This window comes from Pleurodeles waltl, chromosome 3_1, assembly GCF_031143425.1.
Source record: "Pleurodeles waltl isolate 20211129_DDA chromosome 3_1, aPleWal1.hap1.20221129, whole genome shotgun sequence".
Taxonomy (NCBI): Eukaryota; Metazoa; Chordata; class Amphibia; order Caudata; family Salamandridae; genus Pleurodeles; species Pleurodeles waltl.
The window spans coordinates 721,764,577-721,836,665 of record NC_090440.1 but is presented as its reverse complement, the minus strand read 5'-3'; positions in this window follow the sequence as shown (position 1 = coordinate 721,836,665).

Here is a 72,089-nt window from a genome sequence, read left to right as displayed (position 1 = left end):
TAGGAGTGTGAACCTCTGGGGCCATGTTTAGGAAGTTGGCTCTGTGTATACTATTTCAAAGTATGAAATAGTCTGCACAAATTCCAAGGTTTCCCCTTAGAGGTAAGATGGTGGCAAAATCAGATAATACTAATGCACTATTTGTGGTAGTGTGGTCGAGCAGTAGGCTTATCAGAGAGTAGTGTTAAGCATTTGTTGTACACACACAGGCAATAAATGAGGAACAAAGACTTACTCCAGTCCAATAGGTTTTTATATTGAAAAATATTTTCTTAGTTTATTTTAAGAACCACAGGTTCAAGATTTACAGTTAACACTTTAAATGTAAGGTACTTCACTTAGATACTTTGAATAAAAGCACTATCATATACAGTGTTTGTAAAAATGGCAATAAGCTATTTTCAAAATGGACAGTGCAAAAATCAACAGTTCCTGGGGGAGGTAAGTAAAGGTTAGATTAGGAGGTAAGTAAAACACTTACAAGTCTCAGTTCTGGGGCATAGGCAGCCCACCGTTGGGGGTTCAAGGCAACCCCAAAGTTACCACATCAGCAGCTCAGGGCCGGTCAGGTGCATAGGTCAAAGTGGTGCCCAAAACACATAGGTGCCTATGGAGAACAGGGGTGCCCCGGTTCCTGTCTGCCAGCAATTTAGTACCTGCGTCCTTAGGGGGCAGACTGGGGGGGATGGAGGGGGGGTAGGGAGGGAGATGGGGCGCACAAGTAGGCATACAAAATACACCCTCTGCAGCACAGGGGCAGCCGGGTGCAGTGTGCAAAGCAGGCGTCTGGTTTCAATGGAGGGACCTGGGGGTCACTCTAGTGGAGCAGGCAGGCACAGGGGGGGCTTCTTGGGACAGCCACCACCTGGACAAGGCAGGGGGTCACCTGGGGGTCACACCTGCGCTGAAGTTCAGTTCCTTCAGGTCCTGGGGGCTGAGGGTGTAGTGTTGGTTCCAGGCGCCGGACCCTTGTTGGAGGTCGCGGTCAGGGGACGCGTCTGGATTCTCTGCAGGCATCGCTGTGGGGGCTCAGGGAGGGGTCGTCTCTTGTCACTCACTGGCTCGCAGACACCGGGTAGTCCTCCCTGTAGTGTTTGTTCTCTGGATCTTGAGCCGGGGGCGTCGGGTGCAGAGTGTGAAGTCTCACACTTCCGGCGGGAAACGTGAAGTCTCTGAAAGTTGCTTCTTTGTTGCAAAGAAGTAGCTGGTTTTGAACAGGGCCGTTGTTCAAGGGAGTTTCTTGGTCCTTTAGTCCAGGGCAGTCCTTTGAGTCTTCAGAGGCCGCTGGTCCCTGATGGATGCGCCGCTGGTTGTAGGTTTTTGAAGTTGGAGACAGGCCGGTAGGGCTGGGGATAAAGCAGTTGTGGTCGCCAGTCTTCTCTGCAGGCTTGTAGGTCAGCAGTCCTCCTCGTTTCTTCAGGTTGCAGGAATCTGATTCCTGGGATCTGGGGTGCCCCTAAATACTGAATTTAGGGGTGTGTTTAGGTCTGGGAGGGCAGTAACCGATGGCTACTGTCCTGGAGGGTGGCTACACACTCTTTGTGCCTCCTCCCTGTGGGGAGGAGGGCACATCCCTAATCCTATTGGGGGAATCCTACAAACTCAAGATAGAGGATTTCTCAAGGCAGGGGTCACCTCAGGACACCTTAGGGGCTGTCCTGACTGGTGGGTGGCTCCTCCTGGTTTTCCTCATTATCTCCTCCAGCCTTGCCGCCAAAAGTGGGGGCAGTGGCCAGAGGGGCAGGCATCTCCACTAGCTGGTATGCCCTGTGGTGCTGTAACAAAAAGGGGTGAGCCTTTGAGGCTCACCACCAGGTGTTATAGTTCCTGCAGGGGGAGGTGTGAAGCACCTCCACTCAGTACAGGGTCCCCATTTGGCCAGCAAGTTGTCTGGTTTGTGGCAGGGACTGGTCAACCTACCTCTAGAAGTCAGGTTGGCGTTCAGGGTGCATCTCTAAGATGCCCTCTGGGTAAATGTTATAATAATTTGCACACTGGCATCAGTGTGCATTTATTGTGCTGAGAAGTTTGTTATAAAACTTCCTATATTTCAGTGTAGCCATTATGGAACTGTGGAGTTCGTGTTTGACAAACTCCCAGACCATATACTCTTATGGCTACTCTGCACTTACAATGTCTAAGGTTTTGCTTAGACACTGTAGGGGCATAGGGCTCATGCAGCTATTCCCTGACCTGTGGTAGCATGCACCCTGCCTTAGGGCTGTAACGCCTGCTAGAGGGGTGACTTACCTATGCTACAGGCAGTGTGAGGTTGGCATGGCACTCTGAGGGGAGTGCCATGTCGACTTAGTCATTTTCTCCCCACCAGCACACACAAGCTGTGAAGCAGTGTGCATGTGCTGCTTGAGGGGTCCCCAGGGTGGCATAAGACATGCTGCAGCCCTTAGAGACCTTCCCTGGCATCAGGGCCCTTGGTACCAGGGGTACCAGTTACAAAGGACTTATCTGAGTGCCGGGGTTGTGCCAATTGTGGAGACAAAGGTACAGTTTAGGGAAAGACCACTGGTGCTGGGGCCTTGTTAGCAGGGTCCAAGCACACTTTCAAATCATTAATTAGCATCAGCAAAGGCAAAAAGTCAGGGGGTAACGATTCCAAAGGGGCATTCCCTTACAACTACCCTCTAATAAGCCTAACTGCTCGACCACACCACAAACCAAGCATTATTATTATCTATTAATGCCTCTGTCAAGCCTCTTGGGGAACCCCTGGACTCCGTGCACAGTGTATCTCATTTTGATATTGTACAGACAGAGCCAGCTTCCTACAGTAGGTTTGTAGGGGGCACCTCTAAGGTGCCCTGTGGGTGCATTTATTATTACATTCATCACAGGATTCAGTGAGGGTTTATCAATACAAGATGTTTGATAACAAACATCCCTATCTTCAGTGAAGCCATCATGTAGCTGGGGAACACATAATTACCGGTGTCCAGCACATGTACCTAAATGCTTCCCTGGTCACATGCTATGCCGGAGAATCAACAATGACATAATGGGGCATATCTGCTCATGCTGTCACATTTATTATAATGCACCCTGCCTTAGGGCTATAAAGCATGACGGAGGGGTGACTTGCATATAGTGCATGCAGTGTTAGGGGACACTGCACATATGCTGCGTGCCATGTAATCTTCTCATTTTAATTCCTCACCAAGCAACCAACCTGCAATGGCAGTGCAGTGTGCACTTGGTGACAGGGTCCTCGAGGGTGGCACAATCTGTGCTGCAGCCCTCCCGGGATTTTCTTTAGGAACCCATGCCCAAGGTTCCAGAGGTACTGTTTACTAGGGGCTTAGAGTGATAGTGAAAGGTTCTGCCAATTGCAAAAACAACTGTGCAGTTTTATGTCAAAGAACACTGGCACCGAGGATCCTCTTAGCAGGAACATAGTGCAGGTCAGTCTAAGTTGCATCCAAAAACCAGGCAAAAAGTTGGAGGGGGGGTGAGGGGGTACAGCAAACAGAACACAGCTCCCTACAGCATGGTAGTCCCAGCCTCTACTTTACCAGGTGCATTCCCTTCTGCATCCCTGGACAGGGAATCCAAGATGATAGACCAGCTTGGGAACAAGATGTTTACTTCCATCAGCCTGGCATTGAAGTCTGTGCACACCTCATACTATTTGGCCCGTTTTTAAGATACCTTACGGGAGGATATGGTTGCACAAGGACTGCCACAGGTCACAGAGGCGGCCAGGGCCAACCTCCCCCAAGCAGTGAAAGACTGGAGAGGTACGGAAGATAGGTGTGTACTGGATAGGACTGACTCACTGGGAGGAGCAGTTTCGTCAATGCTGACAACATCTGGCTTTCCGAGGGATGTTCAGGCAAACCTTGAACATACCCTTCGACTGGACTGGCTTGTTTGGAGAAAAGGCTGACTCGATGCTGGAGCGCTTCAAGGACTGTTGGGCTACGTCCAAGTCCTTGGGCCTCTCAGTAACCCCTCATACACAGTCTGCCTTTCATTCCTCATGGGAGGGGCGTACCAACACACCAGCCCTATGCCATCCACCATCCTGCGCTGGCTCTACAAGCTAAGGGAGGACGTGGGTGCTGTTTCTTCAGAACGAGGGGGTCTGGAAGACAGAAGCTGTCTGCCACCATGCCCCTGGCAGCTGCAACCTCAAAGTCCGCCTAGTTTGATTCTGCATTACCATGCATGCCCAGTTCGAGGTAGAATTCAGCATCATCCCCTCCACTGTTACATCAGACGCTTGGGTTCTGCAGATAATTCGGAAGGGCTATGCCCTGCCTTTTCAATCCTTCCCTCACCAATACCACCGGCATATGAACGGCTGGTGAAGGATCATTTGTCTATGCTCTGACATGAAGTTACAGCTCTTAGCCAAGGGAGCTATAGAAAGGGCCCCATATCAGAAGTAGGCAGTGGTTGGTATTCACGCTACTTTACGATACCCAAAAACAACAAGGGTCTTCGCCCTATTCTAGACCTCCTAATCGTCAATCTCTTCCTCAAGGAGGAGAAATTAAAGATGCTCAGGTCTTGTGTGCCCTAGACCAAGAAGAACGGTTGGTAGCACTGGACTTACGGGTTGCAAATTCTTTTTATATTCACATCCTGCCTGCCCACAGACGTTAACTGTGGTTTACAGAAGCTCTTCAGGTGTTCACCAAGGTGATGGCAGCAGTCGCAGCTCAACTGCGCAGGTCAGGGGATTCAGTCTACCCCTTCCTGGATGACTGGCTGTTGAAGGCATCCCTCGCCCCAGACTGTCCTCTCCCACTTACAGACTACAGCAGACCTCCATGCATTCCCTGGAGTTCACTATAAACATAACAAAGTCACACCTGACTCCCTCTGAAACACTCGTCCATCAGAGGTGTTGTGGATACAGTGCAGTTTCGGCCTAATCCTCCCGAGCAGCGTGTCCAGGATATTCAGGTTATTATACCGATGTTTTGGCCTCTCTCTTGGGTTCGGTGAGACGGACTTTGAGGCTGCTGGGCCTCATGGCCTCTTGCATCCTGCTGATAAATCATGCAAGAAGGCATATGTGGTGTTCACCAAGGTGATGGCAGCAGTCGCAGCTCAACTGCGCAGGTCAGTGGATTCAGTCTACCCCTCCCTGGATGACTGGCTGTTGAAGGCATCCCTCGCCCCAGACTGTCCTCTCCCACTTACAGACTACAGCAGACCTCCATGCATTCGCTGGAGTTAACTATAAACATACCAAAGTCACACCTGACTCCCTCTGAAACACTCGTCCATCAGAGGTGTTGTGGATACAGTGCAGTTTCGGCCTAATCCTCCCGAGCAGCGTGTCCAGGATATTCAGGTTATTATACCGATGTTTTGGCCTCTCACTTGGGTTCGGTGAGACGGACTTTGAGGCTGCTGGGCCTCATGGCCTCTTGCATCCTGCTGATAATTCATGCAAGAAGGCATATGTGGTGTCTGCAGTGAGACCTGAAGTTCCAGTAGGTGCAGCATCAGGGGAATCTCTCGGATGTTGTAAGGAAATGCCTCCTTGGCATGGTTACCCCCTGACTTTTTGCCTTTGCTCATGCCAAGTTATGACTTGAAAGTATGCTGGGACCCTGCTAACCAGGCCCCAGCACCAGTGTTCTTTCCCTAAACTGTACCTTTGTCTCCAAAATTGGCACAACCGTGGCACTCAGGTAAGTCCCTTGTAACGGGTACCCCTGGTACCAAGGGCCCTGATGCCAGGGAAGGTCTCTATGGGCTGCAGCATTGTCTTATACCACCCTGGGGACCCCTCACTCAGCACATGCCCATTGCTTTACAGCTTGTGTGCTGGTGGGGAGAAAATGACTAAGTCGACATGGCACTCCCCTCAGAGTGCCATGCCTACCTCCCACTGCCTGTGGCATAGGTAAGTCACCCCTCTAGCAGGCCTTACAGCCCTAAGGCAGGGTGCACTCTACCACAGGTGAGGGCATAAGTACTATGCCCATACAGTGGCCAAGCAAAACCTTAGACATTGTAAGTGCATGGTAGCCATAAGAGTATATGGTCTGGGAGTTGTTCAAACATGAACTCCACAGTTCCATAATGGTTACACTGAAATCTGGGAAGTTGGGTATCAAACTTATCAGCACAATAAATGCACACTGATGCCAGTGTGCAATTTATTGTAACATACACCCAGAGGGCATCTTAGAGATGCCCCCTGAATGCCAACCAGAATTCTAGTGTAGGCGGACTAGTTTTTGCCAGCCTGCCACAGACCAGACATGTTGCTGGCCAGGAATAAAGCCTGTACTGGGTGGAAGTGCTTCTCACCTCCCCCTGCAGGAACTGTTAACACCTGGAGGTGAGCCTCAAAGGCTCACCCCTTTTGTTACAGCACCACAGGGCATCCCAACTAGTGGAGATGCCTGCCCCACCGGCCACTGCCCCTACTTTTGGCAGCAAGGCTGGAGGAGATAATGAGGAAAACAAGGAGGAGCCACCCACCAGTCAGGACACCCCCTAAGGTGTCCTGAGCTGAGGTGACCCCTGCCTTTAGAAATCCTCCATCTTGAGTTTGGAGGATTCCCCAATAGGATTAGGGATGTGCCCTCCTCCCCACTGCGAGGAGGCACAAAGAGGGTGTAGCCACCCTCCAGGACAGTAGCCATTGGCTACTGCCCTCCCAGACCTAAACACACCCCTATATTCAGTATTTAGGGGCTCCCCAGAACCTAGGAAACTAGATTCCTGCAACCTAAACCAAGAAGGACGGCTGACCTGAAGCCCTGCAGACAAGACGGAGACGACAACTGCGTTCGACCCAGCCCTACCGGCCTGTCGCCTGAGTCAAAGAAAACTGCAACAGCGACGCATCCGACAGGGACCAGCGACCTCTGAAGCCTCAGAGGTCTGCCCTGAACCTAAGGACCAAGAACCTCCTGTGAACAGAGGCCGTGTTCAAAACCAGCTACTTATTTGCAACAAAGAAACAACTTCCAAAGATTGCACATTTCCTGCCGGAAGCGTGAGACACTACACTCTGCACCAGACGTCCCCGGCTCGAGATGCAGAGAACCAACACCACAGAGAGGACTCCCCGGCGACTGCAAGCCTGTGAGTAGCCAGAGACGACCCCCCTGGGCCCCCACAGCGACGCCTGCAGAGAGAATACAGAGGCTCCCTCTGACCGCGACTGCCTGTAACAAGGGACCAGATGCCTGGAACCAACACTGCACGCGCAGCCCCCAGGACCTGAAGGAATCGAACCTCAGTGCAGGAGCGACTACCAGGTGACCCTCTGCCGAGCCCACCCAGGTGGTGGCTGTCCCGAGAAGCCCCCGCTGTGCCTGCCTGCAACGCTAGAGTGACCCCCCCCCCCCGGTTCCTCCATTGTTTTCAACCTAAAACCCGATGCCTGCTTTACTCACTGCACACGGCCGCCCCTGTGCCACTGAGGGTGTACCTTGTGTGCCTTCTCTGATAAGCCTACTGCTCGACCACATTACTACAAAGTAGAGCATTAGAATTATCTCTTTTTGCCACTATCTTACCTCTAAGGGGAACCCTTGCATTCTGTGCACACTACTTCTCAATTTGCAATAGTATATGCAGAGTCAAGGTCCTACATATATGTACTCCCTTAAACACACTGCAACCTGCCCATGAGGCTACCAAGGGCCTACCTTCGGGGTGCCTGACAAGTTGTAAAAGGGAAGGTTTAGGCCTGGCAAGTGGGTAAGCTTGCCAAGTCGAATTGGCAGTTTAAAACTGCAAACACTGACACTGTAGTGGCAGGTCCGAGCCATGGTTACAGGGCTACTAATGTGCTGCAGGCCCAATAGTAGCATTTGATTTACAGTCCCTGGGCAACTCTAGTGCACTTTACTAGGGACTTACCAGTAAATCAAATATGACACTCATGGATAAACCAATCAACGGTACAAGCTCTATAGGGAGCACTTGCGCACTGATTAGAAGTGGTGAAGTGCACAGACAATAAAACATCAAAAACGGACCAGAAAAATATTGTAGGAAGGCAGCAAAACGTTTGGGGATAACCCTGCAAAAAGGGCCATTTCCAATATCACACCTGCAGGAGCTGATGGTGAGCCTCAAAGGCTGAAGCCTCTTGTTACAGTGCCATGGGGCACTCCAGCTAGTGGAGTTGTCCGCACACGGACAAAGCCCCACTTTTGGCAGCAAGTCCATCAGGAAAATTATGGAAAGCAGGGAGGAGTGACCCCCCAAAACTCACCCCTCCCCCTGCCATCCAAAGCTAGGGCCATCCCTAGGGTGTCCAGAGCGGAGGTTGCCACCCCCCCCCTTCCTGCAGAATCATCCATCTTAGTTTGGAGAACAGAAACCAATAGGGTTAGGTTTGCGTCCCCCTCCCCAAAGGGAGTGGACACAAGAACGGGGTGTAGCCACCCTCTGGGACAGTAGCCATTGGCTACTGCCATCTGACCCCTGTAAGCCCCCTAAATCCAGGATTTAAGGGCTTACCTGAACCCAGCTCATGAGATTCAGGCTGACCTGACAAGAAAGAAGGAGGACTGCTGAGCTGAACCCCCAGCAGAGAAGACAACGACAAATGACTGCCTCAAAAAACCTGCACAAAAACAGTGAGGCATCCAGCGGGGCCAGCCACCTCGACCAAGTTATAGAAGTCTGTCCTGCACCCAAAAGGACCAAGAACTGCAGTGGACAGTGGCCCTGTCCAAGAAGGAAACATCCAGGGACTCTGGCACACCTCCAGACACGCGAGTCCTGACCACCCTGCACCAGACACCCTACGGCCGGTGACCACGTGGCCCAACCAGCTAAAGAATCATCAGGTGATTGTGAGCAAGTGCCCACCCTGGGTTGACCTTTCGACCCCCCCACAAAGATGCCTGCAGAGGGAAGACCGAGGACCCCGACCCCTGAACGCGAAAGCACTGGATGAATATACCCCCACTGTGAGAGACTGGCACCTTATTGCAGTACTCCCCCACATTTTTGCCTGGTTTCCGAATGCAACTTGGACTGGAGTGCACTGGGATCCTGCTAACTAGGTTCCCGGTACCAGTGTTCTTTCCCTAAAACATTTTAAAAGTGATTGGATACATCTTTAGCTATCACTACAAGTCCCTAGTAAAAAGGTACTTAGGTACCCAGGGCATGCAGTACTTTAGATAAGCCCCTGGTGGCAGTGGCAATGATTGTAACAACCTCAAGGGACATGCATCGAGATGTGCACAGCACTGCCATAGCAGACAGAGTCTCCTGCTGCAAACCTAAAATACAAACTCTACTTGGCACACTACCTGTGTGCCCGGTCCACCGTACACTGCATTAACTATGGGTAAGACACCCATATAGCAGGCCTTACAGACCTAAGGCAGGATACTCCATACTATATGTGAGGGCACAGCTGAATGAGCAGTATGTTCCCACCGTGTCCCTGGCAAACCTGGGATATAGTGAGTGAATAGAGCTGCCATTTTAATGTATGTGCTAGACACTGGCCAACATGAGATTCCCAGCAAAATAATGGCTACTCTGAACCCTGGGTTGTTTGGTATCAAACCACTCCAAATGATATATTCAAACTGGTACCAGTACTGTATTTATAATAAAATGTACCCAGGGATCACCTTAGAGGTGTCCCCTGCCAAAGCCAACTATCCTGGCATATTTTCTGACTGGTTTCATCCAGCCTGCCACACCCACACAGTTTATATACAAACCTTGGTGGAGAGCCCAGTCTCCCTGGTTCGTAAACCAATGCCCTCCCTTGGTGGAGGAGCTAACCACCCACTCCCCCAGGAACGTGCAAAACCCCGGTAGTGAGCTTCAAAGGGCTACAGCCCCTGAAACTCGAGCCTCCAGGCCTGCTGCTAGCATCTGAGGGGTTGCCACTTTGCAAAACACCCACTTTTTGAGTGAGCAAAGGTGGGAAACCACACAAAGATTAGGAGTGGCGGCCTAGCATGCACCACCTCTAAGGTGTTGTCTGCGAAGTGGACCCTCAAATTCAGTTTCCTCCATCTTGAAATGAAGGAAACTAGCCAATCAAGTTTAGGGAAGTCACCCTTCCCAAAGGAAGTGGACACTAAAGTGGGTGGAGCCACCCATAGGTAAGTGTCCCATTGGACATTACCAGGTTTCCCCTAGAACGCCCACTAAATTCTGTATTTATTGGACATCCCTAGAACAAGAAATCAGATTTCAAAATACAAAGAAGACCTGCACCAAAGAAGATCCAAAGCAAGAGAACTACAGACCTGTTGCACAAGAAAAGGCGCAAAACCCTGCCTGCTGCACCCAGGACCTGCAAATTGCTGCTGTGGAGGAGCTGGACACTGGACCGAGCCCAAGAAACCCAGGTAATATCCAGGCTTAAAGAATCACCCCAGAAATCCCTTTTGAGTGGAGGCACCACTCAAAAACCAAGCAAGATCCAATAAGCCAGTGAAGGTCGCTTCACTGGCTGGCCAATATGTCCACAACTGGAATTTGCAGCCGGACCCCACGACACACTAACTACCGTCCCGGACGTGACCTACAAGTGTGCCAAGATTGGTGACACTGTGCCCTCCAGTGGCTGAGTTACGCCAATTCCCTGGGACAACCTCAAACCAGCTCCCCAAGAGCTGAAAGGATCAGGAGGAAGCTCCTGTAGAGGGACTTTAATAACACCCTGGGACCTACCACCAGAATGCTCACAGTGTCCTGTTAGCAGCCAGAGAGACTCACCTCCAAAAGGACTCAGTTGCGCACAGCTCTGGATCTCACCCCGCATCCGGCCGCTCTGCGCCCGCAACAAGGAACCAGCTGTGCTCCACTGTTCCCCAAACCCTTGCGACCTCGACAGCCCAAGGGGACCCCCAGAAACCATCTTTTCCAAGTGGGCCCTACAGGTGGCCCTGTGCCAAAAGCGTTTCCTACGCTCCTCCCGCCGGAAACGGGAGCCGCAAGAGGCTCTCCGGCTGGTGCAAGGTGCCTACTGACTGCTGCGACCACCCTGCAAAAAAAAAAAAGAAAAAAAAAAGAGACTGTTAACTTAATTGTACGATTTTGAATGGTAACTGTACATTGATTCCAATGATGCGTAATTATGCGCAGAAAGACTAACTGTATTACAACTTTTAAAACTAATATCTAAAAAACTATTTGAAAGATCTTGTTCTTAAAAATTAAATAAAACTGAAGTATTTTTATAAACTCTGGTCTCGAGTTATTCATTGAGTGCATGTGCTGCATGATTGGTTTTGTGAGCACAACAAATGCTTAGTACATCTCCTGGATTAGCCTAACTGCTCGACCAGCTACCTTAAAAATTGTAGCATTAAGTGGTCTAATTTTTGCTCATGGAAACCAAAGTGTGGTCGCCTGGAACCACTGCATAGTGTGCCTAGTTTTGCACACTGCATAGAAGGCCAGCCTCCTACAGATGCCTAAAAGACCACTGCACCCGCAGCCCCCAGAGAACACGACCTCCAGCACAGGTACATTCCTCCCTGTCTAGCTTAAGGTTTGCTCCAGGGGACCCCCTGGTCCTCACATGCAGCATCTGAGTGACCCCGGGGTCTCCTCACAGAGATCTACTGGAAACCCAATGCCTTGTTTGCATCCTGCACCCAGCTGCCATAGTGCCACTGAGGGTGTGCGTTTGATGCCTCCTTGTGGCCCCAACAGTGCCCCTCTAACCCTCCCCCTCCTACCCCCAGGTCTGCCCACCAAAGAACAGGTACTTATCTTCTGGCATATCTGATTCAGAGTGCACCCTGTCTCCGTAGGAGCCCACTTTAAAATGGCTCAAATTTGACCTCTGCACCCGAACGGCCCAGTGTTGCTGGGAGCTTGGGGTTCACTTGAACCCCCAGCTGTGGACTTCCTAAGCCCCAGAGACTGAAACTGTAAGTCAAGTACTTACCTCTAAAACTGTGCTTTAGTTTCTTCCCCAAGGATGTGTCCTGAAAATTGCAGTGTCAACATTTAAAATAGCTTTAGTGGCATTTATTAAAAAACTGTATGCTATATGAATTCCATTCAAAGTATTATTATTGATATATATGTGAAATAATATCTATTGATGTAATTACATGCAAAGAGAATCTTGTGATTCTAGAAATAAACAAAATTTATTTTTCTATATAAAAACCTATTGGTCTGTAGTTCAGTCAGTAAGTGTGTGCTTCTTCTATTGTGTCTGTGTGTAGAACAAATGCATTTGTAGTATCTACTGTAGCCTCTGTGGAACACCTGGAGTCTGTGCATGTCATTTTGATATAGCATATAAAGAGTGAGCTTCCTACAAAGGGGGACTGACTGAGTTGGCGAGGTAGCATGTTCCAGGTCTGTGCTGCGATGTAGGAAGAGGATCTCCCTCTCGCTGCATTGTTACCAATTCTAGGGGTGGCAGCAAGGGCAACTTGTGCAGAGCTGAGTTACCGGTCTCTGTTTGGGTCTGAGAGACTCAGTTGGTGCACGAGTCGCTGAGTCTGAGTGGCTCTGTGAGTGTGCGCATGAGTACCTCAGTGAATGTGAGTGCTTGGGGATTCTCTGAGCAGGTCTGTGTGAGTTCACGAGTGCCTCTGTGGGTGTATTACTGGGTGCATGTGTATTTGAGTATTGTAGGAAGCAGCATATATAGTGAACCAAAACGAGTTACACTGCGCAAAAAGTCAAAGCAATCAGAGGAACAAATTACATCCCAAATGCTCCTTTTTTCGGTAGTGTGGTCAAGCGACTCCTACGGTAAGTGAGACACACACTGAAAGAAATCACACCAATTTATAGTAATAACATGAACTTTTATATAAAGTCTGATATTTTGATTTATGAATTTTTACAGCTTGCAAAACTTGATACAGTGCATTTTTCAGATATGGTAAAGTTATCCTATGAAGGAAGAACTAGCACTGCATACATGTATAGTAAAGCGACTTACGTGATCAATCTCCTGGACTTCGGCCACACGGACCATTCACCTCAGGCAGTAGGGTGCATGGGTACAGCTCAGCGTCAAGTGCCCCATGTAAGTCAATGGGGACCGGTTTGGTCACAAAGTTGCTTGAGGGATGGATTGGGAGTCCACATCAGAGGAACCCACGTGGGTTTCGAACCTTGAGACCCTTAGGCACGTAGGGACACCGCCGATCCACTTCACCTCAGGCTGTGGGGTGCAGGTGCAGTGGTGTTTTATCGCATCAGGTCTGGTGCTGGAGTTCCTTGTGGTTGTAAGGAGCCCCGCAGAAACAGTCTATAGGCATCGACTTGGGGTTTAGTCCGAACAAGCCAACAAGTGGCCTCAGGTCTCACGAGGCAGAGAGATGTGGGGACAGCCTTGGTCCTCTTCTCCTAGGCCCAGGGCAGACGGGTGCAGAGGTGTCCTGAGACATGGGGTCTTTGTCACTCACTGTTGCTAGGGGTCTGCAGAATCAGGCTGCAAACGCTGTCAGGAAGTCCACATAGGGCAAGCTCTGGGTAGGCTGTGTCTGAACGGCCTGGGGACCATGGTGACACCACTGGACCACTTCAACTCGGGCTAGGCAGCTCAGCTGCAGTGATGTTGCCCAGTGTTGGGTTTTTGGCAGTCAAGGTCCTCATGGTTCTTCCTTCGGTGCCTGCAGATGCAGGGCAGCAGCTCCTGTAATCCAAAAGAGTTCTTCTTGGTGATTTGTGAAGCACGGACAGCGCTCCCTGATTTTTGGAACCTGCAGTGGCAGGACAGGTCAGATGCTCCTCAAGGGCCAGGCGCAGCAGGCTTGGCACCACGTCAGTCGTGCTTCTTAGGTCTATGGTTTTGCAGTCTTGTTGCATACTCCTTTTGTGTCATGGAAGAAAGTCAGAGAATCTGTGTAGGAAAGTGCCCTTGTTGGCATGGTTGCCCCCCACTTTTTGTCTGATATTGGTGATAACTTGACAGAGCGTGATGGGATCCTGCTAACCAGGCCCCAGCACTAGTGTGCTTTCCCAAAACTGTAGCATTGTGTCCACACAACAGCACACCCTTGGTACACAGTTAAGTCCCTTGTAAAAAGTACCCATGGTACCAAGGGCCCTGTTAACTGGAAAGTCCCCAAGTGCTGCAGCATGACTTATGCCACCCTGGGGACCACTCACCTAGCACATGCACATTGCCATTGCAGCTTGTGCGCGCTGGTGCTGAGAAAAAGGCAAATTCGACATTGCACCTCTCAGTGTGCCACACCACAAACCACTGCCGATGGTATACGCAAGTCAACACTCAAGCAGGCTTTACAGCCCTAAGGGAGGGTGCACTATACCATAGGTGAGGGCATACCTGCATGAACAATAAGTTGGCTCTGAATATACTATCTCAAAGTGAGAGATAGTGTGCACAGAGTCTAAAGGTTCCCCTTAGAGGTTGATAGTGGGAAAATTAGATAATTTGAATGCTCTATTTTATGGTGGTGTAGTTGAGCAGTAGGCTTTTCAGAGGGTAGTGTTAAACATTTGTTGTACACACACAGGCAATAAATGAGGAACACACACACTTAAAAGACTTAACCCAAGTCCAATAGTTTGCCGGCAGAACATCAGGATCCCTCGGAGCCGGCGAAAAGTGAGGGCTACTTTGAGTGACCTCAAAAACTGAAGGGACCAGTGACAACTCCGGACTCTCCTGCTGAGGCGTGACAGTAGGACTCATCTCCCATGTCTTCTGGCATCGTGAAGATAGAGACCTCGACCTCGATCGGCTCCGCTCCGAACGGCGCAGAGAGTCATGATGACGCTGCTTCTTATGCTTTTTGGGAGAAACATGGAAGGAATCCTTTTTATGGCCCTTCTTCTTTGCTTTGGCTAAGAAGAGCTTCGCCTCGCGCTCCTTCAGAGCTTTTGGATTCATGCTCTGACACGAAGAGCAACCTTCCACATCATGCTCTGAATGAAGGCACCAAATACAGTCCGAGTGGGGGTCGGTCACTGACATCCGACCCCCGCATTCTCTACACGGCTTGAAACCGGACTTCTTCGGAGGCGACATTGTATCCACCAAAAATCGTTACAGTTAACAACGAGCCAGGAAGAAAAACCGTTGGCGTCGAAGGAACGGAAAAAAGGAAAACTGATGTCAGTACGCCGACAAGGACCTCTTATTGGCACGTTGACGTCAGACGGAGTCACGTGGAGCCATGCCATTATGACGTCCTCGTCGACGTAGACAGCTAGGAAGAAGACTTTCCATTGGATGCTGGCGCAAGGATCCAATTCATAAGGTGAGGAATCCACAGGTAGTTGTATCCATCAGAAATATATTTTAATTTATTTTAGAACCACAAGATTCAACTCAGGTTACTCACGTTATCGCAGTCGCCTGGGAGTCCCCTCTGCGGTATTTGTTTTCTGGAGCTCGAGATGGGGGCATTGGATGCAGAGTGAGAAGTCTCACGCTTCCGGCGGGAAAGGAGAGTTCTTTCAAAACTTGCAAAAATGTTGCAGTGTCCTCAGAGGTCGCTGTTCCGACAGATGCGTCGCTGTGCAGTTTGAGTCTGGGGACAGGCCGGTAGGGCTGGAGCCAAGTCAGTTGGTGTTTCCGTCATATCTGCGGGGTTTTCAGGTCAGCAGAACTTATTTGTGCAGGTTGCAGGAATCTGATTTCCTGGGTTCAGGGTCGCCCCTAAATACTCAATTTAGGGGTGTGTTTAGGTCTTGGGGCAGTAGCCAATGGCTACTGCCCTTGCGGGTGGCTACACCCTCTTGGTGCCTCCACCCTGAGGTGATGGGGGCACATCCATATTGCTTTTGGGGGCATCTTCCAATCTCAAGATGGAGGAATTATAAAAGTTAAGCGATACCTCAGGGCACCTTAGGGGCTGTCCTGACTGGTGGGTGGCTCCTCCTTGTTTCCCTCATCATCTCCTCCAGCCTTGCTGCCTAAAGTGGGGGGGAGTCCATCTCCACTAGCTGGGATGCCCTGGGGTGTTGTAACAAAAGGAAGGGGCCTTTGAGGCTCCCCGCCAGGTGTTACAGTTCCTGCAGGGGGAGGTGAGAAGCATATCCACCCAGTACAGTCTTTGTTCCTGACCACAGATTGACAAAGGTACTCTCCCCATGTTGCCAGAAACTCGTCTGGTTGTGTCAGACTGGCAGAAACTGGTCAGCCTAGCACTAGGAGTCGGACTGGTATTCCGGGTCCCTCTCTAAGATGCCCTCTGGGTGTATTTTAAAACAAATACCACACTGGCATCAGTGTGCATTTATTGTGCTGAGAAGTTGGATACCAAACTTCTCATATTTCAGTTTAGCCATTATGGAACTGTGGAGTTTGTGTTTGTTAAACCCCCAGACCTTATACTCTTATGGCTAACCTGCAATTACAATGTCCAAGGTTTTACTAAGACACCGTAGGGGCATAGTGCTCATGCAGCTATTCCCTCACCTGTGGCATAGTACAACCTGCCTTAGGGCTGTAAGGCCTGCTAGAGGGGTGACTTATCTATGCCATAGGCAGTGTGAGGTTGGCATGGCACCCTGAGGGGAGTGCCATGTTGACTTAGTCATTTTCTCCCAACCAGCACACACAAGCTGGCATGCAGTGTGTCTGTGCTGAGTGAGGGGTCTCCAGGGTGTCATACGGCATGCTGCAGCCCTTAGAGACCTTCCTTGGCAACAGGCCCTTGGTACCAGGTGTACCATTTACAATGGACATATCTGTGTGCCAGGGCCGTGCCAATTGTGGGTACCGGTTAGGGAAAGAACAGCAGGCAGATCTTATCCTCCAAACCCACCCTTGCTGCCATCCACAGAATCAGGAAGAGCACATCTGAAGGCAGATGCTTTTCTTACCTTGTAGCCCAGTCAAACACGTTCCACTCAAACTCAGACATGCAGACTCACTGAACCAGCTCACAAAGGATCTAAAGACATGGATCGCAGAGTGTGCAGCACGTCCGCAACAGCTATTTGAGCCTCCATGGGTGATAAGCCGCCCTTTAAAAGCGTCTGATTGCTCAAATGACTGATGTGTGCAAAAATACCTTTATTAGGAATGAAAAACTTGCCTAACAATAGCTTTACAAGTATGTCTCAATAAAAACATAAAAGAAAAGAAATGTTTTACCTAGAAGTTATTTTGAAAGATTAGCAACACATAACTCACCCAATGTTCAATATCAGTCATGTTTGGCCACTAGAAATGGCTGCCAATACTCTTTTTAGTTTTGTTAGTTCCAGAGTGACCTCCAATTAGTGAAGAATGTAACTTATTAAAAATGTGTTTTGCCAATTCTTCACCAATGATAACTTGTGCCTTCTTCCCTTTTCCTACAAAGAACACCTTTTCACCTAATTTGCCAAAAAAACATGAGAACGTTTAAAGGACGATTTCTATTTACTGCAGATGTTGCACGAGAGATACATTAAATCAGACTAAACAATATTTGTTAACACATAAGTAGGTAGATCAATATAATTGAAAGGATCACCAATTCATGAAGCTTCATTCAAACAAGTACAGTAAATTGTATGAATGTATAACAATTTTCTAATTCCAAAGTAATTTGAAAAATAACTTACCATCAATGGTGATTTTTTTGGAAAGTCTCCGTAATCCATGCTTCATTATTTTACTGAAATCATCAGGGTACACATTACTGCGTATATAAAATTCAGAATCTGGTTGTACTTTGTAGCATCCATTGTACTTTACAATAACAAAATAAATATAAACTGAAGAAAATCTAAACATCGTAATAGTAAAAAAATAAAATCACATGGATGAATATACGTTAACAAAGGTAAATAATGTGTTCCTCTGATTGACAATTTGCACCCACACATTCGTTTTTTGAGAATGGATACCATAAGAATATCTCTCCACAGTAGCTGCCTCCGCTCTGGTGGGAGGAGCACATAAGCCATCAGAAGTCTGCTTCTTCGCCAAGGCATTGCACCTTTTAATAGGAAGAAAAAGATAGTTGGAGATGGTCCTCTTCTCTCATCAGCTTGCCTAATTTTCACAGCAATTAAGCAAATAAAAAGCTGATCATCCATTTAGCGTTGTTTAGTACAATGAATGACCGCTGTGGGTCAAATATATGTAAGAATGAGGAGTTAGAGAAAAAGTCGTCAGGACAATATTTAGACCAACGTGAAAGAGTGAACACTTTTGGAAAAAGAGAACCAGCTTGCCTCAATAGATGGTAGTTAAATGTGTGGCTACAGAGAGGGTTAGATGCTCGTTAACACTTATGTAAGAAGTAATTACAGGAAAAAAAGAATATTGCATCGTCAACAAACCTATAGGTCCTCATTACAATCCTGGCGGTCGGTGTTAAAGCGGCGGGAAAACAGCCAACAGGCCGGCGGTAAAAAAAATGTAATCACAACCGTGGCGGAAACCGCCAACATAGACAGCCACTTTAACACTCTGACTGCCACAGTGGTACAAACAAACAGCATGGTGGTCACCACCAACAGACAGGCGGAAGACAATGTATCGCCCACAGTATCATGAGAGGCCAATCCGCCACCTTTTCAGGGGCGGATTCAACGCGAACAAAAACACGGCGGAAAAAGAACTTGGAAGGAAAAATGCTCACCTCTACACACCATACGAGGAACCAGGATGCCATGGAGCCAGAACTCCATATTCTACCAGCCATTGTCTTCCTGCTCCTCTACCAGGAGCACGAACGCCAGCGGCGAAGACCACAGTGAGTACTGCACCTACGACACAGGGGAGGGGGGAGGGAAAAGAGTGACACACACACGCAACACCCCCACCCTCACCCACTACAACACACACACACACAAATACATGTTGATACATTACAGTTACACCCCCCAAGGCCCCCGGAAGAATGCAAGGACAATGGAAATGATTGTAACGATTCTGATCAATAAAAATCTAGTACTCATAAATATATATACACACTATTAACAAATATATACACCAAGAATTAAAGACCATGTGCTGCACATACATAGTCCGTGGACCACTGGGACCAAAATGCATGGGCGAGGCCCACACAAGATATCCAATCAAAACGGAGCGAACACTGCAGGGGCATCAGATCGAAATACAACAGGCACCTCAGGTGGAAGGGAAGGGGGGGCACCTCAGCCGGATGAGTGCACATCGCCAGATCCATGAGGGGGCTCCATGCCCACTGCTGCATCCTGGGGAGTGCAAAGCCACAGTCTCACAAGTGAATAACAGTCTCCACTGGTTCTGGAGGGTGGTTTGTGCCCAGAGTGCTTCATCCTGCCAAGGACTGAGGTAGTGGATGCTTTTCTCCATTGGTTCTGGAGGGGGCTTTGTGCCCAGCGTGCTTCATCCTGCCAAGGACTGAGGTAGTGGATGTGAATCTCCACTGGTTCTGGAGGGGGCTTGGTGCCCAGAGTGCTTCATCCTGCCAAGGACAGAGGTAGTGGATGTGAATCTCCACTCACGGTGGGCCATGGAAGCTGTCCAGGCCCCTGAAACTGACCACCAGCTTCGTACGACTGACCACAGAGGATGGCAGCCATATCTGCGGTGGTGCCACTGGCATATGTGGCGTGTCCACTGGCGGTGATTGTGGCAGCCTCAGTAGCGGCGGTGCTTGCGGCGCTCATTGGCCTGCAGTGCTGGTGGCGGCGGTGTCCTGGGACGCGGTGATGGTAGCGGCGGTGTCCTGGGAAGCGGTGCTGGTGGTGGCGGTGTCCTGGGAAGCACTGCTGGTGGCGGCGGTGTCCTGGGAAGCAGTGCTGGTGGCGGCGGTGTCCTGGGAAGCAGTGCTGGTGGCGGCCGTGTCCTGGGAAGCAGTGCTGGTGGCGGCGGTGTCCTGGGAAGCGGTCTTGTCCGCTGTGCAGGTTGGCGGCGACTTCCCTTTCTTTCTGTGCCCCTTCCCACCTTGGATGGTGGCGCAGCTGTCTTCACACTCCCAACTGTAGTCCTGGGAGAGCCCTTGGTGGCAGGTGTTTTGCCCTTCTCCCTCCGGGCTGTGGCCAACTTCTTATGTTTCTGAGGTGGGGGACTGTCTGTGGTCTGGCTCCTTGGCACACTGGCTGCCCTGCTGCTTGGCGCACTCCAGAAGCCGGTTACTGCTGGCACCACTGTTCCCGTTGATGTGGTGGCTGAGGTGCTGGGCTGTGACCTGGAAAGCCGTGCCATAGGGGATGGAAGGGGTGGGGGAGGTGAGGGGGAAGAGGTCAAGGTTTGACAGGAAAAGTTTTAGACACACTGGGAAGGGTAGATGGAGGGGGTTTGGGAGTGGAGGAAGAGGTAGTGGTTTTAGGAGGTGTACATCTGCTGAATTTGGGTGAAGGTGCATGGGCTGGAGGCTGTTGTGAGGTGGATGGGTGTTGGGTGGGTGGGTGCCTGCGTTTGTGTACTTTGGGAGGAGGGCTCACAGACACACTGGGAGAGGAAACTGGGGATGTGTGACTGGTAGTGGTGTGGTGAGTGCACATGAGCGGTGTGTGGTGATGGACATAGTGGCTGAAGATGTAGTGCATGCAGGTGTGAGTGGAGACGTGACAGGGAGGGATGAGGGAGACGAGGAGGAGGGGGACACAGTGGAGGCAGTGGATGTTGGTATGTCTGCATGGGTATGATGCTTGTGTGAGTGCCTGTGGGATGTGTGGTGCTTATGTTCGCCAGAGCTACCCTTGTGTGTTGAGGTGCGTGCATGCTGGTCTGATGGTGTGCTTGGGATAGGCTGAGGTACAGGGGATTAGGTCTGGGTGGAGGAAGTTGGAGGGGGGAGGCTGGACACAGGGACAATGGCTGCCATCAGTGCTGAGGCTAGCGTATGAAAAGCTTGCTGTTGGGCTGCCTGACCAGAATGAATGCCCTCCAGGTATGCATTTGTCTGTTGCAACTGCCTCTCTACACCCTGGATAGCATTCAGAATGGTGGACTGCCCAACAGTGAGGGATCTGAGGAGGTCAATGGCCTCCTCACTGAGGGCAGCAGGGCTGGCAGGGGCTGAGGTGCTGCTGTGAGGGCGGTGCTGATGGGGGGTGGCGGGGGGGTGGCGGCTGTACCTGTAGATGCAGGGGGCACAGAGGGGCCCACCACCGCAAGGGAGCGCCCATCAGAGGAGGAGTCCGTGTCGCTGGTCTCAGCTCCTGTCCCTGCCGTGTAACTCCCCTCGCCCGCCGTTTCGCCCTCCAGGGCCATGTGGGATGCAGCTCCCTCCTGCTCCGGTGCCACTGCTCCTCTGCCTGATGATGCTAATGCACACAAGAACAGGTAGACCACAAAAAGGTGGGGAAGACAGAAGAAAGACATGTTCAGTGCATGCAATACCTCTACAGTTGGCGGACACTACAGACACAGCAGCCCTCTGCACTACGCCATGCACTTAGAGTTCCCTAATTAATCACAGGGACATGGGGTACAAGGCCTATGCCCGACTGCTGCACACATGAGTCACAGGAGCCTGACTAGGTGTAGATGGCTCTTAACACTGGTGGGGTGCCACATAGCCTGCCTTACGGAGGGAACATGCCTACAAAACTCGTCCTGGCCAAGGGGTACCCACAGCCCACCTCCCCCAACCAGACACCTCCAATGTGCGCTGAATCAGCTGAATGAGAGTGTACTCACCCCCTTGTGGCTGCTGTGATGCTCAAGCGCCCATCCAACTCCGGGAATGCCACCGCCAGGATCTGGAACATCAGGGGTGTCATGGTGCGACGGGCACCCCCCCCCAACTCCCCACCCTACCCCACGTTGGGAGGCCATCCCCAGCTGGGCCTCCGCTGTCTTCTTGCTCAAGCGGCGAATGTCCTCCCATCTTTTCCGGCAGTGGGTGCTACGTCTGTGGTGGACACCCAGGGTCCTGACTTCCTTGGCGATGGCACGCCAAATATCGTTCTTCTAGTGGGCGCTGACCTACAGGAATAGGACAGGGGAAAAGGAGAAGATATAACCGTCCGCACCGTCACAGTCATTGGCCCGCATTCCTACCCTTGCCATTACACACATACACTCACCGTCGTTTCATGCATGCCTACTTCTCCCCTTACATCTTCCATCCACACAGGCATTGCCCATACAGCATGCTCACAGTGTACTTACCTGTTTGTCTGGAGGAACGTAGAGCAGCGTGTACGGGGGAGGACCCCATCCACTAGTTTCTCAAACTCCTCCGTGGTGAAGGCAGGGGCCCTTTCCCCAGACACATGAGCTATTGTCTCTTCCAGACTGAGGTCACAGAAGCACTTGCAGTGTAGGTCATCTCCTGTTGAACATCAGGTATCAAGTGAGTGAACAGATAGAAAATGGCGGTCACGTCCGCTGCGGTGCGTACCGTCACCGCCAGCATACATCGTCATTGGCTCCTGGGACCCATACGGCCCAATGTTAACCAATGCAGGATTGTGCTGCGGTCTTCGACCGCCTACTGCGACGGTGTACAACGCCAGCGCAGTTACCTCATATCCCATTGTCCCACCTTACAGGTCAGGCAGCCACCATTTCAGGGGGCCACATGGCATTATGTTTAAATGCGTCACACATACCTAGGCCTTGCATACACACTAAGACAGGCACATATCGGATTGAAAAATATGTGCAATAAAGTTGTGTTTTCGTACATCAGTGTTGGCTGACCCTCTGCTCGCTGTTCTCCTCCACAGAGTACGTCCGCTGGGGCAGGTGAGGAGATAGCGGCATCCTCCGGTGTACAGACCGCTGGTGGACCTGTTGACAATGGAAGAGCGACATGTAATTGTCACCTACAGACTGGACCGTGCCACAATCCATGAACTGTGTGCCCAGTTGGAGCCAGACCTGATGTCAGCTATCCGCCATCCCACAGGTATCCCCCCCTATAGTGCAGGTGCTGTCAGTACTCCATTTCCTGGCAAGTGGGTCTTTTCAGACGACAGTGGCCATAGCCTCTGGGATGTCCCAGCCTATGTTCTCCAACGTGTTGTCCAGAGTGTTGTCTGCCCTGCTGAAACACATGCACAGCTACATCGTGCTCCCTCAGATGGAGGCTTTGCCTACAGTGATAGGTGACTTCTATGCCCTGGGACATATCCCCAACATCATAGGTGCCATTGATGGGACACATGTGGCCTTGGCCCCCCCCGCAGGAGTGAACAGGTGTACAGAAACCGGAAGAGCTACCATTCAATGAATGTGCAGATGGTGTGTTTGGCCGACCAGTACATCTCCCATGTGAATGCCAAGTTTCCTGGATCAGTGCATGACGCTTACATTCTGAGGAATAGCAGCATCCCTTATGTGATGGGGCAACTCCAGAGGCACTGTGTGTGGCTATTAGGTGAGGACATGGACCCTATACAGTGTGACTAGGTGTCTGGGAATGGGGTTGCCCCTAAGGGTAAGTGTGTGTCTAACAGTTGTAACAACATTTGCAGATGACTCTGGCTACCCCAACCTGTCATGGCTACTGACCCCAGTGAGGAATCCTAGGACAAGGGCAGAGGAACGCTACAATGAGGCACATGGGCGAATTAGAAGGGTTATAGAGAAAGACCTTCGGCCTCCTGAAGGCCAGGTTTAGGTGCCTACATGACGGGTGTTTCCCTATTGTACGCACCAAAGAAGGTGTGCCAGATCATCGTGGCCTGCTGTATGCTGCACAACTTGGCTTTGCAACGACAGCTGCCTTTTCTGCAGGAGGATGGTCTTGAAGGAGGTCTTGTGGCAGCTGTGGAGCCTGTGGATAGTGAAGATGAGGAAGCAGAACAGGAAATAGACAACAGAAACAAGGTGATTCATCAATACTTCCAGTGAGACACAGGTAAGACGACATCACTGCCTGCTACATCTGATACACTTGTTCTACCTCTCATCTGTCTGTCACTTTCACCCAGTGTATGGACCCTGATTTGTCACTTTCCCTTTCGATTTCACAGATGTGGGTCCCACTGTGTGACCTCTGCTATGTTTCCTCATGGACTAGAGCTGTGTGACATAGGTATGTTGTCAATACAATGGATATTGCTATTTTCCTCAGTTATTGCAAATACACATTTGTGAAAGCACAGACTGACTCCAGATTGTTTTGTGATTTAAGTGTGTTTATTTAAGTGCTAAATAGTGGAGGGGGTTGTAAAATGGTCAGGGGTGATGGTGGAGGAATATCCATGGCAGAGTCCAGTCTATTTGTTTCACATGTGCATTGTCCAAAGGGACATAGGAAGTGGAGCTGGGGCAGTTGGATGGACAGGGTGACAAAGTGGGACAGAAGGATGACAATCAGGGTGGTCTTATTTCTTGCGGGGGTCTTGGCATCGTGCTCTGTCTTTGTCCTAGATCTCAGGGACCGCTTGCGGGCTGGTTCTCCATCTGCAGGGGGTGGGGTGCTGGTGTCGAGGTCCTGTGGCGGTGCCTCCTGTCTACTAGCGCCAGCGGTGGGCAGTTCATCGTCCAGGCTAGTGTCAGGGGCCCCTTGTTGTGCCACAGTGTCCCTCCTGGTGTTCACGAGTTCCTTCAGCACGCCTACAATGGTGCCCAGGGTGGTATTGATGGATCCGAGTTCCTCCCTGAACCCCAAATACTGTTCCTCCTGCAGCCGCTTGATCTCCTGAAACTTGGACAGTACTGTTGACATCGTCTCCTGGGAATAGTGGTAGGTTCCCATGATGTTGGAGGGCCTCATGGAGAGTGGGTTCCCTAGGCCTGTCCTACCCCTGTCGCCCAGCAGCCCTCCCAGTTCCCCTGTGTTCCTGGGCCTCTGTCCCCTGAACCGTGTGCCCACTGCCAATGCCCCCAAGTCCGTGCTGTTCTTGGGGTGGTGGGTTAGCCTGAGTTCCCTGAAGTGGTGGACACACTGCTGCTTGACGTGTCATGGGGACAGAGGTAGGGGCCCGGTGGGTGCTGGTGATTCCAGAGGGGGGAGGCTCTGTTGTGGCTTCTGCCAGTGTGAGGGGAACCGACTGTCCTGAGGTCCTAGATGGGCCGGGCTGGTCATCTAGATCCAGTTGGACAGAGCTGCTGTCATCAATGTGGGCCTCTTCTGTGGGTGGAGTGGACATGTCTGGAACATCCTGTCCGGTGACATTGGTTAGGGGGTCCTGCAGGGGGTTTAAAGGCATAGTTTATCTGTGTGTTCCATGGTGTGCAATGGGTGGGTGACCCTGTACCCCAGTGGTTGCATTCCTGTGTAGGAGCTTGTGTGCTTGATGTTTAGGGGTCTGTGTGGGTATGTGCAGTGGACAAGCATTTATGATGGGTACCCATGCTTTGTTGTTGCATGCAGTGCCTGGTGTTGGGATGTGTGGTTTGTGATAGAGCGACATCTGTGAGGAGTTGGAGTGATAGGGGGTGAGGGTGAGGGTATGTGATTGCATGCAAGTAGGGTGGGGGATGAAGTAGTGAAAGCTTTGACTTACCAATTCCTCCAGCTACTCCTGTGAGGCCCTCAGGATGCAGTATAGCCAAGACCTGCTCCTCCCATGTTAGTTGTGGGGGAGGAGGTGGGGGTCCGCCGCCAGTCCTCTGAACCGCGATGTGGTGTCTCGAGACCATGGAACACACCTTCCCCCGTGGGCCGTTCCACCTCTTACTGATGTTATCCCGTGTTCTTGGGTGCTGTCCCACTGCGCTGACCCTGTCCACGATTCTGCGCCATAGCTCCATCTTCCTAGCTATGGTGGTGTGCTGCACTTGTGATCCGAATAGCTGTGGCTCTACCCGGATGATTTCATCCACCATGACCCTGAGCTCCTCCTCAGAAAACCTGGGGTGTCTTTGCGGTGAACATGGGGTGGTGTGGGTGATGTCTGAGGTGAGGTTTAGGGGTGTGTGGTGTTTTGTGCGTGGATGTGTGTGTGATGGTGTTTTGTGCATCTGTATGGTGTTGTCATCTTTGCTGTGCTGTCTCTCTGGCCTTCGTCAATATTTTAGGTAGTAAGGGTTTGTGGGTGATGTGGGAGTGGTGTGTGTATGTGTATAAGGTGAGTGTATTTGGAATTGTCCAATGTGGTTGTGTTTTGTAAGAGAGTGTATTTTGAGCGCGGCGGTGTGTTATCGCAAGTTTATCACTGACCTTTGGTGTTACTGCCAATGTTGTAATGAAGGCCATAGTGATTAGGCTCAAATGGAGTTCACGAGAAAATCTCCCAAAAAAATGTAAGATTTCAGTGTGCTCTAAAAAAACATGTTTAGGCTGCTAGTGAAACAAGCTGCTTGAAATACTATCAACAGCTGGTGACTAACATTGAAGATCGGTCAGGCACCCGCAAACAGGCTGGAAACACTGAAAGATAACCTTTGTTTGTGCTCAAAGATGACGGTAGTCCCACGCCAATGAGCTGACACCACCATCATCAGTTTTGTGAAGACACGAAAGAGGATCACAGTAAACTTAAAAAGCTACTTGCTCACTTTGAAACACAGTTAACATGTGTGAAAAATTCAGGATGCGGGTGTGTGAATAAGCATTGTGAAGGTCCAGCACTACTATAAAGTATCCTGTTTGAGCACTGACAACACCTCAGCCAGGGTGTGCATTTAGAAATTGTCTTTGTGGAGGTAGCTGTTGACTGACCACAAAAAAAAAAAAAAAGGACCTTTTAGTTTTTTTTGTGCACAAAGAAATGAAAAAGAAAAAGAACCACAACCTATCTCTGGAGGTAGGACAACCTACTCTGCGCTTGTGCAGAAGAGAGATGGAAACACCCGCTGGAGCAAGGAAGATTAGCTCTCCATCAGACACTGAATGAACATAGCAACAGGTCATGAGCTTCGCAGGTTTCTAAACGTAGATGACCACTGCTGTTGCTTTTGCCATCTCCATTCCTCCCAATGACTCCCTCCCATTTCTGTTAGTCAGCACAAACCTTGGCACTGAAAAAATAAAAAATACCAAGCCAAAGGCACTTTAACGTCAAGTCTGCGAAGATCCACATCCAGAGCCGATCCCAAATAGCCTGCTCTTTCTTGCCAGCACCAAATGTTGTGGCGTTAGTCACACAAGCGCAGAACATTTTGATAGCTGCCTGTGGATCTTCCATGGTGTGTACAAGCTTGAACTTTCTGGTGCAGAGCCTGTGGGTGTCTAAAACTGAAACTTTATAAAAGAGGGCACAAAAACGCATAGACCTCAGCCAGATTATGTTGTGACTTTAAAGACTCATATTGACTACCAGGCTGTATGTCACCACACTAGACTGAGGAATAATAGTGGGTAAGAGACAAAGAGCCCACACAAACAGTTGTAGACTACAGTTCTAAGAAAGACTATTATTTTGCAACACTATGTTCTATCTTGCGTGTGATGTTTAATTAAAAGACAAGTATTAAATGGAACATTTGTTGTACACACACGGGCAGTAAATATGAACACACACTCAATGACTTAACCCCAGACCAATAGGTTTTTTATATAGAAAAATATTATTCTCTTAATTTACTTTAGAACCACAAGATTCTGAATTCAAGTAAGTACATAAATTGTAAGGTACTTGGCATAAGCAAATATAGAACTTGGAATGAAAACAGTAAGGTACACAGTTCTGGCAAATATGCAAATAACCTATTTTAAAAGAGGACACTGCAAACTTCAACAGTTCCTGTAGGAGGTAAGTAGAAGTTAATTTAGCAGGTAAGTAAAGCACTTACAAGTTCAGTCTCCAGGGCATAGACAGCCGACTGTTGGGGGCTCAAGTCAACCACAAACACCCAGCACCAGCAACACAGGGCCGGTCAAGTGCAGAGGTCAAAGTAGCATAGGCGCTTATGGAGAAAAGGGGTGCTCCGGTTCCACTCTGCTAGCAGGTAACTACCTGCGCCCTCTGGGAGCAGACCCGGGGAGTTTTGTAGAGCACTGGGTTGGGGGTGTCCCAAACAGGCGCACAGGGCCAGCCAGGTGCAGTGTGCAAAGTAGGTGTCAGGTTTTGAATCGAAATCAATGGAGGGACCCAGGGGTCACTCTGGTCATGCAGGCAGGGCATGGGGTTCTTCTTGGGCCAGCCACCGACTAGGGCTAGGATGAGGGACGCCTGCTGGTCACTTCTGGACCGGCAGTTGGTTCCTCTTGGGCCTGGGGCTGCAGGGGCAGTGCTTCTTCCAGGCGTTGGGGTCTCTGTTACCAGGAAGTTGCGGTGAGGGGGAGCCTCTGGATTCTCTCTGCAGGCTTCACCGTGGGGATGCAGGGAGATTGTCTCAGGGTGGCCACGTCGTTGGAGTCACCTGGGGGTCCACGCTGCAGTGTTGGTTTCTCTGGACACAAGCTGGGGCGTTGGTGCAGAGTGGTGGGGACTCACGCTTCAGGAGTGAGGTGGGTGTCCCTTTAAAGATGGTTTCTTCCTTGTTGTTTGACAGAGCCCATATCCACTAGAGTTTTTTGGTCCTTTGGGTTGAAGGGCAGTCCCCCGAGTCGGCAGAGGTCGCTGGTCCCGCAGGATGTGTCGCTGTTGCAGGTTCTTTGAGTCTGGAGACAGGCAGGTAGGGCTGGGGCCAAGTCAGTTGTTGTCTCCATCTTCTCCATGGGTGTTTTGAGGTCAGCAGTCCTTTAGGTTTTCAGGAAATCTGAAATCCTGGGTTCAAGGTCGCCCATAAATACTGAGTGTAGGAGGGTGTTAGGGCTGGAGGTCAGTAGCCAATGGCTACTGACCTTGAGGATGGCTACACCCTCCTTGTGCCTCTCTTTGGGGAGGGGGGCACATCCCTATCCTTATTGGGTAAATCCTCCAAAACAAGATGGAGGATTTTCCAAGGAGGGGGAGGGGGTCACTACAGCTCTAGTCAACTTAGGGGTGGAACTGGCTGAGGGGGTGACACATCCTTGTTTTTCTCATTATCTCCGCCGGACTTTCCGCCCAAAGTTGGGGCTGTGTCCAGGGGGCGGGCATCTCCACTAGCCAGAGTGCCCTGTGGCAGTGTAACACGAAGCCTGAGCTTTTGTGGCTCACTGCTAGGTGTTACAGTTCCTGCAGGGGGAGGTGTGAAGCACCTCCACCCAGTGCAGGCTTGGTTTCTGGCCTCAGAGAGCACAAAGGCTCTCACGCCAGGAGGTCAGAAACTAGTCCCTCTGTGGCAGGCTGGCACAGACCAGTCAGTCTTGCATTGAAGGATTGGGTAAAATACAGGGGGCATTTCTAAGATGCCCTCTGAGTGCATTTTGTAATAAATCCAGCACTGGCATCAGTGTGGGTTTCTTATTTGGAGAAGTTTGATATCAAACTTCACAGTGCTCAGTGTAGCTATTATGGAGCTGTGGAGTTCGTTTTGACAAACCCACAGACCATGTTCTTAATATGGACACACTATATTTACAATGTCTAAGAATGGACTTTGACACTGTAGGGGCATATTGCTCATGCAGCTATGCCCTCACCTGTGGAATAAAGCCCTAAGGCAGGGTGCATTAAGGCCTGCTAGAGGGGTGACTTACGTATGCCAAGGCAGTATTTGGTGTGCATGCCATCCTGAAGGGGATGCCATGTCGACTTTGCCTTTTTATCCCCACCAACACACACAAACTGCAATGGCAGTGTGCCTGTGTTAGGTGAGGGATCCCTTAGGTTGGCACAACACATGCTGCAGCCCTTAGGGAACTTCCCTGGTCACAGGGCCATTGGTACCACTGGTACCTTTTGCCAATCAATCAATCATTAATCAATCCTTAAATTTATAAAGCGCGCTATGTACCCGTTAGGGTTTCAAGGCGCTGAGGGGGGGGCAGCTGCTATCGGTCGAAGAGTCATGTCTTGAGGAGTCTCCTGAAGGTGAGGAGGTCCTGGGTCTGGCGCAGGGAGGTCGGGAGTGAGTTCCAGGTCTTGGCGGCGAGGTAGGAGAAGGATCTGCCGGCCGCGGTCTTACGTTGAATTCGGGGAGCGATGGCGAGGGAGAGGTTGGCAGAGCGGAGTTGGCGGGAGGGGACGTAGAAGTTGAGTCTGTTGTTCAGGTAGGCAGGTCCGGCGTCGTGTAGTGCTTTGTGCGCGTGGGTGAGGAGTTTAAAGGTGATCCTCTTGTCCACGGGGAGCCAGTGGAGGTCCTTCAGGTGGTGGCAGATGTGGCATCGGCGGGGTATGTCGAGGATCAAGCGGGCGGATGCGTTCTGGATGCGTTGGAGTCGTTTGATGTATTTTGATGGGATGCCTGTGTAGAGTGTTGCCGTAGTCAAGTCTGCTACTGACAAGGGCCTGGGTCACCGTTTTTCTGGTTTCCGTCGGGATCCACTTGTAGATTCTGCTGAGCATGTTGAAGCAGGAGGAGGAGACTGCGTTGACCTGTTTGGACATGGTGAGAGCGGACTAGAGGATGAAGCCGAGGTTGCGTGCGTGGTTGGCAGTAGTAGGTGGGGGACCCAGTGCGGTGGGCCACCAGGAGTCGTCCCAGGCCGAGGGGGAGCGTTCGAGGATGAGGACTTCCGTCTTATCAGAGTTTAATTTCAGGCGGCTGTTTCTCATCCATTCGGCGATGGATTTCAGTCCCTCGTGGAGGTTGGCTTTGGCGGTGTGTGGATCTTTAGTAAGGGAGAGGATGAGTTGGGTGTCGTCGGCGTAGGAGAGGATGCTGAGGTTATGCTGACGGGCCAGCTGTGCGAGGGGTGCCATGTATACGTTGAACAGCGTTGGGCTAAGCGAGGAGCCTTGGGGGACGCCGCAGATGAGGTTGGTGGCTTCGGAGCGGAAGGGTGAGAGTCGGACTCTCTGGCTTCTGCCGGAGAGAAAAGAGGAGATCCAGTTGAGGGCTTTGTCTTGAATTCCGGCTTTGTGGAGACGAGTTAGTAGGGTGCGGTGGCAGACCGTATCGGAGGCGGCGGATAGGTCTAGGAGGATGAGGGCTGAAGTTTCGCCGTTGTCCATTTGCTGTCTGATGTCGTCTGTGGCGGCAAGGAGTGCAGTCTCGGTGCTGTGATTGCGTCTGAATCCGGATTGGGAGGGGTCTAGGGTGGAGTTGTCTTCGAGGTAGTGGGTGAGCTGTGCGTTGACGATCTTCTCAATGACCTTCGCTGGGAAGGGGAGAAGGGAGATCGGGCGGAAGTTTTTGAGGTCGTTGAGGTCGGCCTTGGGTTTCTTGAGGAGGGCTTGGATATCGGCATGCTTCCAGCTGTCCGGAAAGGTTGCGGTGTCGAAGGATAGGTTGATGATCTTACGAAGTTGGGGGGCAATGGTAGAGTCGGCTTTGTTGTAGACGTGGTGTGGGCAGGGGTCTGAGGGGGATCCTGAGTGGATGGAGTTCATGGTCTTTCGGGTTTCGGCGTCATCTACATGGGTCCAGGTGGTGAGGCGGTCGGCATGGGAGGAGTTGTAGGGGGTGGGGTCTGGCGGAGGTGTGGTGTTGAGGCTGTCGTGGATGGTGGCGATTTTCTGGTAGAAAAAGGTGGAGAGTGCGTCGCAGAGTTTCTGGGATGGTGGGACGTCGTTGACGTTGGAGAGCTCCTTCACGATGCAGAAGAGTTCCTTGCTGTCGTGTGCGTTGTTGTTTAGGCGTTCTGTGAAGTGGGAGCGTTTGGCGAGTCGGATAAGTTGGTGGTGCTTGCAGGTGGCTTCCTTGTGGGTTGCGAGGCTGTCGGGTGTGCGCTCGAGAAGCCATTTTTTCTTGAGTTTCTGGCAGGTGCGTTTGGAGGTGATCAGTTCGTCTGTGAACCAGGCTGCTTTTTTCTTTTCTTGGTTGACGGTGGGCCTCTCAAGTGGTGCGAGGGTGTTGACGCAGTTGAGGATCCACTGTTGGAGGTTGATGGCGGCGGAGTCGGGGTCGGACGGTGGGTTCATAGCGAGGGTGCTGGTTAGTTGGTCTTCGGTGACTTTTCCCCAGCGGCGGTGTGCCGGTAGTGGGGTGCGGTGGTGTTCGGTGTTTTTCTTGAATGTGAAGTGGACGCAGTGGTGGTCGGTCCAGTGGAGTTTGGAGGTGTGGCTGAATGAGATGTGGTTGCTTGCAGTGAAGAGTGGGTCTAGGGTGTGACCGGCGATGTGGGTGGGTGTGTTGACCAGTTGTCTGAGTCCGAGGTTGGAGAGGTTGGTGGTCAGTGATGCGGTGTTGGCGTCGTTGTTGTTCTCCAGGTGGAAGTTGAGATCTCCCAGGAGGATGTAGTCCGTTGAGGCGAGGGCGTAGGTGCTTCCGAGGTCGGAAATGGTGTCACTGAAGGGGGCTCTTGATCCTGGAGGTCGGTACCAGGGACTTATCTGTGTGCGAGGGGTGTCCCAATTGTGGAAATAATGGTACATTTTAACTGAAAGAACACTGGTGGTGGGGCCTGGTTAGAAGGATCTCAACACACTTCAGTACTCAGTAGAGTCAGCATCAATAGCAGGAAAAAAGTGTTTGGGGTAGGTGGGGGTTGTGGACTGCAAAAAGGAGGCATTTTCCTGCAGACGGTGTGTAAGCTTGTTGAGGAGACAGCGTTAATTTGTTGTGTTATTGATAAGGAAGCCAAGGGTAAAGGCCAGGTTACGCAATTGGTTAATGTAGGCGGGGGCATTAACATGAGTGGGGGGGGCACCAGGAGTCGTTCCAGGCAGACTGGTGTGTAGGCAATCACAAGCATTTCTTGTCTGAGTTGAGCTTGAGGCAGCTGACGTCCATCCAAGGGCAGACTGCTCTCCTCCCATTGGGAAAATGCATCTTGGCTTGAGCAGAGTCGTCCGACATGGAGAGGATCAGTTGGGTGTCATTGTCGTAGGAGACTATCTTTATCTCGTGTTTGATGATCTTAGCGAGCGAGCCATGTAGAGGTTAAAAAGCTTCTGGCAGTGTGTGGATCCTTGGGCTACTCTGTAGCAAGTGTCTAAGTTCTGATGTGAATGGTGGTAGTCTGACCCTCTGTGTTCTTCTGGTGAGGAAGGACCAGATCCAGCTCAGGGCTTTGTCTCAGATGCCAGCGTCTAGCAGCCTGTCACAGAGGCTGAAGTGGGAGACTGTCTAAAATGCAGTAGAGAGGTCTAGAAGGTTGAGTGCGGCAGTGCCTACGCTGTGCAGTATGATGTGTATGTTGTTGGTGGTGGCCAAAAGTGCAGTTTTGGTGCTGTGATTGCTTCCAGATCGGAAATGGGAAAGTTCTAGGATACGGTGTCTCTCGAGGAACTCTACGAGTTCCTAGTTGATGGCTTTTTCCGTTACCTTGGCTGGTAAAGTGAGCAGAGACATGGGTCAGTAATTCTTCAGCTCCCTATGGTCGGCTCTGGGTTTCTTGAGTAGCGGGCGGATTTCTGCGTGTTTACAGTCTGAGGGGAATGTGGCAGACTTAAACGATAGGTTGATGGTTCAGCAAAGCTCTGGTGAAATGATGGGAATGACAAGCTTGAGGATGTGATGAGGGCATGGATCTGAGGGTGCTCCCAAGTGGATGGAGTTCATTATTCTTTGGGTGTCCTTTACAGTAATGGTGGTTCAGCAGTTCGTATCTGGTGGGGAAGCAAGGTCCATGGTGCTGAGCGGTGAAGGCGGGCTCTGTATGTGAAGCCTTTGTAGATGTCCCAGATCTTACAGTGAAAGAAGGTGGGGAAGATCGTTGCGGAGGTCTTGGGAGGGAGGGATGGATGAGGTTTCTGCCCTGCGGTTCGTGAACTCTTTGACAAGGATGAAGAGCTCTTTGATATTGCGAGTGCTGGTGTTGAGGCATGCTTGAAATGCAGCTTTTTGGGTGGCTCGTATGTTCTGGTGGTACGCTGCATCAGTATTTTTGCAGGCGGTGCGGTTTGGTGGATTTGCGGAGGCTCCATTTGCATTACAATCGTCTGCAGGCGCGCTTGGATTGATGTAGGTCTTGCGTAAACCACTTGGGAGTTTTGCTATGTAGATTCCATGCCAATTTCCTTAGAGGGGCTACCTTGGCTGCACATTCAGAGTCAGCGCTTTAGTTTGCCTGCGTATTCATTGGAGTGGTTGACAGCGTTTGGTGATCTGTGCTTCCGTGACTATACACCAATGTTTGCCAGGGGGTTAGGGAATGTGGTGGCATGCAGTGTTTGAGTAGGTTAAGTAGATGCACTTGGTCAAGCCAACAGTGTTTGGAGGTGTGGATGAAGGTGAGGTTGTCCCCTGCTGAGAGAATGGCGTAGAGGATGTGAAGGGGTTTGTGGGTAGGGACGATGACTAGTTGTTTGACGCAGATAATTGTGGGGTCGTACAGGATGTTTGATGTATTGGGGGTCATTGAGGGTATCAAGCTGTAAATCGAGATCACAGAGTGGGATGTAACAGGAGGAAGTGAGTGCTTGGAGGGGCAATGAGGTTGACAATGTCTTGTAAAGACTGGGGTTGAGGTGGCCTGTAAATGAGGGTGCCACGTAGGAAGGTGTTTCGGTTGGTCAGGATGTGGAAATGTAGATGCTCATGCGTTGACAGAATGCGACTAGATGATGAAAGGCGGATGTTGTTCTAGTATATTATGGCAATGACACCTCCAGGAAGGTTGGCTCTGTCCTTGTGTATGATTTTGTAGTTGTGCGTAATGGCCGTGGCAATGTCCGTGGTAGCTGCAGGGGTGATCCAACTCATAGCGAGATGGTGACGTCCAGAGCTGTTGAGTCGAGGTCTCAGACTTGTAGTGCATGCTTGACGAGGGAGCATGTGTTAAGGAGCAGTGAGGAATCATGGGGTGGTACTTGGGAGTATGCTGGAGCAGGCGCAGCAAGAAAATGATCCATGTTTGTACATGTGGTCAGCTTGGTGGCATGCTGATGATCTTATGGGGTTGAGGGCACGTAGAGTGCTTGCGGTAAACCAGCAGAAGGGGTGAGAACCAGGGTCCCTGGTGCTGGGTGGCGTCCATGCACAAACAGGCTTCCCTGTGGCGCACTAGCGTGGCAGCCGTCGTTAAGGAAGAGAGGTATGGAGGCGGTGGTCCAGCGATAAGGAGGTGGGAGAAGCGCTTTGCACGGGGCAGGTGGGGATGCTGGGACACCAGCAGTGCGGGGTAAACACAAGAGGGAGAAAAAGAGAAAAGGACAGAAAAGCAGCAAGTGAAAGGGAAAAAAAGGTCCAATTATTATGCCCAGTGGTGCCTCTGAAATGGGGGAGACTTAAAAAAGAGGCCTTTGAAGAAAGTGCAAATAGTACAGGAAGTGCAGTGACTAGTTGCAGACTCGCTAAGGGGGATTATGCATCCATGTGTGGGAAGAATAGCCAGCCCATTTAGATGTGCCAGCTGCACCATTTCATCCTGCCAAGGGTGGGCCATCAGGATATTTATGATCCAGTCACACCTGAGCTTCCTTGGCGTGTGCCTGTCTGGAGGGAATGCACAAGAGATGATGCGTCACCCACCCAAACATGTAGACATGCCAGTAGGCAGTAAATATTTAAGAAAATAAAACGGCAAATTTATTAATGTGACACTTTCAGCCACACAAATTAATGTTAGACTTGACCATAAGTTGTGATTTTGAATTGCGAGTCCATAGACACCAAAGTCCAAATTTTGTTTTTTTCAATTCGAAATTAGACAGGCTGCTTCAAGGTAACCCTGATGTTAGCTTAAGAGAAAGTTAGGCCTTGCAGTGGTGAAAGACAAGTGTAATAGTTTTTGTATTACCACAACAGGTTAAAATTAAAAATACACGTCCAACTTGCCCCTGCCCTTTGATCTGTCCCAGTCCCACTACAGGGGTTACATATGTTTTAAAAATAAAGGTTTGAACCTGGAAAGATTTAACTTGACAGATCAAAATGGAAGTTTAGAACTGCACACACAGACTCTGGAATGACAAGCAAGTTATGTTGACGTACTACTTAATTGGGATGCGCAATCATTACTGTGGGCGCACTAGTAGCCTTTAATTTACAAATCCAGGGCATAGGTAAATACAATTTATTAGGGACTCATAAGTAAATGAAATATGCCAACTGTGTTAAGCATACATCACCATATTTTAAGGCAAGAGCGCATGCACTTCAGCACTGGTTAGTAGTGGTAAAGTGCTCAGAGGCCCGACAACAAGAAAAAGTCTGAGAAAAAGAAGGAAGGCCAACATTTGGGGGTGAACCTTAAGAGAAGGACATTTGACAATAAGCAAAACGCAAAATACATACAGATATTGTATTTGATTCTCATTTTTGAACCACTGTAACAATATGTCCTGCAGAAAAAAATATAAACTGAGCAGATAGGATAGATGCTCGTACAAAATACCAGTAGACTGGACTAACCAATTAACTGAAAGAAGAAATTGACTGCCCATACACAATTAAGTTCAGCTGCTAACTGTACATCAACTATATTAACAGGGGAGCTATACTATATGTGAGTTATACTAAGTATGATGATGTACCTCAACTAACCAGTACCTCACCTACTTATCTCAAATGTCCGTAATACAAATGAAGGTCACTCTTCTTTCCATGAAAGAAACAGTAATGGGGCAGATGTCAGACAATACAAGATCGTATAAATCCTCTGAAAAATGGCCATTTAATTTTGGAATCCTTGAGAAACACTGCACTGGTCGCCACCATACTCTACACCACTCTACTCTGTACTAATACATTATGCACCAATACACTCTATTCCACTGTATTCTATGACACTGCTCTGACCCATGCCACTGTACTCTACGCCAGTGCACTCTAAACAACTGCACTGTATGCCGCTGCCCTTTACTCTGCACCACTGTACTCTATGCCACTCCACATCACTCCACTGACACTACAAAACTGCACTCTACACCACACTACTCTTTACTACTGCACTCTATGCCACTACACTGCATCACTGCACCCTATGCCACTGCACTCTAGGCACTATACTCTGCACTGCACCACTCTACGCCACTGCACTCTGCAACATGAGTCTACTCTGCACTCTATGACACTGCACCACTCTGCATTACTGCACTCTCTGCCACTCTACTCCACTCTATGCTACTCTACCACATGCCACTGCACTCTAAACTACACTGTACACCACTACCTTCTACTCTGCAACATTGCACTCTCCGCCACTGTACAGCAATTTACTCTGTACTACTGCATTCTACGCTACTGCACTCTATGCCACTCTACATCAATCCACTCTACGCAACTTCACTCTACAGCACTATAATCAACTCTGCACTGCACCACTCAACACTACGCCACTGCACTCTCTGCCACGCAAGTCTACTCTGCACTCTATGCACTGCACCACTCTACACTACTGCACTCTGCCACTCTATTGTATGCCACTCAACTCCACTCTACTTTGTCCCATGCCACTGCACTCTACACAAATGCACTCTAAACAACTGTACAGTACCCCACTGCACTGTACTCTAAATGAACTTCACACCACTATGCCACTAACTTATAGCCATGCTAAACAGCAGCCACTCTGGTCAAAACACATTGGCAAAGCCAATAACTCTTGCGTAGACAAGACCTATTGGCTTTGCCAGTGCCTGTTAGTACTATGAGGTAGGAGGTCCCTGAAAGAACTGTGAATGTGTAAGTCCTTGTTTTAAACATGCAACTGATGCCTCGTCGGGGGTAGTAAACGTTATATAAATACAATTACATCATAATATAGGCTGCTACAAGATGTGCAAATACATTCCAGTTAAATTTAAAAAAAAGTGTTTTTCAAATACAGATTTGATTACTATATAGTTTATACCTAGTACTAACATTATTTATAACAGTCTAATAAAACCACACACTCCACAGCTCACCTTGGAACACCATTACAGTATCTCTCTGAAAGAAAATATCTTTGCTATTAGAAAACTTCAAGTGACTCCTTTGGTTAAAGTCAATTCAGGTTTTCAAGCCCCTTTATGTTTGCAGATTTACCAGTTGCCCAAGTTTGCATTTCTTCAGGGAAGGAGAACCCCTGGCAAGAAGGCAATTTCTTATCTATCTGCCCCTCCCTGCCTCTGAGCACAGGAGACCCCCTGCCTTTCAGTCCAGTTGGGGAAACTAATCTGCCTGTAATTTGGCCCTGCCTCCGTTGTCCTTTTGGTGAAAGGCTAAAATTACGGACAAATACCATCCCTTAACCCTTTCATCGCGGACAACGGGCGGCAAGGCCAAATTACAGGCAGTCCGTGGAAATTACCGACAGGTGGTCACCCTAATAACAGTAACATTCATGCCTGCGCGCCTGGCCCCACCTAAACAGAGGCTCGCATTTCATAATGGTAATCGCGCTAATTGCCATTTATTTATTGCTCACAAACTGCGTGCGGCGTCCCGAGCTGCTTCTAACGGCCAAATGCGGTGTGCTCACAAAATGCGTGCGGCGTCCCGAGCTGCTTCTAATGGCCCAATGCGGTGCTGCGACGCAGCTCGGGAACAGGTAACTAGTAGAAGGGCAGTGACACAAAAGAAAGTCAGTGAAAGAGGAAAGCCGAGATTATATATATAGAATATATAATCGGCACGAGTACTGACCTTAGAGAAGGGGTAGCGCCGCTCCGACGAGTCTATAACGCGGTACTGCTGCTCCGACCGCAATCTGTTGTGCCCCTGGCAATGCCGACCGTTACAATGAAAAATGCGCATGCGCGTCATCTTCAATAAAATTCAAAGCGCGCATGCGCTACAGAAGTGCCCGTTGAGGGGAGCAGTTCCAGACGGCAAAATTGACAAAATCGCCGGTGCGCATGCGCACAGTTATGCGCATGCGCACATAACAGAGTCGACCCGATTCGGACGGGGAGCGGCTAAAGACAGAACACCGGCTAGTGCTCCCATTCCCTTCGTCCTTTCTGGGCACGCGGCGGGTCACTGTCCTGGCACACCAGTGATCTTCATGTTCGCCGGAGACATGGGGGGTGCCTTCTACAGAGGCTCTACTTCCCTCCACAAACAGTGGAGAAGTAGCTGTCGGCGGCCACGTGGGTTGCTGTCCCCACTCGTCGCCAATGTAGTGTTGGGGCCCTAGGCCCCCATGCTACTAGAAATAAGTGATGTAGACACGGTTGCTTGGTATCTGGAACTGGCCCTGGGCACGTGCGCCCGGCCCTTTTTATTGCCAGGGTCACCTGACCAGTGACGCCTGTGTTGGATGGGTGTGGGGTGTATGTGGGAGGCCAGCCCTCAGCAGAGAGGCTGGCCAAACACTAGAACGTGTCCAGCAGGACACTACACCCAGTGCTTAATTTGTGCTTGATGTTTCCGGTGCAGAGCACCAGCACTTAATTTTGCAGGCCGGCGCTTATTCTTCTGCCTCAAGCATTTGCTCGAGCAAAAGACACATATGGGAAAGACTGAGAAATAATAAAACGAAAAAGTGTAACAAAGGGAGAAAGTAGAAAGCTGCAAGAAACTAGAAGCTGAAAGTCCTTTACAGAACCAAATCCAACCGTCACCATTTCTACATACACCTCACATAATGGGCTGGGGAGTGCATATGGGCTCTCTCAAAGTCGGGTGTTTGGAAGGATCAAGAAGCAGTACAGCGTGTCAATGTTTCGATCTAAAAACAGTGTTCCTAGCATTAAAAGCATTTCAGAAGCAGTTGTTGGGGAAAAATAATACTGATCCAATGGAATAACGAGGTGTGGGCCCCTGTGTTAATGTTGGTGATGAGTGCTGCGGTCAGGAAGGGTCCTCCGCCCTCTTGGTCCTTATCGAACATTGCGCCGGACTTTTAAAAAGGCGATTAGAGCAGGCCAAAATGCTACAGGCCCATCTCTTTCATTGATTAGTAGTTAAAGTTCTGGGTAGGATATTATGGGATAGGTTGCGTTCCTGGGTGGATGACAACAATATACTATCAGGGTGTCCATATGAGTTTCAGGAGGGCAAGTCGACCTCTTTATGATAGCTAGTGAGCACGCCCTAGCTCGCACTGGGAATATGTATTTTGCTTCTATGGATTTTTCGGCCACATTTAACCAGGTAAACCGGAACAAACTGTGTAAAATTTTGGAAATGGGGGTTGACTCAGACATTGTCTATTTTCTGTGTGACTTGCATTTAGATACCTGAGCAGTAGTAAGATATTCTGCAGTGCTAGATTGTTCTGAGAGTTTTAACCCATTAGCTGCTACGCCGCCCACCCCCTTTGTGAGCCCTTTTTTGGCTGTTTGAGGTAGTTCGCACTTAGGCTCCACATAACATTTTGTGCACATAAGCTGTCCAGGCCAAATTTGTGTCCTTATTTTCCAACATTCTGGGGATTGTAAAGGTACCCAGAGTTTGTGGGTTTCCCTGGAAAAGACCAAGAAATTAGCCAAAATACAGCAACATTTATTTTTTTTTTCTATGGGGAAAAAGTGCTGCAGAAGAAAGCATCTGGTTTTTCCCTGCACCTGGCATCAATTGTGGTGCTAACATCAACATCTTCCCAGCTTTCAGGAATAAGCAGGCTTGAATTCGAAAATCTAATTTCCAACACCATTTTGGCATTTTACTCCAACATACTCCATTTTTACTATTTTTTGTGCTTTCAGCCTCCTTCCAGTTATTGGTAGAAATAGTTGTGAAACCAGTGGTGGATCCCAGACAGCTAAACATTTCTGAAAAGTAGACAGAATTCTGAATTCAGCAAGGGGTCATTTGTGTAGATCCTTCAAGATTTTCCTACAGAAAGTAACAATTGAAATAAAATAATATTGAAGTCGAGTTGAAAAAAACCAGCCCTTTCTGACTAGGTTTTCTTCCGTAACTTTTTCCAACCATGATAGATTTGTTAAAGCAATATACCATTAGGTTTTCTGGACCCTCCTGGCTGTGGGGATATATAGGTCTTGCAGGATCATCAAGAACCCAAGCTACTCAGAGCCAATAAATGAGCTGTACCTTGTAATGGGTTTTCATTGTATACAGCAATTCATTTGGTAAAATATAAACAGTGAAAAAATGGGTATCAAGGAAACCTATGTATTTCCAAAACGGGGACAAGATAAGGAGTTTAGAAACCGAGGTTATTTGCACATCTCTGAATTCAGGGGGGGTAGGGGGGGGGGGAAGGTCACCATACTAACATGTGAATTATAGGGCATTTCTCAAATAGACATCTTTTTTTTACCCACTGTCTTACATTTGGAAGGAACAACTGTAGAGAAAGACAATTGGCAATAACAATTGTTCTTCTATTCTGTGTTCCCCCAAGTCTCCTGATAAAAATGGTACCTCACTTTTGTGGATAGGCCTAGTGCCTACGATAGGAAACATCCCAAAACGCAACATTTACACATCACATTTTTTCCATTGAAAATTATTTTTTGTTGTTTTTGTGCAAAGCTCCTAGCTGTGGATTTTGGACTCTAGCTCAGCTGGCACCTAGGGAAACCTACCAAATCTATACATTTATGGAAAGTAGACACCTAGGGGAATCCAGTATGGGGTGACTTGTTGGGTTCTCACTGGGTTCTGTCACTCAGAATCCTTTGCAACCCTCAAAATTAGGATAAAAAAACATGTTTGCTGCACATTTCGGCGATGGAAAGTTCTGGTGTCTGAGAGCCAAAAACTTCCTTCCACCCAGCATTCCCCCAAGTCTCCCGATAAAAATGGTACCTCACTTGTGTAGGTAGGCCTACTGCCCGTGACCGGAATGGATCACACAACGGTTATTCCTTACATGAGGGCAACCGTGAACCTGGGTGATCCATTCCTGATGCAGGCACTAGGTACAAGCACTCAAGTAGCGTAGCGTTGTTATCAGGACAGGTGGGGAAACACAGGGTGGTAGGAATTTTGTGGATCCCAGCATATTCCTGTAGTTAGTTTGACAGAAATGCAAGAAAAAATATTTTTTATTCAACATTTCACCTTTGCAGGGTATTCTGGGTAAGAAAACTTTAGGTAATCCACTCCTCCGTGTATAGTTTCCAGAAATGTCTGGGTTTGGTAGGTTTCTCTGTATGGCCGCTGAGCCCAGGACTAAAAATGCAGGTGCCTGCCTTACAAAAACAGGTTTTTTTTGTGATAGATAATTTTGATGTCTCCACAATACGAGATGAGCAGTGGAATTTGGGGCTGAACTAAATTGGAGAGCCCCCAAGAGAGCACTCTCTCTGTGCTTGCCGCCACCTGCACCTGCTCTCTGGGTTGGACTAACCCGCTATTGTCCCGCTGCATAGACTGTGCTTGTGAGGGGACAGCATGACTGTCCTCATCACCTCCCTCAGAATCACTGGAAGATAAGTTGTCGGATGGGACTCCGACGACTGAAAAATCACTCCCAGAGTCTGCTACATTGTCCTATCCTTCAGATGCTGTCTCAGTATTTGATCTTTCGTCAGAGCTGCCCTTCATAACCAGAGTTAGGACTTGAGCAGCAGTCATCCAACCAGATGCCACCTCTGCTGCTGGCTAAACTGTCCCTTTAAAACACTAGACAATGATGATGATTGGGGGGGGGAAGGAAAGAGAGAGAGAGAAAAAAAATCACACCCACCAGCAATTTTGTGACTGTCTACATCACAACCCTACCTTTGCTTCTCCCTTTAATCAGCACATTCTCTCAAGACACTAAAAAAATACACTATTACTTCACCTTGTCACATACATATCATCACAGTCTTTAGCACCTGTGGCACCCAGTCCGACAAGCATTATTGGTGCTCCCACTCCCATGACCACCTCTTCTGATTCCCTCACTACCACAAGCAAAAGTGGCCAATGCATGCACTGATGAGTTTAACATGAGATGTGAGGCGAGGCAGGTGTATTCTCCTCCCTTTTCTTTTTTGTGATATTTAAAGGGGCTGGAGAAGTCATTAGTGGAGGCTAAGGTAGACTGCCCAATAATTGGCTCACGTTCTTTACCAGTCCTGCTATATGCGGACGCTGCGTCCTAATGGCCAGAACAGCAAATGGTCTGCAATAGATATTGGATGTTTTTGATAAACTCATGGGGGAACTGGATCGTTCAGGCGACCTGACAAAATCATACATCATGGTGATGAGCCCCAAAGTGTCAAAGTCCAGGACCGTCAACCTAAAAGGGGCTCCACTAGCTAAAGTTGAGAGAGTGCCTATCAAAGTCATTTGTTATGTGTCCCACAATGCACCTCCCCGTCAATGAGGACCTGGGGCTTAAATGTCTTAGCAATCTTATTGCTGTGAGCCTGCTGTTTTCATGGATTAGGGCAGTGGTTCCCAACCTTTTGATTCCTGTGGACCCCCACTTTAACAATAATGGAACCCAGGGACCCCCACTGAATCATCATGGGAATCCGGGGACCCCCGTCTGAGTCATTACTGGAAGCTGGGGACCTAATTTGTCAATATTTGTTAATATTTTTTAATTTTCTAGGCTCAGGCGGACCCCCTGAGAAGGCTTCGCGGACCCCCAGGGATCCCCGGACCACAGGTTGGGAACCACTGGATTAGGGTGTTCAAGGAGGAGTTAGTCCTTAATCTTCTAATTGTCTAGAGATGAATCCAGCCCTCAAAATTCCTTGGTTAAAATACTTGAAGGAGTCTTTTACCAAGCTAGGGAGGGCGGGGATATTCCTTAACCCAGAGGGCATAACCAAGACAGACGCTAAGTGGGTCAAAGATTATTACTGAGAAGGGGCATTAATGCTAAGGGATAAGGGCGAGATGGCTAAATCCTCTGTTCGCCGATATGTGCTTTTCTGCAACTTGGGATATTGAGCCATATTTAATAATGGTAGAAAACAATAGGGACAGAAGTCTACTAACTCGCCTGAGGTTTAACCTGTTGCATTTGTCTCTAGGCTTTCTACTGGGATGATATGATTTTGAGTTTCTTAGTCAATGTAGATGTGATAATATGTCCCCCCAATATACTGAATATTATATGTTGTGCTGTAAATGTTATCTTGCATCAAGGATTCAATATATTGTCCACCTCCTCAAAGGGTCTGGTTTCAGGCAAGTTAGGCCGGCATTCTTATACTTGCAAATATTTACAGGGGCCTGGGTGATAGCTAGCGTTACTAAATTTGTAAATGCTGCTATTTTAATCAGACATACCTTGGAAGAGCTTTCTTTTTAACATTGTTTTTAGTTATTTTTTCGATATAATTTCTATTTTAATCAGACATACCTTGGAAGGGCTTTCTTTTTAACATTGTTTTTAGTTACTTTTTTTAAATATAATTTCTTATTGTATTTATTATGTATCTACTTCTGTTTTTTTCTTATAGTTTCATTTATGTTAACCAAATAAAGAAAAAAAAAAGAGATACTGATCCAAACATACAAGATCCGACAATGTTTTATATCAGCCAACAGGGACACACCTAGGAATTCTGGACGTGGGTGCAGCAGAGAAAAAAAATACATTTTACAGCGATTCACTGTGTTCAAGCGGACAAATTAAGCAGACAAGCTTCATCCTCCCACAAGTGGGAACTCAATCAAGTAGTACTCAAACAGATCTTTGAATGGTGGGGAACACCAGAGGTAGTCTTAATCGCAACACAAGCAGATGCCAATACTTAGCGTCAAGATGCCCAGACCATCAATCTCTGGGGAATGCCCTGTAGATAAACTAGTCTGGGACATTTGACCCCCCCCTCCCCCCCCCCACGGACCCTCCTGCATCCCCTCCCCTAATGGATACCAGTGTTACTCAGGGTAATTAACAATTGCACACAAAAAAAAACAAGGTGAAGCTGATACTTATTGCCCCACAGTGGGCAAGACTGACATGGTACTCAAAACTAATACAAATGGCACAGGGAAATATTTAAAAATTACTAAAGCGGCAAGACCTGCTGTCAGTGCAAGGAGGGAGAGTGCTTCATTTGGAAACAGTCGCTAAGGTTGGCAGCATGGCTCCTGAAGGCTTAGGCCTGTATTTATACTTTTTTAGCGCCGCATTTGTGTCACTTTTTGACGCAAAAGCGGCGCAAACATGCAAAATACAATTGTATTTTGTAAGTTTGCACCATTTTTGCGTCAACGGGCCTTAGAGTTTGGTCATCAAGACTTGCCCGAAAAGATAATGGCAGTTCTAAGAGGCAAGAAGGCCAACAACTAGAAAATGTTATATGCCAAAGATCAGGTTTGGTACAGCCAAACACTGGACATTAGAGTCCTTAAATACCTTACACATCTCCTAGACTGCGATCTTACTTACGCATTGTTAAAAGTTTACCTGGCAGAAATTGTGGCACACAGAAGGGGACATATAGGAAGCTTCTTTAGAGCACCAGTCATAAAAAGCTTCCCAGTGAGGGCAAAGAGAATTGCACCACTCAGTCAGGTACCACCACCTACATGGAGCCTTAATCCTATTTTAACCCAACTCATGACAAAGCCCTTTGAACCTCTACACAAATCTTCATTGAAGATGCTTACACTGAAAACTGCCTTTCCGGTATCTCTGACCTCACTCTGCAGAGTGAATGAACTACACGTGCTTACAATCCAAGAGCCATACCTGAGAATACACATGAAGAGTAGTTACAAGGACGGTCCCTCATTTCCTTCCCAAGGTAATTTCATATTAATCAAATGATTCAAATTCTAAGTTTTTTTTCTCCCTAGAACCAAAAAATCAAGGGGGAAAAGAAAAGCGTTACTCACACTAGATGCAAGAAGAGTAATTGTCCAATATATAAAGGGCAAAGTCAAATAGGAAAACAAAACAAATATCTGTTACCTTTGTTAGCAGCAATCTTTGCAAACCAGTGACCAATGATACAATTGCCAAATGGTTTTCACAAACCATCCAAATGTGTCGTGCAATTGCAGAAGTACAGTGGTTCCTTGAGGACTTCCTCCATGTTATTACGCAGGCTGTTCAAGTTGGTGGCAATGCTGTGCAATTCACCACCCCCTGTGGTTTGGATACCATGGTTTACCTAACCAGCGTGGTGGGCACCAGTGTTGGCTCCAAGGAGACACCCTGGCATGACATCCATGGGCTTCTCAGAGGACGTTCACTCCACATTAATCCCTCAGGTGCCCTGAATGTAATGTTACGTCCTGGGCAGCACGCTCGGGTGCCAGCACGTAACCGTTACGTCCAAGTAGGGGCCCTCGGGGGAAGCGGGGGCTCGCACACCCCCCTCCGCTGAGCAGGGAAGGAAGGGGAATTGTTTCCCTTCCTACCCACCCATTTTTTTTTTTGTTAGTTTCACATGAGGGGAGCGACCCCTTAGGCAAGGGTTGCTCCCCTGAGGGGGGCAAATTTGTTTTAGGCCATTTCTGTCCCCCTTGGGTGCAGATTGGCCTATTGTAATTAGGCCAATCTACCCCTGGGGGGGGCGGAAAACCCTAGACATCAGGGATTTCTTTTCTTTTTGCTTATTTTATTTTTTTATATGTGGGGAGTGACCCCTTAGGCAAGGGTTGCTCCCCGGGGGGGGGGGGCAAATTGTCTTTAGGCCACTTCTGCCCACGGGGGCAGATCAGCCTATTTTTATTACGCCAAGGGGCAGACACCATTTGATACCATGGATTTTTTTTATTTTGTGGAAGTATCACGCAAGGGGGCAAAAAAGTTTTCAGTCATTTCTTGCCCCCTTGGGAGCAGATCGCCCTATTGTTATTTTGCCGATCTGCTCCAAAGGGGGGGCTGAAACCACTAGGCCCTGGGGATTTTTTGCGCCAATTTCATGAAGGGGCAGGTCAGCCTATTTTTGTAAGGCCCATCTGCCCCCAAGAGGGCAGAAAGCCCACCAGAGACCAGGGAAGATTTTTTTTCAAAATAGGAGGGGGAGGGCATGGCTGTACCCCCACCCTAAAGAAATGGGGCCAAAGTTGTTCTGTCCACCAGTGGGCAGATGGGGCAATTACCCCCGATCCACACCCTGGGGGGCAGAAAGTCTACTAGATGCCAGGGAATTAAAAAACAAAATAGTGGGGTGATGGCTACCAACCAGTATGGGGATGGTTATGCCCCCACCCCAACTCAAAGGGGTAACAGTCTTTCAGCTCTCCCCCCACACACTAAAACATCTTATTCCACAGCAAGCAAGAGGACATTTTTTCAACATTTTTGTGATGGAACCTTCCGGAACGGGCCGGAATCCACAAAATTCCTACAACCCAGCATTGTCTCTTCTATACCGATAAAAATGTTGCCCCACTTATCTGCCTAGAAACGTTTTTTTTTTTTCTTTTCAAACTGCCCTTTTGGACCTGCTTTGGTTCCCCCTCAATTTCGACATGTTTTTGGCTCTTCCCTGTCACAGACACTTGGCCCACCTACACAAGTGAGGTTTAATTTTTACCGGGAGACTGAGGGGAACGTTGGCTGGTAGGAAATTTGTCCCGTTGCGGTGATCCCACACAGAAATGTGGGAAAAATTAGATTTTTTTTTTAGCTAAATTTTAGTTTTGCTGAGGATTCTGGGTAAGAAAACACTGGGGGATCCACACAAGTCACACTTCCCTGGATGCCCTTTGGTGTCTAGTTTTCAGAAATGTCTGGGTTTGGTAGGTTTCCCTATATGGCTGCTGAGCCCAAGACCAAAAACGCAGGTGCCCCTTCCCCGCAAAAACAGGTAGTTTAGTATTTGATAATTTTGATGTGTCCAGATAATGTTTTAGGGCATTTCCTTTCGCGGGCACTAGGCCTACCCACACAAGTGAGGTACAATTTTTATCAGGAGACTTGGGGGAACGCTGGGTGGAAAGAAATTTGTGGCTCCTCTCCGATTCCAGAACTTTCTGTTACCGAAATGTGAAGAAAAAGTGTTTTTGGCCAGATTTTGAGGTTTGCAAAGGATTCTGGGTAACAGAACCTGGTGAGAGCCCCACAAGTCACCCCACCCCATCCTGGATTCCCCTGGGTGTCTAGTTCTAAAAAAAAAAAAAATGCACCGCTTTGGTTGGTTTCCCTAGGTGCCGGCTGAGCTAGAGGCCAAAATCCACAGCTAGGCACTTTGCAAAAAACAGCTCTGTTTTCTTTGAGAAAATGTGATGTGTCCCTGTTGTGTTTTGGGGCATTTCCTGTCGCCGGTGCTAGGCCTACATACACAAGTGAGGTACCTTTCTTATCGTGAGACTTGGGGGAACGCTGAGTGGAAGCAAATTTGTGGCTTCTCTCAGATTCCAGAACTTTCTGTCACCGAAATTTGAGGAATATGTTTTTTTTGGCCAAATTTTGAGGTTTGAAAGGATTCTGGGTAACAGAACCTGGTGAGAGCCCAACAAGTCACCCCATCTTGGATTCCCCTAGGTGTCCAGTTTTAAAAAATGCACAGGTTTGGTAGGTTTCCCTAGGTGACGCCTGAGCTAGAGATCAAAATCCACAGCTAGGCACTTCCCAAAAAAACACATCAGTTTTCAATGTAAGAATGTCATGTGTCCATGTTGCGTTTCCTGTCACGGGAGTTAGGCCTACCCAGGCAAGTGAGGTACCATTTTTATCAGGAGACTTGGGGGAACACAGAATAGAAGAACAAGTGTTATGCCCCTTGTCTTTCTCTACATTTTTTCCTTCCAAATGTAAGACAGTGTGTAAAATAGACGTCTATTTGAGAAATGCCCCATAATTCACATGCCAGTATGGGGACCCCAGAATTTAGAGATGTGCAAATAACCACTGCTTCTCAACACCTTATCTTGTGCCCATTTCGGAAATACAAAGGTTTTCTTGATAACTATTTTTCATTATGTCCCAGTAAAATGCCAATATTGTGTTGAAAAATGTGGTTTTCTGATTCAAGTCTGCTTGTTTCTGAAAGCTGGGAAGATGGGGATTCTAGCACCGCAAACCCTTTGTTGATGCCACTTTCAGGGGAAAAAATCACAAGTCTTTTTCTGCTGCCCTTTTTCCCCATTTTTTTTTTTTAAACAAAATTTTTGCATGTATTTTGGCTTATTTCTTGGTCTCCTTCAGGGAAACCCACAAACTCTGGGTACCTCTAGAATCCCTAGGATGTTGGGAAAAAAAGGACGCAAATTTGGTGTGGGTAGATTCTGTGGACAAAATGTTATGAGGGCCTAAGCGCAAACTGCCCCAAATAGCCAAAAAAATGCCTCGCACCCGAGGGGGAAAAGCCCTGGCAACGAAGGGGTTAATGGACATGCTTTCGATTGCTGTTACCGTGTTGGTGACAAAGCAGCTCCTTTACTTGAGCGCTTTAAGGATTGTATGGTCACTGAGCACTTCTCGGCCTATCCACCCGTCATTTCACGGCCAGGACTTCAGTATTTACAGACCATGTGGACAGCAGAGGCAGCGTGCAGCGCAGCCTTCCAACCCTCCTGATGTTGCAGCCTTAAAAACTCCTAGTTGATCACTTGAGGAACATACCCACCCTATTGTAGGCAGGACCTGACATTTTCCGCCAGGCTGACAGTAACTTCAGACAAGCAAGTCCTACATGTTGTCCAGCGGTGTTACTTCCTACTGTTTCTTGTCACTTGCCACACCTTCCATCATCCTCCGACTGGCTGACAGTGAACGATTTGTCCCTTTTCCAGGAGGATGTGCAGGTCCTTCTGGCCATGGAAGCCAAAGAGAGTATACTGGCATCAGAAGTAGGCTTTGGTTATTACTCCTGCTACTTCTCGTGCCGAAGGATGGAGGCCTTTGTCTTATTTTAGACCCTTTCGCTCTCAATGTTTTTCTACAGAAGGACCATTTCCAGATGCTCACCCTGTGGGAAGCTGGCCTGGTGTGTGGTGAGCACCTCTGGTGTTATCACCTTATACCAGGTCTAGGTATCCCCTATTAGTGAGGTGTAGGCAGTGTCTAGGAAGCCACGGCTCTCTAGAGGTAGCTGTGGATGAGCAGCCAAGACTTATCCATGAAACATGCAAAGATTTTCCAGTACCACCTTAGTCACACAGCACTTACACACATGAAAAAACCACACAGTGTTACAAAAATAAAGGTAGTTTACTATGGTAACAGAATTCCATCTCCAGTTGGAGTGTCCAGTTGGGGGGCAGGAGCCACTATCCACTCTTTTGGAGATGCAGGACCAGGTCGACGGTGAAGAACAGGAGTCGGCTATGCAGTGCAGGAGAAGAGTTCCAGGAGTGATGCAGTCGATGTCCCATGTCGGAAGAAGATTTGCAGTCAGTGGTGTAGAAGAACCACCAACAAGCCTTAGCAAAGGCAAGAGTTGCAGAGCTGCTGGGGTCAAGGAAGGTCTGGTGGGGGACTCAACCCACAGAGGGGAGTCCCAGATGACCCTACAGCAGTACAGAGAGTCAGAAGGCAAGGATGCAGCCCTCACAGGCTGCAGACACAGGAGTCTCTGTGAGGCCCACTCAGCACACCTGGAGAGGATTCCCACATTTGGAGCAGCATTTGCAGGGAAGAGTGCTGGAGGCCGTGGCTAAAGGGAGCCTGAAGATCCCTTGGAAGAAGAGCCAACAAGCTTTGGTAGCTGCAAGAGTTGTGGTGCACAGGGGTACCGTCTTGCAAGGAGAGGAAAAGACCCACCATCTCCCAAGTTGGACAGCTGGTAGAGGAGACCGAGGGGACCACTCCAGAACTCCACCTGTGTTGCAGGATCCACATAGAGTTGCAGGGGGAGGATCCACACAGCCAGACATTGATGCAGTTGGTGCCTGTGGATGCAGGGGAGTAACTCCTTCATTCCACAGGAGATTCCTTCTTGCTTCTAGTGCAGACTGAAGACTTGCCACCCTCAGAGGATGCACAGCCGGGGAAACCATGTTGCAGAGTGAAGCCGCAGCTGGGGCTGCAGATCGTGGGTTCCTGTGAAGTCCAGTTGTGGTTCCAGTGGCCAGAAGATGAAGTAAACTATGCAGAGGAGTCCTGCTGGAATCTTTCACATCGAATCTGAGGACTTCTCCTAGAGGGATACCCTAAATAGCGCTGGAAGGGGGACTGGTCACCTAGCAAGGTGACCACCTATCAGGAGGGAGCTATGGCATCTCCTGCCTCAGCTGATCACTCAGATCCTCCCGGGGTCCTTTTCCCACCTTGGATTCAAGATGACAGAATCAAGTGGCCACCTGGAGGAGCTCTGGGCACCACCCCTGGGGTGGTGATGGATAGGGGAGTGGTCACTCCCATTTCCATTGTCCAGTTTCACGCCAGAGCAGGAACCGGGGGTCCCTGGACCGGTGCATACCAGTTTATGTAAGACGGGCACCAAATGTGCCCTTCAAAGCATACCGGTGGCTCGGGGAGGCTAGCCCTGCCAAGCCATGTAACACCTATTTCCAAAGGGAGAGGGTGTTGCCTCCCACTCCCAAAGGAAATCCTTTGTTCTGCCTTCCTGGGCTTGAGCTGGTCAAACAGCAGGAGGGCAGAAACCGGTCTGTAGGATGGCAGCAGCATGGGCTGCCTGGGAAAACCCTACAAACTGGTGGGAGCAAAGCTGGTCCTCCATGGAGCACCCAGAGTGCATGGAATCATAAAACAAATACTGGTTTTGGGGTATGATTCCAACATGTTTGATGCCAAACATGCCCAGGTTCAGAGTTACGATTATGTAGCTGGACCCAGGGAGTGACCTGTGTCCAGTACATGTGTGAAATGGCTTCCCCGCACTTACTTAGTCCAGGAAAATGGCACTGGAGTTCGTGGGGCACCACTGCACAAAGGTACTTGCACCCTGGCCTCTGGGCTAGGAGGGCCTGCTATAGGGGTGACTTACAGTGACCTGGTGCAGTGACCTGAAGTGAAAGGGTGCATGCACCTTTTCACGTAGGCTGCAAAGGCAGGCCTGCAGACAGTTTGCATGGGCTCCCAGGGGTGGCATAATAAATGCTGCAGCCCATGGGGATCCCCTGGTGCCCCAATGCCCTGGGTACCTAGGTACCATATACTAGGGACTTATATGGGGGCACCGTTATGCCAATTGGGGGTTATACAAAGTCAGGAACAACCAAATGTACAGGGAGAGAGCACAGACACTGGGGTCCCGGTTAGCAGGATCCTAATGAACACAGTCAAAACACACTGACAGCAGGCAAAAAGTTGGGGTAACCATGCAAAAAAGAATGTGCTTTCCTACACACCCTGGCAAAGGTCTTGTCTACCCTTGATCCTGCAGTCTGGATGGTAAAGCTGGACCTACAGGACTCTTATTTCTATAGACAATCACCCACCTCCAGACTGTGGTGAACCTCCTCATTTCAGTGGGTTTGCTATCAATGTGCCAAAGTCACACCTGACTTCTCCACAGGTGCTCCCATTTATCTGAGCCATTCTGGACACACTGACGCTTCAGTTCTTTCTCCCAGAATGGGATCTTCATGACATTCCAGCTATGATCCCAATGTTTCAGCCTCTGTCCTGTAACTCACTAATAACAACTCTGTGTCAGAGTCACCAGATCCTCGGGGTCTGCGCACGTTCCCAACACATCCTCTAATGAACAGCTCCAAGACTCTGATAGACAATTTACAGAGACTGTGAGAGTTCAAGAGGGGAAGAGGGGATTAGGAAGGGTACTGCTGGGAAGGAGACCTTTAATAGGAAAAAAGGTTAGAACACACAATATAACCTGAAGTAAATATTAATAGACATAGGCGGTCATTCTGACCGTGGCGGGCGGCGGCCGCCACCCGCCAGGCGGTCACCGCCAAATGACCGCACCGCGGTCAAAACACCGCGGCGGCCATTCCATCTTTCCCGCTGGGCCGGCAGGCGACCGCCAGAAGGCCGCCCGCCGGCCCAGCGGGAAAGCCCCTTAGCAATGAAGCCGGCTCGGAATAGAGCCGGCGGAGTTGAAGGGGTGCGACGGGTGCAGTGGCACCCGTCGCGATTTTCAGTGTCTGCAAAGCAGACACTGAAAATCTTTATGGGGCCCTGTTAGGGGTCCCCTCCACTGCCCATGCCAGTGGCATGGGCAGTGCAGGGGTCCCCAGGGGCCCCACGACACCCGTTCCCGCCATCCTGTTCCTGGCAGTAAAAACCGCCAGAAACAGGATGGCGGGAAGGGGGTCGGAATCCCCATGGAGGTGCTGCTAGCAGCGCCGCCGTGGAGGATTCCCTGGGCCAGAGGTAAACCGGCAGGAAACCGCCGGTTGCCCTTTTCTGACCGCGGCTTTACCGCCGCGGTCAGAATGGCCCAGGAAGCACCGCCAGCCTGTTGGCGGTGCTTCCGCGGTCCCCGGCCCCCATAGACTTTCTGAAAATATGAGCAATCTTTAATTGCAGTTTAAAGATGAACAGATTTTGTTATGATCAGATACCTGTAATGGAATCAAGATTAATTGAAATAAAACTTTTCTTATTCAAGCATGAATTAGAATAGCAAGAATATGCATAATAGGAGCATATAATATTGCATCTAGAACTTCTGATCCTATATATATATTTTCCTTGAAATGTTTTCAACACATATTACACTCTTAAAACACTAGAGAAGAAATATGTTTCAATGGGTTCAATAGTTCAAGAAATATTTCCCATACTTGTCAACTCGAATTGTACCAAGCGTTTATCCTGGAATGGTAATATGCAGTTCACAACATAAATAAACTCTAGTAGAAAAATTGCATGTCCTGCTGACTCGAATGCCACCATGCAAAGTCAAGAAATGGTTGCAAAATAAATAGCAACAGGTTTTGAAATTATCTTAAATTGAATTATACATCGTGCCACTTCAAAACCTTCTTTTAAATGTCAATAAATAGTAGCACACAATGTACCACAAGCTTTCAAAGCTTCATAAATGAACCGTGCCTCTTTCCGATTCGTGATCATTCATGTATGTGTCAATAAATGCTAGCGCGCAATGTAACTCAAGATTTCAAAGCTTTTCAAACGAATCGCGCCTCCTGCTGATTCATAAATATCCACGCGTGTGTCAACAAACACTGGCTCTCAATGTAACACAGTTTTTTTTTTTTAAGCTTTTCAAACGAATCGCGCATCCTGTCGATTCGTAAACCTCAACGCGTATGTCAATAAATGCTGGCGCGCAATGTAACACAAGTTTCAAAACTATAAACGAATTGCGCTTCTTGCCGATTCATAAAGATTCATGTACACACTTTAACAAAAATACTCGAGTGCACTTTTTATGACCTTAAAACAATTTGTTAACATAAATAAACGATCAGATCTTAGAATGAGATAATTCTAGAAAAAATAAACGGTGTTGGGAATAAACCCAACTACCGTCTTACCACCCAGGAACAAGATGCACCAATGAAGTTTTCAAAGCAGAGAACTGGGAGATCAAAAAGGCCACCGGAACAGGAGCTCTGGAAATAGCTGCTCTTCTGCACCAGGACCTCTGAATAGTGAGCACTGGGAGTTGGGCTGACTCTCCTTATATAGAGTCTTGGCCCAGCCCAGAACCACACCCAGGCATGTTGCAGGGAAAGTCTCTGGAAGGCCCTGGAAAGGGGCCACACTCTAACCCACTCTGAAAACCTGTAGCAATACCTTGCAAATAAACAGTATTTGTAAACATATTAAGAATAAGTGTTTAGGATTGAACTCTGCAATGCAAAAGGGTAAAATACAACATATCAGCACAATGCATGAATCATGTTGTTTTGAAAGTGATGTTTTTTTTGCATTTTTTGATGCCAATAGAGCGCGTACTGTTCTGGTGTTGACACTCTGGGACTGTTGGCTGTAGGAAGCTGGCTCTTTATATGATATATCAAAATGAGATATATTGTGCAAAGAGTCCAGGGGTTCCCTTAGTAGTGGACCGAGGTTTGCTCTAGCAATCCCACGGTGCGCTTTTAGGGGGATGTGCGGTTGAGCGTCCTTAGGCTTATCAGAGAGGAGTGGGAGACACTTGCATTTACACAGTCAATAAATGAGGCACATGATTCAAGGCAATCCACACCAATTTACAAAAATAACAAGTATCTTTATATATGTTTTGGCACCAGAATCTATACAATCAGGTGAGTACATTTTGCAAGAGAAATCTTTACAGTTTTCAAAAGTCGACAGTGCAATTTCGGAAAATCTGCAATGTTATCCTATGGAGAGAAAAACAAGTACTGCATTCAGGTTTAATAAAGAGACCTATGGGTCCAGTCTCCTGGGCTTAAGGCAAGTATCGGGCAAGGGTCAGGACCACACCAACAGGTCACCCCAGGCGTCATTGGGACAGCCAGGTGCAGAGGTTTAGTACGGGGTTGGGTGCCCAATGTTAGTCAATGGGGATCAATAAACTGTAAACTTCGTACTTGTATAGCACACTACTCACCCGTTAGGGTCTCAAAGCGCTGTACACATACCACTGTGGAACCCCTCCTGGCTTTTCCCTGTGAGGTGCCCACTCCTGGGCATCCTCCAAGATGAAACCAGGCATCCCAGCTCTGTTGTGGAGATTAAGCAAGCTATTGCCCAGAGTCACAGAGTGGGACCCATGAATTAGATTAGGCACGATGCGAGAATTATCAGGTCTGAGGAAATTGAGCCCAAGACCCACCGAGGCAGGAATTGAACCCTGGTCCCGGGCCAGATTTCTGCATCAGGGTCTGCCGCTCTAACCATTGAGCCACACTTCTCAGTCCGTTTGAAAAGAGGCTGCAGGTCTGGACAGAAATAACCCACAAGTTGGTTCCAATCTTGAGATGTCCAGGGACGTGGGGACACCTTCAGTCCTCTTCTCCATGGGCCAAGTGCGACAAGTCCAGAGGTGTCCTGAGGCGTTGGGTTTTCTCTACCAGAGCACTCGTGGTTGAGGGGGCCTGTGTGCAGAGGATGCAGGCCATGTCAGTGGGTCCACAGTGGGCATGTCCAAAGTGGGCTTTGTCTCTGGAGGGCTGGGGGCCACCCTGGTCTACTTTACCTCGGGCTGTGCGGCACAGATGCAGTGGACCTTTCAGGTGTCAGTTTTCAGTAGACCAGAGTCCTCACTGTTCTCTTGGGGTGCCTAGAAGATGCAGGGAAGCAGCTCCACTGCTCCACAGGATTTCCTGGGTCTTTGATGAAGGTGGCAGTCCTCGTAGGCTTTTGGAGGCACAGCAGCTTGCAGGACAAGTTGACTTTGGGTCAAATCGGAGGGAACAGCAGACAGGCCAGCAGGGTTGGGACTAAGTCAGGTACTTCTTCCTCAGGCTTTGCTTTTCTGGCTCCTGAATGTCGTCCTTCTTCATATGTCAGCAGGAATCTGCTTTTCTAGTGCTTGGGGCTCCTCTAAATACTGCATTTAGGGGTCTTTCGGGGAGTGTAGGGCAGTAGCCACCGGGCTACATATGCCTGGGGTCACTACACCCCCTATATGATGAACACTTCCTATGGAAAGTGGGCATAACCCTGTCCCAGATTTCCTAAATCTGCCAACACCAAGATGGCAGGTTTCTAAAAGTTGCATCCACCTTGGGGGTGGGCATACCTCCCTGAATATTAAATTTCCCACCAGTCTGGGTGCCAAATGGGCCCTGTGGCAGGGGGTTGGCATCTCTCCTGTGAGTGAAGCCAGATCTGCATACAAAGGGTGGTGGGCTTCTTTGAAGCCCCCATTGCCTTGGAATGCAAAATCACAGATCATCCTGTCGGGTGCTGTGTGTAAATACATCTCACAGAGCAGGCTTTGTGATTGACTGCCCAAGAGCACAGTCTCTCATCCTGGGACATCGGACTCGTGTCTGGTGGTGGCAGGTTAGCTAAAACTGGTCAGTCCGTACACAGGTTTTTGGTAGGTTTTCAGAGGCAATCTTTAAGGTGCCCTTGTGGTGCATGTAATAATGTAAATGTAAATTAGCACTTGTATAGCGCACTACTCACCCGTTAGGGTCTCAAGGCGCTGTACTCATACCGCTATGGAACCCCTCCTGGCTTTTCCCTGTGAGTCACCCACTCCTGAACCCCCCCCCCCACCAGGGTGAAGCCAGGCATCCAAGCGCTGTTGGGGCCGTTGTGGAGATTAAGCAAGCTATTGCCCAGAGTTGCAGAGTGGGACCCATGAATTAGATTAGGCACCGAGGCGAGAATTATCTGGTCAAGGGGAATTGAGCCCAAGACCTGCCGAAGCGGGACTTGAACCCTGGTCTTGAGCCAGATCTCTGCTTCAGGGTCTGCCGCTCTAACCATTGAGCCACACTTCTCCACAACAATAAATCCATCACTGGCATCAGTGAGGGTTTTATTAATACGAGATGTTTGATACCAAACTTCCTTATTTTCAGTGAAGCCATCATGTAGTTGGGGAACTTGTATTGACCAGTGTCAAGCACTTATGCTTAAAATGGCTTCCCTGTCCACTCACGATGTCTTTGAATTGACAAAGACATAGCAGGGGCATATCTGCTCATGCAGATCTGCCCTCACATGTAATATAAAACACTCTGCCTGAGGGCCGTAAGGCCTGCTGTAGGGGTGACATATATTACACACAGTGTTAGGAGACATGGCACACAGGCTTTGTGCTATGTTGTGTTTTCACTTTAAGCTGCACCAAGACACGCAGCCTGGAATGGCAGTCTGCATGTGCTAGGTGAGGGGTCCCTGAGGGTGGCACAATACGTGCTGCAGCTCTTGTGGAACCTCTTTGGTACCCATGCCATAGGTGATTTGGGTACCGCTTACTAGGGACTTACAGGGGGATCAAACGTTTTTCCAATTGGGGAACAATTGTACAGTTTTAACGAAAGAGATCTGGCACTGGGAACCTGGTTAACAGGAACCTAGTGCATGTTCAGTCAGAATTGCATCAAAAAACAGGCAAAAAGTGAGGGTGACCATGTCAAAAAGGGGCACTTTCCAACAATGGCATTTTGTATCCTATTGGTCAAGCACACAAAGTGGTATATACGGGTTCTGCAGTGGGATCTGAAGTTACAGTGGGCAAAGCATTAGGGAGACCTTTGATTACGTCCAGATTTCAGAGTAGACTGCAAAAGACTTGAAGTGGTTTGTGCTGGGCTGCAATTGGATCAGCAGGAAACCCCCTCTCTATCCCTGCCCTCAACAGAGTTAACAGTGGTGACCAATGTGTTGCTTCTGCTTTGGTGTGGCCACTTGGGACAGGTGGATGCCTTCTGGAGCTGCAAGCCATCTCCTTGGCGCCAAAAACCTTTCTATTGTTGATCAAAGAGAGGCTTGTGCAGGTTTTCGTGGAAAACCCCTACCATGTGGTATTGCAACAAACAGGGCAGAGTGGGGCCATGGACCCTAAGCCAGGAAGCACAATGGTCCTCATTATGACATTAGGGGTAAATTCCAAATACCGCTGCAGTGACTGCCCCAACATACCACCACGGAGGTGAACATCCGTCCACCAGATTATGACACATACACACAAAACCGACAGCAAACAGCCACAAATCCTCCACACCCACTGAATGTGATAAACTGTTGGAACTACCACCCATACGGTTACGCCACCAAAACAATGCCCACCAAATAACGACCCACTTATCACCATAGCGGACATTTAACAGCGTTAAACCATTGGCGGTGCACACCGCAGTGGCGGATATGGCCACCCAAAAACAAAACAAGACAACATTGGACAGAACCACCTGACACAAATACACACACCCCAAACACCCATCAACAGCACTATAAAACACCCCCCCACATCACCCACAATCCTTTGCAATCCCATCCCCCCACTCCATCTCACACAGTGCACCACCCATTTACCAAACCTAAATGCCAAGCCCTGCATGTCATACCGACTGCATGCACATCCTTTCCATCTCTGGATGCACACCCACCACCAATGCATGCACAGCATGGAGAACTGACAATTCCCACAATCCATCACCATACTCAACCAAAGGTGGGAGGACAACAGCAATAACATTGGGAAAGCTAGAAATGCAAAATATGTCACAGACATGTACCAAAATACATCACTTGCATCCCCACAGGTGCCCCAGCCAATGTCAGCGGCGAGGAGGTGCCACAGCTACCCAGTCCCCCACCAGAAGATGCCCCCAGTGAAGACAGCAACTCAGGAGCTCTGGATCTAGATGAACTCCCTGGCCCATCTGGGACCACTGGTCAGTCGGCTACCCCAACCCACAGCCAGCCCACCACAGACCCCCCCCTCAGAATCTAACAGCACAGCAGCCAGCCAACGTCCCCAGGACACGTCAATCAGTAGTGTGCCCACCTGTACAGGGACACGAGTCTACACCACAGAGGCAAGACAGTGAGGGTTCTGGTGTCAGTGGGAGTAGGCACGCAGTTCAGGGGACACAGGCACAGGAGGCCAGAGACACTCGGAGGACAGCTGTGCACCAGCAGGCGGACAGGCCCAGGGAACCGACTTCTCAAGAGGCACTCACTAATGTCCTGGGGGCATACCAACAATCCCAGGACAGGAAGGGTCAGGTGATCAACATCATGCAGGAGCACCAGTGGCTGCAGGGGGTATGCCACCAGGAGGTAATTCAGCAGTTGCAGGGCCTAAATACCAATATGTCCTCCATTGAAGGGGTGCTGAGTGACATGGCCAGCACCAGCGGGCTACTTCCACTAGCCACTCCACCTAGAAGCCATCAACATCTGCTGCAGCTAGTGGATAGGAGGCCCTGCCACAGGACTCACAGGCCACCAGCACCCCTCCCCCTGCAGAAGGTGAACCACCATGTGAACGATCCCTGTGACCTAGGCAGACACCAGAGACAGTTGCCAAGACCACCACCAGGAAATGAGCCCCTCCAGAATGCCCTCTTGTGTTCCGCTGTGTCACCTTGTCCACTTTCAACTGCCATTGCTCCCCTTCCTGTGGCCCTTTGGACACTGGACCTGTGCAACAAACAGACTGGACCACTACACCGGACTTCTCCCGTCCATCATCCCCACTCTATTGCACTTTGCATTGTATAATTGATTCATTAATGAACACCCTTGGACACAACTTGAGTAATAGTTCTTTATCTTAAAGTAATGTACAATGTATTGAACTGTACTGAACTGCATGAACCTGAGCAAATGTCCTGTAATATGTTGATCCATGCTACATATGTGTCTCAGCATTCTGTACACATCACAGCATTACACTGTTGTAACCACACCAACATATGCAGTAAGGGAAGGCATAGGTGGCAGTCAGTTGGGATGCAAAGGTAGTGACTGGCATTATGCCACAGCCACACAGCACAACACTTAAATGGAGAAATGTTTAGTTCAACAGTCTTACCTGAATGCCATTGGAAATACTGCAGGATCATATGTGTCCTGTTGTCCACATCGTCATCCTCTTCCTCTTCCTCCTCACTGTCCTCAGTGTCCACTGATGCTACAGGTGCATTGTCACCTCGTCCTGCAGGTAGGGCACATCGTGTCTGCGGGCCAAATTGTGCAACATGCAGCACACAACAATCTTGCATACCTTCTCAGGGGAGTAGCATAGGGATCCACCTGTCAGATAGAGGCACCTGAACCTGGCCTTCAGGAGACCGAAGGTCTTTTCAACAATCCTCCTGGTGCACCCATGAGCATCATTGTACCTATTCTCAGCCCCTGTTCTCGGGTTACTAACAGGGGTCAAGAGCCAGGACAGGTTTGGGTAGCCGGAGTCACCTGGAAGAAGTGAGGGACACACATTAGCCCTGCACAGTGGCATGAGTATGACTCCTGAAGGCATACAGGCCCTCATTTTAAACTTGGCGGTCTTTTGACCGTCATGGTTAATGTGGCGGTATCACCGCCAACAGGCTAGCGGTGTATACCGCAACATTATGAGTGTGGCGGGTTGGCCGCAGCCAACCCGCCACATCACCACTCATTCCGCTATGGCGGTGTGAACTGCTGGGCCGGAGATGTGCATCTCCGACCTGGCGGACCACATATGACCGCCAGCGGTATAATGAGCCGGCCTACCACCAGCAGCGCCCCGCCAACAGGACACCACCAAGCCGTCTTTTTGGTTAAAATATGTCTGGCTGTGTCCTACTGGTGGGGCCTCGACCGCCAGCATGGCTACTGCCGTATTTCCGCCCTTATTGTGGCCATATTATGGTGGGCAGAAGACTGCCAGCACTGGTGGTCTTCTGGTGCCCTTGGCATCAGCAGTTTCCTGAGGAAACTACCAATGTCCTAATGAGGGCCACACTGACATACATTGGGTGGGGACTCAGGCTCACCTATAAGCCACACTCTGTGTCTCTGTAGTTGTGCCGTCAGCTGTGGGACGCTGCTATTCCTGCACCCAGCAGCCCCAGTGCCGCCCGGTGTGACCTGTTGGTGTTGTTCTGATTGGTGCCCAGTACTTACCTTAATTCCCTGATATTGGCTTCATAAGTCGTTGTTAACCCTGTGTTCGCTGAACATTGTTTTTCCTCCATAGGATAATATTGAGAGAACTCTGAAAAACGGCGCTGTCTATTTTTGAAACTGCAAAGTATTTATGCTTAAAAGTCTACTTACCTGATTTTGAAGTTCTTGGGTTTGAATCATAAATAAAAAGATTTTGTATTTGTCTAAATTGGTCTCAGATTTATTCTTTGACTGTATCTCTCATGTATTGCCTCTGTGAGTACAAATGCTTGGCATTACCCTCTGATAAGCCTCTCCGCTTGCCTACACTACCACAAAATAGAGCATTAGTCCTATCTACTTTTGCCTCTGCAAAGCCATTAGGGATCCACTGGACTCTCTGCACAGTCTACTTCATTTTAGTGAACTATTTATAGAGCCAGCTTCCTTCAACAGCCATGTCCATGAGATGGGGATTTTGCCTGCTCCATTCTGCAGGACTTCTTGGTTTGATCCCATCAGAGACCCTCCACCTGGGAGGTTCTGCTTTGGAATCCATTCAAAATGTGAAGAATCTGTGGTTAGAAGTATCTAGTAGAAGAACACATTACTTACATTCAGCATTGCCTTTTCTGGTAGACACTGTATTTAACTGCAGATTCCCCACCCACCCTCCTCGTTCTGCAAACTGAACTCTTTTCTTTACATTTTTCTTGTGCTCAAGCCTTGCCTTGTGGATACCTTTCAGTCCTATTCCTTTTTTTGTCAGCACTAGTTGTGCCTGCCATCCTTGAACCTTTCATCCACCTTTTCTGTCCTGGTGACTCTCCTGTATCTGACCATATTGGACTGATACTCACTTATCAGTGTATCAGGGTTTTTTTCTGTACTTCTAAACTTTTCCTCTACTTCTGGAGCCATCTTTATAAAAGAAACTGCTCTCTGAATGTTAAAATAATTGTGTCTGACACATCCAGCCATGGATGCCCTCACTGTATGAGATGTTCAGGTACATAAGAGAAAAGGCTCTTGGGTATAATACTGTAAAACCATGAAAAATGCTTGCCTTCACTTCGGATGTATGATGGCACTACGATTGCAATTAAAACGGATGACTTTACAACTCAGTCGCAACTACGCATTAAACAGTACCACCGACGTTACTGCCACGCATACAACGCATATAAATTAACATGAACTAAAAGACAATGACAACGCATGTTATTACCACGCACACTATTACAACGTAAGCATATGTGCCGCATTTATACATAACGTAATAAATATTTTAGAATCCATTTTTGAGAAACAATATAAACAGTGTATTAACAATATAGATACATATAAATTTACAACATTTTTTATAAATCAAAAAAAGGCAACAAACATTTACCTTTGAACTTGAAGAGAGTAACAACAAATTGCCAAAAAAGGAAGAAAAACAGTAAATCACAGGAAAATATGTTAGTAAAATGAAGGCATTCACTTGGTGCTTACATGAGATGTAGATTCATATCAGTCCATTTTCTATTCCAATTACTTTAGACCATTCCCCCCACCAAAATGGCTGTCAAACATACACCAGAAGGTCAAACAATAATTAAATCACTTTCAAAATAAATGTTTAGTCAGGTAATAAAGTTTAAAAAAAATAAGGATTCGAAAACATATTTTAGTTTAATTTAAAAATCTCTTTTGATAAAAACTATTTAAAGTGCTATCCACCATTTTGTGAGCAGTGGTCATTTGAAGTGAGCACAAGCGACTGCAAGAACTCCGGGAAGAAATCTCGAAGAATAGTAAAAAACTGCCACCTATTGGTTTACGTAAGTTTAGTACAAGTCTGCAAACCTTTAAACAATTAATAATTAATTTAAAATGATATATTTGACATTATTGTTTTATTTTGTCAGAGAATTCAACTCAAACTCAAAGGAAGTATTACAGATATAAAGAAATTATCTTCGTTTAACACTCAGGTAAAAGTACAAAACCATAAGTAGTAAGAACATATAGAAAAATGTTCTATTAATGAAAGAAGATTTGATAAGACAGTATAGTAAAAATATGTTGATGTTTTTTAATATTGAATGGAGAAGTTAAAATACTATAATTACAACAAAAGACATGAAAAAAATATTCAGAAAGTAATGTTACACAGTGAACAAACAAAAATGACTATTATAAGTTTCTATAGGACTTATATTAGGTAAGGTGAAGCAGAGTAACTAATTTGAAGACATACCTAGTGTAACGTGTACTCACCTTAGTGAACTTCTAAGACAGTGATGTAAGGGTAAAATTACTATAGTAACTGTATAAGTTACTTGGTTCAGAACAGGTGCTGGATAGTGACTAGACATGGAAGGTCAGTATTCCAACTCCGCCGGGTACTTACCCCAGAACAGGTGATGGACAGTGACTGGGGGCAAAATGAATATTCTAACTCAACCAGGTACCATTCTAAATGCGCCCTCTACTCACTGTCCAGCACCTGCCCTGAGGTAAATAAAGTTAAAAGAGTTAAAATAGTAAATTTGCCCGGTCACTATACAGCCTAACGGATCCAGTGTCTCTACTAGGGTGAAGACCTGGCTTTTCGAGTACTCACAGAGGGCCCTAAGTTTGGCTAGGCTTATACCGGATCAATTCCAAAATACCCTCCTGGGTGATGGTGTGCTCTACAAATCTGCATAACATAACATAATGCTCGTTAGCTGAAAATGTCCGTCTAGTGAGTGAAATCTTTGTTCTCTGCCAACAGGTCTTCATTATTAAATAACACTGACTTGCCCCAACTACCTGTGGGATTCCTGAGTAATTTGGACTATTATACATATAAAACTATATGTAGGTTTTTAATTTAAAAAAAGCTAATTCTTTTGTAAGAAAAGTATTTTAGAACACACTCTGAAAGGCTATATTGGCTAATTTCCACCCAGTTACTTTTCTTAAATCAATTTTAATAAAAGATAGTCACTAGAAATCATATAGGTGGTCATTATGACATTGGCGGTAAAAACCGCCTACCCCCGAGGTGACTGCCGCCAAAAATATTGTCAACACAGCTACCATCCATCCGCCATATTATGATCACCGCCCGACTTCTGACACAAGAAGGGCAGAAATCCGGCAGTGATCATGCTGGTGGACGGTGGTAAACTAGTGCTGCTACTACCAGCACCACCACGCCAGTAGAACACCACCAGCCGTATTTTGACCAGAAATACGGCCTGGCAGTGCTCTGCTGGCAGGGCTCTGCTGACGGTAGCAGCACCCCTTCCCGTTCCCTGCCGGACGACCTCCTCGCCGGACAAGGTATGTTGGGCGCCCGACAGGGGAGGGGGAGGGAAGGGTGGGGGTGTTGTGTGTGTCTGAGTGTGTGAGTGCATGTGTGAATGCGTCTGTGTTTGTTGTGTAGTTTGCGTGGTTGTATGCATGTGAGTGATTGCATGTATGCAGTGTGTGTATGAGTGCATGTATGGCAGTGTTAGTGAATGGGTGTATACGTGGTGCTTGAGTGTCTGTGTGCGTGTATGCAGGGAGGGGGGTGGGGTGACGGGCACTGTGACTGGTGGAGATGGGGGAGGGGGTGATGTGTGCATGTGTGGCTGTGGGGTCAGTTGTGTGGTATGTGCATGTCTGCGGGTGTGTGTGTGTGTGTGTATAGGGGAGGGGGGGTGTTTGTGGATCGGAGGGGGTGGGGTGTGTTTGTAGATTGGAGGGGGTGGTGGTGTGTTTGTGGATCGAAGAGGGTGGGGGGAGTGTTTGTGGTATGGAAGGGGTGGGGGTTAGTTTGTGGATTGGAGGGGTGGTGTGGGGGGATAGTGTGTGTATGGGGGGCGGGTGGAGGAGTGAGTTTGGATGTAGGGAGGGTAGGGGGACATCAGGTGAGTGTTGCGGGGTTGGGGAGCTGCCTACCAGTGACAGGGAAGGAATTCCCTGTCACCGGTGGGGCCTACCACCATGGCTTTCGCGATGTTGCTAATGCCACAGAAACCACGGCGGTAGGCTAGCTCATAATGCCATGGGCGGTACTCTGTGGGCCGCTGGGCTGGAGATAGACATCTCTGGCCTGGCGGCTCATACCGCCATGGCTGCATGAGTGGAGAAGTGGCGGGTTGGCTCTCATAATATGGCCGTATGTACGGCCATATTAACCCCGACTGCCAGGGTCATAATGACCACCATAGTTCTTAGAAAACTTTCACAAACCTTTTAAAGGAAGAGTGAAAGAAAAAGGGATTATTTAGTCTAATAGGCTGCAGCCTTAAAGGCTAGGAAACTGGCACTGTTACTTTGAGAAATAGCATACTACCAGTATCCCATCATGCCCAGTTGAGTTATGTTTTTTACCCAGCTCCTGATTTTAGGGCACTGGTGCTGGAAATGTGCACATTCTGCAGATTCACACCATTTATGTTTTTTGGCTATTTGATGGATCCGATTTTTGCTTGCTCTAGAACTCTGAGCACTTTACATCAGCTAACTAGTGGTAAAATGCTTGTGCTCCTTTTTCAGAATGGTAAAATTGGTATATTTCTGATTGACACTTTTAATTTACTCATCAGTCCCTAATATATGGTACCCATGGAATGTAAATTAAATGCTAGCAATGGACTGCAGCACTTATTGTGCCATCTGCTGCACTGACATCGTAAAGCATGTCTATTTGAGACTTCTAGCTGCAGAGTCCTTCCTTTGAATTATCCCCAGGCTTTGGATTGGATCTGGAAGATTATTTTGAGAAGTACCTCTGTGCGGCGATAGATGGCATCAATCGGCTCCACGTCTGTCGGCCGTGCCAGAAGTGACGTCGCAGTACCTATATAGGTGCCACCTAGGCATGCAAACATCAGTTCTTTTCTTTCCACGCCCAACTTGCACTAATCCAGAGAAGAGTTACCCCTCAGTAATTTTGACATTTTGTCAACTGTTTTTAAGGTTTTTCCTCCTAGGTGTCATCAGGGAAGACTGGTTTTAAACCCTGAGGAGTCTGTTCCTGCCCACTGTTGATGACGGATCTGCACCTCATCTGTCTGTGGTGTTTGGAATGTGACCAAGACCCAAAGCTGTGCTCCGATTGCCAGGCCGTGCATTCAAAGGCTTTGAGGTAGCGGTACCTAAAGCTAATGGGAACCCAGGCATGTCACTCCACGTCAAGGGGGAGGTCCCCGGAACGATCGCAGGGTCCGAAGTAGCCTTCATCCCACTCAAAGTCCTTGGGACGATCAGGTAAGTCGAGGCACAAGAAGAAGTGCAAGAAGTGGAAGCGGTCTTCAACTTCCCCTCGGTCGATGTGATGAGGGAACACATTGGTATTCTCAGCCTTGTTCTCCGGAACCTGTGCCTGGGCCGGCTCCATGCCTCCCCAGTTTTCCGGGAGCTGGAGCTACCTCTGCCCAGCTCAAGGAGTTTTATGAGGCAATGCACGTAGTTTTTTTAGCAATCTGACCCCACTAGTCTTATGAGGAAGAAATTGACTGGCAGGAAGATCTGGGTGAAGCCAGTGAACAGAATACTTCTCCAGATACTGATATGCTACAGGGGAGGTAGCTTCCTACGCAATGGTGGTGCAGATGGCGGCGAGGTCCTAGATCTTCAACTGCCCTCGGTGGCAGTCAAGACTTATCTCTTGACAGAGGTGCTACACCCGGGAGTTTCCACCACTGAAACTTTACTCCACGTCCAAACCCAGCACAGGGGCTCCTGTGAATAGGATGATTGCCCGCAACCATCAGCCTGCTCTCGGGGACCCAACCTTCCTCACACGGCACCCTGCCCCTGAAAGCCTGGTGGTTCAAACCTTAACTTCCCACAGCACTTTCCCTACTGTTCCCCTGGAAAGGGACTCCCAAGAGGCTGGTTTAATTTGGGATGAAGATGTTTTTTTCTCCCAGCTTGGTATTGGGGTCCGTGAACACAGAAAGCCTTTTGGGCCCTTATTCCCACACCCGGGTTTAACACCGTTGCGCTAGTACTGCCATAGGTTCCGGGGGATGGCCGGACAGTACTCTCTCAGGCTGTTACAATGAGAGAGTTGCAGCAATGTTCAAAATTTGTTGCGGACTTGACAAAACCAACTTGCTGGGTAGAGTGTAGGAGCCGGCCTGATGTGTGGTGAGCACCTATGGTGTTATCACTTTATACCAGGTATCCCCTATTAGTGAAGTGTAGGCAGTGTCTAGGAAGCTAGGGCTCTCTATCTAAAGGTAGCTGTGGATAAACAGCCAAGACGTATCTAGGAGACATGCAAAGCTTATGCAATTCAACTATTTATTTATTTTTTGGTAACATCTCTTTATTATTTCAGAGTGACATACATAGTGGAGCACTCCTAAATCGACAGTTCAGGTACATGGAAAAGAAAACATACCATATATCATAGAGATACAAATACAACTTCAACGTCAAACTATAAACTATGCCACTTGACAATTAACCCACCTCCTCACCAGTAAGACTGGGGAGGCATATGCAATAGAATCCGAGAGAGGGGTGGGGGACAAGGCATCCAAGTGCATTATTGGTATATGTTATGCAAGTGTGCTGGTGCAATGGAGTAGAGCATAAGTAATACGAGCTAAAGAGTGGGGTGAGCCATATCATGGTAGATAGAGCCACAGGGGTGTCAAGGTTTTCTTTACGCCGACACATTGTTAGCGTCATCTCCTGTGTGGGAGCAACAACATCCACAACAATCATTCACAGAGAGGGAATACATCCGGGGGGTGCAAGTCGTCAGCCTGCCTCAATGTCTGCTGGAGATTTAAGGTGGGTGAGTGTCGTCCCTGACCTCCATCTTAACAATAAAGGCGTCCCATATGTCTGATCCGCCCTGCACTACTCCTCTATACGGTAAGCTGCGCAGTGTCTGAGCCTCAGCTTGGGACTGCTGTAGCAAGACCCGTAACCACCCATCCTGATTAGGGGCGTGTGGTGCCTTCCAATTGATAGCTATTTGTCGTTTGAAAACAATGTATGCCAAGTCAATAAACCTATGTAATTGTTTATCCTTACTGGAGCAACGCCTCAGTCCCAGCAGACAAGATTCAGGAGTCGGCTGCAGAGCGTGGGCGGGGATGTCGGACACCACGGCAGTGATGCGTTGCCAAGCCATGGCCAGCGGGGGACAATTCCACACCATGTGGTAAAAATCTGCCAGGGTGTCCGCGTAGTGAAGGCAAACTGAGTCTGACGCAGGGAACATGCGTTTTATGCTGAGAGGTGACAGGTAAGAGTGATGTATGTAGTTAAATTGAGTGTAGCGGAGTCTTGCATTTCGAGAGATTTTGACCACGCCGCCGAGGACAGGGGGTGGGCAACGTCTCGTCCCAGAGAGACTTTGCGTAATCTAGTTCCTGGAGTGTGTCCAGTAGCAACAAGGAGTACAGTCGCGACACCGCTCTCCCAGTTCCACCCATTGAAAGGAGCAAAGTGAGGATCTGCGACGTAGGAGGTTCAACGTCTCCCATGCCCCATGTGATATGAAGGAGGTGCCGTATAGTGCAGTATAAGTTACTGGCCAGTATCTTTGTGTGGGTCGATAATTCGTCGAATGTTAGTAGCATATCCTCAGAGTAAAAGTCTCCAGCCGTGACAAGGCCCGCAGCCCTCCACGGGGACATATTGTGATGCGCCAGCAAGGTCCGGGCCTCAGGTAGAAGTGTCAGAGGGTATGGGGGAGTATGGTGTGCAAGGTCCTCCACCATGGACATAGCATAGCCAGCACGCCTTTGCAGTAGCTAATACAACATTGCTGCGTAAAGAGGGGGAAGATTTGTCTGTCAGCCAAGTCAACAATGGTGCCAGTGCCAAGGCACTGAGTAGGACCATTTCTTCCCCTGAACAATGTTCGCCCAGCCAATCTGCTGGCCACTGTAGCTGGGCTGCTGCATAATACATTTCGAAGTTGGGGACACCCAGTCCACCCCCAATCTGCGGGTGTTGAATGGTAGACGAGGCCACGCAGCATCTGTCTTTACCCCATATGAAGTCCATCGCCATGGCTTGTAGTGTCGGCAGGGCTGTAAAGTAGTAGAGTAGACGAGGTAGGATGATCATCTTAGTGATAGAAACCCTGCCCATAGGGGACAAGGCGAGTGCTCCCCAGAAGGGCAGAGAGCCCCTAATGGAGCGAAGAGCTCTCCCCAGATTGCCCTCCCTGAGGTCCTCAAGAGAATGGTATATCTGTACGCCCAAATATTTAAAGGTGGTATGACATCATGGCAGATGATAGTTTGGCAGTGCCGACTGGAGTTCCTAAGGCACTGGAGATAGGGGGAAATACAGGATTTAGACCTATTTACCCGCAGGCCGGAGATGTCCCCGTAGGAGACCATGTCTCCAGAACCTGACACATAGACGTCGTGTGATCACGCAGATAGATCAGAGCGTCGTCCGCATACAAGGAGATTATGTGATATGTGTGCAGCTCTGGGATACCCCAACATTGTGCGTGTTGTCTAAGGTGGGCGGCTAAGGGCTCCATAGCTATGGCAAACAACAAAGGAGATAGTGGGCATCCTTGTCTGGTGCCCCTGGAGATGGGGAATAGGTCTGAGATAATTTGCCCCGTCTTGACGCGGGCCGACAGGTTAGAGTAAAGTATCTTGATCCATGTTATGAATCCTGCACCAAGCCCCATCGTAGCGAGTGATTGAAAAAGAAGGTCCCAACTCAGCGTATCAAACGCTTTTTCTATGTCCAGTGACACGGCAACTTCATTGCGGGTGGGAGTAGAATCAGTGTGATTTAGTATACAGACTAATCTCCTGATATTCAGGAAAGTATTCCTGCCAGGTATAAAACCTGATTGCTCCTCGTGAATCAAATGAGGGATATAAGGGAGAAGCCGGTTGGACAATATTTTCCCCGAGTATTTTACAGTCTGTATTTAGCAATGAAAGAGGGCGATACGAGCAAACATCTAGGGGGTCGCAGCCAGGTTTCGGGAGTACCGCTATGAAGGCCACCCGCATTGAGGCAGGCAGCAGAACGCAGGACTGCGCCTCATTAAATACCTGAAGCAGGGGTTGCAGGAGGTGGGGTGCTAACAATGCGAAATACTCAATTGGGAGACCATCTGAGCCAGGAGCCCTGCCACGGGGCATTTGGGATAACGCAAGGCGTATATCTTCCACCTCAATAGGTCCATTCAATGTGTCCGCTTGTTCCGGGAGCAGGTGGTTAAGCTGTAGTGAGTCCAGGAAGCCAGTCACACGTTCCCTTTGAGGGAGAGGGGAAGGTGCGTATAATTCACGATAGTAGGTATAAAAAGCTTCATTGATCGCCCTTTGAGTATTTACTATTTCACCGGTATCCAATTGGATCGCTCCAATGGGCGAAGATTGGGGATTATCACGTGCCAGCCAAGCCAGCAAGCGGCCTGCTCTGTCACCTTCCGCGTACTGATGTATATTGTAATGTCGATAATCATGTTTGCACAGTCTGTCATCAGCTTCTCTGCAGTCTGCTCGTAAGGATATAAGCGTAATCGCCACTCTCTCACCTCTAATCACTGCGACCTCTACTGTTTGTAGCTTAGTTTCCAGCTCCGACAACTCTCCGACCAAGACTCGACGGACCCCGAAGGAAGCCGCTGTGCAATGGCCTCATATCACCACTTTGTGAGCGTCCCACTCCGTTGCCCTATGCGAAGTCGGGTTATGATTTTGTGAGAAATAAGTGGCCAGGCACTGAGCTAGCTCTGCCCGAAAAGGAGGGTCCGTCAGGGCTTCTGGCCGCAAACGGCACGTAGGTATCCAAGTCCTCAGACGGCCCCAATGCACGGCCACCTGTAAAGGGCAGTGATCCGACTCAGTTCGTGCCAGGTAAGCGGCGGCGTTAATCTTGGGTACCACTGAAGGAGGGACAAAGAACAGGTCTATCCTTGTATGTAAGTCGTGCACCGGAGAGTAAAATGAGTATTCACGGTCTGTCGGGTGTCGCAGGCGCCAGACATCATTCAGGCCATTTTTCACGCTCCACTCACCAAACTCATTTGATATCTGCCTGCTCGGAGCAGAGGGCGGGGGGAAAGAGCGATCGAGATGAATATCCAGAACACAATTGAAATCTCTGCCCCAAATACTCTCCACGGAAGGGTCTCTGGGTAGACCAGCGGACATTGCATGTAGAAAGCTTTTTTGGGAAGAATTGGGTGCCACAAGGGTCAAAGGCACATCATCCCGGCAACCCTCTATCAGCACATAACGACCATCAGGATCCAATTGTGTATGGGAAATCGTGTACGGTACACTTGCTGCAATCCAAATTGCTATGCCTCGAGCAAAGGACGAGGAGATAGTGCCCACCAATTGTCCCCTCCAGCTAGCGCACGTCCTCTCCATCGTGGTTGAAGATAAGTGCGTTTACAGCAGCATTGCAATATGGACTAGGTGTCGCCTCAAGAAATTATATATGCGTTGTCGCCTGCGCGTAGTGGACATGCCCCTAACATTCCATGTGACTACGCTATAGCGAGGGATGTGTGTCTGAGGTTGTACTACAACTACTGCTATACTATCATGTGTGACAGCAGGGGAGCTCCCAAGCACTAACCCCCCACTGTTCGTAGGATCACAATAGGCTCATACCCCTGGACAAGAGTTTTGGTTTGAGAACACCAGTAAAACCTCGCTCCCCTCCTGTGACTACCAGCCGTGGCATTAATGAAACAAACTGATGGAAACACAAAAAAGAAAATCCCCTACAGAATGGGGGTGGAAACAACCACACATGACAGATAAAATCGACACGCAAACATAGAACAAGGCCTGCAAGCAGGCATAATAGAAAATTGGTCCATATGGAGCGGGGCGCGGTATGAGAGTTCAGATTGCGGAAGTCTTGCCCCCGGCCTTCCACGCAGCAGCACAGGCCACTACAACCTCAGATCCCATACTGGTTGTTCCAGTTGCGTGGCCCAGGACCGCGATCGCCAGCTCGCTGGCACGGCATATCATACATCGAACAGATAGGCCCAAAGGGGTGAAAGAGTATCTTAGGGCTTTTCCCCATGGAGATAGCAGTAGCACGGATCATGCAGTTCAGATGTCGTCCGCCGATCGTGGGGTGAGTAACGGGCCCTGATGGGAGTCCCCAGTATCTGAGGAGTCAGCCCGGTCAGCTTCGGCATCAGCCAGTTCATTCAAGGCCAAGTAAGGATTAGAAACAAATTGCGTGGCTTTGCGCAGTAGGTGGGTACGTTCCTCCGCCGACTGCACCTTGGTAGGTTTGTTCTCAGAGCGGGCCCGACATCCACGTCTCCCTTTGGTGGGCGTCCAGAACTCCTCCAAGTTCCTCTGTTGTACAGGTTGGGCAATCCCCTTAGCGTGAGGCCAG